This window comes from Ursus americanus, chromosome 15 (assembly GCF_024610735.1).
Source record: "Ursus americanus isolate L20-20 chromosome 15, mUrsAme1.1.p, whole genome shotgun sequence".
NCBI lineage: Eukaryota > Metazoa > Chordata > Mammalia > Carnivora > Ursidae > Ursus > Ursus americanus.
The window spans coordinates 11072351-11144439 of record NC_142141.1 but is presented as its reverse complement, the minus strand read 5'-3'; positions in this window follow the sequence as shown (position 1 = coordinate 11144439).

Sequence of the window (72089 nt, the reverse complement as noted above, 5' to 3'; positions counted from 1 at the left end):
CTGCTTCTTCCTCTCCCATTCCCCTGCTGTGTTCCCTCTCTTGCTGGCTGTCTCTCTGTCACATAAATAAATAAAATCTTAAAAAAAAAAACAAAAAACAACCTCGTAGTTAAATTGGATTAGTTTCTTTCCTTCATACTCCACATTCAATTCATTAGTAATTTGCTATTGGTAAAATATATTTTGATTTTAAAAGAGTTATCCTCTAAGGATTCTGGAGATATATTGGCAGCAGGAATAGCAGAGGTTTTAAATCTCATGAATCACCACATAAAAACAGACAAAGCACATTGAGAGCAAACCCCAATATCCGTGGACAATATTTACGATAAAATTAAGTGACAAAGTGTCCCCTGATCTCCAAAATACAGTGAGCAGATTATAATCTTTAGATCATTTCCCACTGAATCAAACCTCTTACAGAGCTCATTTTAGGTCTGGGGCAGGTAATACACAAATTAAGCCTAGGATATTTTGTGATTCCAGATACCAAGGAACCTATCCAAGACTACTTTGGAGTTATGTTGAAATAACACTGTAGCCAGTCTGAATAGTCACTGGCTAAAGATGGGTCTATTTAAACTTCATTGAAATAATAATTGCAAAAGATCAAAATCTAACAAATGTTTAAATCCATGAGTTGAAAATGGTATTTTTCAATTAGCCCCACTCTTTTCTCCCCCGCCAAAGGAGTAGAGAATAAAGAGCAGTCTCTCTATATACATACTGCCCTCCTTACCAGACCTCTACAGCTATACCACGCTGAACAGGCCTGATCTCTGTATACATTGCCCTCCTCAGAGTCAATTACTGACCCGCCAGTAACTTCTCTTTTTCATCTTTGTATTTATTTATTTTAAATCTATATACAATAAAATTCACTTTTTGGGTATACAGTTTTGACAAATGCATAGAGTCAAGCCAGCACTGTCATCATCAAGATATAGAACAGTTCCATCAACCCAAAATATTTGCTTGTTGATGCTCCTTGTTGCCCCTGGCAATCACTTCTTTGTTTTCAATCCCTATCGTTTTGACTTTTCTAGAATGTCACGTAAATGGAATCATATAGTACATAGTCATTTGAGTCTGATTTCCTTCGCATAGCATAATCCGTTTGAGATTGATCTATATTGTGTGTGTGAGGGCTCTGTCTCTTATCATTGCTAAGTAGGATCATATGTATATACCATAGTCTGTTTATAGGACATTTGGGTTATTTTTGGTTTGAGTTCTTATGAAGAAAACCGCTGTTAAGTATTCATTTACAAGTTTTAGTGTGAACAGAAGTTTTCATTTGTCCTCAGGAAATACATAACAGTAGGATTGCTAGGTTACATTGTAAGTATATGCTTAACTTTATAAGAAATTGTCAAACCTGTTTTCCAAAGTGGCTAAACCATTATAATATTAAAAAGAAGGAAAAAAAATCTAATGTGTTATGTTTGGAATATGATAGGGAAACAATTTGTTATCTTCAAAACTAGCATATTGGTAAAGCATGTATCCTAGCTTTCCTGTCTGAATCATACCATTGGGTAACCAAATAGTAGTTGAGAAGAAGTGTCTCTTTATAAAAGTATTTCTGATAAGAAATGAAATTGTAAGATTAAAATATCACCATTTTGCAATCTCTAATGAATGAATAGCACTAAATATAAATAATTATTGGTATCACAAAAAGAGACATAATCATACATAATGTGCCTCCTAATGAAAGAACACAAAACTACCACTAATCTTGATAAAGGGTCAAGTCTGAGCCTGATGAAGCCTCCGGATCCAACTGCCAATTTTCAGGAAGTACGGAGGACAGAGGATCACAAGTGTTCGACTGCACCATGTTTATGCAAGCAGCAAAATTCGGATTAAGAACATGTTCATTTTAAATAGCTCAGGACTTTTAACAAAGAGGTTAAAAAAAAAAGGAAAAAGAAGGATGGGGAGAGCTATAATTTAAAGGAAGCTTGTAAGATGAATCAACTTTAAGGAAAAAAATTGAGCTAGACCCAACTGTTTTGGCTAGGGATGCACAGTAGGTGATAAAACTATAAAATTGGGAAGAAGAGATAAGGGTAAAAGTGAGAGTAGTGCTAATTTTAAGAGAGGAAAAGGAGTTTTGATAGCACCAACATGAGATTTTGTGAGAAAAAAAAAAAAAAAGATCCAAGAACAGACCCTTGTGCAATATCACTCTTTGTGAGGTAGGAGAACCTCCTTCAGCTATTGCTAGAGAAGAAATATTTAGAAGTGTTGAGGCAGAATCTCACATGTTTATGTTGCAGTTGTTTCAACCAGGCAATAGTTTCAAGAAAGCACTAGTCAAGCTGTAAGAGTCTTCATAAGTATCTAGTAGAATCAGCCTGAGAAGGAAATTTGGGGTTTGGAATTTGGGGAAATTTGGGTACCCTAAGAAGCCCATTTCCAGAGGGAGTAGGGGAGGCAAATTGAGAATAAAGATAAAGCAACCAACTATCTTTTGTTTATGATGTGTTCCAAGTTTTCCTTTAACACGGCATTAAAAAAAACAAGGTGGGATATATTAGGTATTGAACCAGATATACTAGGATCTTCGTTATTTGTTGAATAAATGAATGAAAAGGATCAGAGACATTTTGGAAAAACTTGAGGAAAAGGCCATAGGAATTATAACATTGAATTGATACCTGGTTAGCAGGATTTTTGTGAGCCATGCAAGACTTCCTCCCAATAGTCAAAAATTAAACTTATGAAAGTGATCAATATAAATTTGAGAGAAGGCAGAAGCATCAGTTGATGCTTGCATTAAAACAAATAGTTTCTCAAAATTAGTTCAGAATCTTCATTGTAGATATATTTCTAGCTCCAGCAATTAGTTGTTTTATTTGCAAATAAAGCACTTTCTACAAAGCACATTTCCATTCACATAACAAAGCTCAATAAAGTGTTTTATTCCCTGCTGGCCACTATTACAGTTCTATTTTTTAATCAGCAGATGTTCACTTATTTCTAACTAGGTATAAACATGGCATTGAATGATATCTCTGTGGTTCATAGATGTGTGCCCTGCTTATCTGAGGTTTAGCCACATTTTCTTTTCTCTTCTGAGAAGTAAACAGCATGCAAAGTGCCAAAGTACAGAGCATTTGGTTAAAGGTGGATACATTAGTTTGCATAATGGATTAAAACTTAGAAAAGTAAAAGTGAAACTCACAACCCTGCCATGAGACATCTACTCATCGTTGTTGATGCCTACAAGGGACTTGCCATTCCCATAACTTTTTGCTTCTTTGAAAATATGGATATGGTCCTAGTGAATTGAAAGAAAAAAAAATCTGTAGTGTCGATAGGCAAATCAAACACAAAATTTAGGATAAAAATCATCAAAGGAAATAGATGTCTACTTTTATCTCTTGTTATAAGAAATCACTTCAAAGAAAATCAAACTACTCTCTTTTCACTTCATTGCATAAGGTTTTCATGGATGGCTCTTACTTATATCATGACAGCCATGTTTGAACATGATGTAACACATTTGATGGACATTTCATTTCTAAAACCTCCTCCCTCAATACACGCTACACAGTTGATTTCTTTGGATATTGAGGTATTTATTTCATCTCACTGGCTTATTCATGCTTTCATGAATGTTTCAAACTACCTGCATTACATTTTTTTTGCAATTATTCTCCCAATTTGACATATTTCTGAATAAATTAATTCCTAGACAAAGAAGCTACAGCAAAACCAAGATCACATCTCTATCTCAAGTCCGTATTCTTCCTCCTCCCTTTTAATGCAATCTACACAGAGGAAGTAACTTCTACTTAGCCACATGTAATGCAATATTTATTATAAATAAAGCTTTGATTCCATTAATCTGGCATGCTCATCAGCATCAGTTTGGAAACCTTTATCTTTTAGACTGGTTATCTGAAATTGTAACAATGATTTTAAAGCCATTACCATTTAGATCTGTGTTTCTTAAAGTCGAGTATATTTAATTATTATTTAGCAAACTCCTGTATAGTGGCAGGCACTATTCTAAGTATATTACAATTGTTAACTCATTTAACCTGCATAACAGTCCTATGAGGTAGGTTCCATTAATATCTCCATTTTGCAGATGAGGAAACTGAAGCACAGATATAAGTAATTTGTACATGGCAAATGGTTGAGCTAAGTACAGGAACCCAGGCAGATTGACTCCAGGATCTATAACCATGATGCTAGTCATAAGAACACCTGGGGATGCTTGTCTAAATACAAATTCTAGTGTCTCATCACTAGCAATTCAATTCTATGTGATTGAGACCCAAGAGTGTGTATGACTTCCTGTATTTGCTGGCTTACTGAGCAAACACCTTCAATGTTGCTAACCTGATACGGTTATTTCATATATTTCATTTTTAAAAGGGAAACACTTTCTTAAATAAGTTCTCTAGTCCTGGATCCCTGCACTTTAAATGTCACTGTATACCTGCATTTATTTTACCCGTAGGCTGAAGGAACTTACTACATTGTATGAGTTTTATAGGTGCCAAGATCCCATATGCTTCCCAAGCCCTTTGGTTTCGAATGCAATTCCAATATTTTTCTTCACCTAGACTGGTTTCTTAGGAAAATGCAACATCTCTTCTTAAGTGTAATAACACATACAGTGTTAATCTATCATTTGTGCGATTAGTGTAAATGAAGAATTAGAAAACAAGCGTTGAGAACATGGTTTGGAGTGGGGAGTGTGAGTGTAGGGGCTGCCTAATAAGGGAGTGGGAGAAAAGGGCCTGGCAGATGCCACCAAAAATATGGAGTGAACAGCCCAGGAGGATGCCGAGGATAGCTCTGGCTCCTTGATTTTGCCAGGGGCAGCTGTGTTGCTGATACAGACATGGGGTTTTTAAACCTTATCAGTCAGCTTCAGGTATTACCTGTCCTCAGAATCTGCATCGCTGGGTGATATACCTCTTTGTCAGTAACTCATTTATAGACTTTGCTGCTGGCGAATTTCATTATCTAAACTCTTTAGGCAAATAGGATGTAAAGTAGCCCAGATTGGAGATGCATTTCAGTATTGATCATGCTGGGGCTATGTATAGTAAGGAAGCTAAAAATCTTCATGTCAGATCAAATGCTATTGAATCAGTCAGGAGAGGAGATGGAACACAAAGGTCCTGACTACAGTTTCTTTGCATTTAGCCCCTCTATGGAATGGTAAGAGAAAGAAACAGAACGTAACTACTCAACCATTTCTACTTTAGCTAGTCTAAAGCCAGGGTTGATTGTGAAATTTGACAGCTATCATGTTTCTCACATAATTAGTAGTAACAGTAACTAAAAGCTAAACGTATTTAAAAAGGAGCCACCATGCTGCTCTCATACAGCTACCTTTAGCCAGTTAGAAACTAGTTCCGTCTCAGCTCAGGTTAAATTTTAGTATACTGCTATGGGATAAAAAGTGTAATTGTTCCAGTCACTATAATTTGAAATAATTGACTTCAGTGTTACATCATAGTTTTTGTAATACCAACAAGTAAGAAGGACATTTGTAGCATTACAGTAAATAAGGTTTTCTACCACCAACTTGTAAGCATTTCCCCCTCTCCTGGGAGTGCTAATGTCTGGCTATGGCTTTGAAAGTAAATGCTACCTTTGCTCCATCATGTTCTAAGTCTTTTTCACTGTAGTGAATAAAGGGAAGGAATTAAATAGCATTTAGTCATCCCAGAGGTCAAAAGGAATATTATAATTCCAGAAAACTTCACTTTGCAGCTAAAACCCTTCATTGTTTTGGCTTGGCAGCTTTACCGGAGAGGACAATTTTTGAGACTGAATTATAGCACTGAACATGCATTAAACACAACAGGCTTGCTATTGTCAAATTATTTATGCCACTTACGAATTTTAGCAGTTTGGCCATAAAGAACAAATACTCAGGATTTTAATGAAAAGAAAAAAATCAGAAATACTGAAACTATTCACTGGCTTCTTATAACTCAAACCCACATTTTTATTAAGTTAGAGAAGGCATATTAATGATAGGGAATTAGAAAGACACATCATACCTTGAACATTTTTATAAGGCTCTGATTAAGCTTCTATGGCATAATGCAGAACAACATGGTATCGTGGGAAGACCGTTATCTTTTTGAATAACATGGGCCTAGGCTTGAAACCAGTATATCCTAACTGTAGGGCTATGATCAAATTCTAAGATTCTGTGGCTCATATGTGAAATAGAAATAAAAATATTACTTCTCTCATGTTTTATTTTGTAAACCACAGTAGAAACAGCCCATAAAGAATACAGCATAGTATCAGACACTGATTTAGAACACAATAAATGTCATCACTTATTGTCACTATCATCATCATCATTGCCACAGTTTTTATGGTAATTCAATGGATTTACTTTTTCTGAATAAATCTGATAAATTGAACACTGTGGCAAAGAATGAAATAGAGGTGACATTTCTCTTTCAAAGTCATAGCCAGGGGTGTGTTTTCCATTTGATGTGATATTACCTAATTTACTGTAATGCTACTATGATGTAACCCCTTAGCCAATTATGTCAAATTATGGTGAATGGAACAATTAGACTTTTCTTCAATAGCAATGTGCCAGCTACAGAAGTTTCTATTCATGCCTAGGCACACACTAGACTATAATTGTATTCCTCTTTTGATATTAGTTATAGCCATTTGACTGAGTTCTAGCGAATGAAATGTGGTTGAAAGTGACATATGCCACTTAGGCTTGACACATAAAAACCTCTTAACCATACTACCTTCTGTCTCTTTCCCCATCTGCTAGCCGAAAATTAGCACCTATCCATATACCAAAGATAGATCCTAATTTCCTGGATACTGCCTGAGCAGAACTTCCCTACAGGAGCAAACACCAGATGACATCAGTTGTAATTTATGTTAGAGAGAAACAAACTTACAAATATAACTTATGATACTAAGTTTTGAGGGGTTATTAACTACTACAGCTATTAGTGGCTTGAGTGATACAAGCATACCTGTTTACTTTTCTTCCTTCAGAAACATATATTAAAAATATATATGGAACATAAGCCATAGCACAGAGGACCATAGGGGAAGGGAGGGAGATCTGAAGGGGGAGAAATCAGAGAGGGAGACAAACCATGAGAGACTATGGACCCCAGGAAGCAAACAGGATTGGGTGGGGGTGACAGGGTGATGGGTATTAAGGAGGGCATGTGCTGTGATGTGCACTGGGTGTTATACATAACTAATGAATCATTGAACACTACATCAAAAACTAATGATGTACTATAAAGCAGCTAACTGAACATAATAAAAAAAAATCACATTACAGGAGGGCACCTGGGTGGCTCAGTCAGTTATGATTTTGGCTCAGGTCACAATCTCAGGGTCTTGGGATCAAGCTCAGCAGGGAGTCTGCTAAGGATTCCCTCTCTCCCTCTCCCTCTGCCCCCCCCACCTCTTTCTCTCTCTCTGTCAAATAAATAAATCTTTAAAAAACACCACAATACAGGTATTTTTAATTGTATTATTGAAAAGCAGGAAGTGGAAAGTAATTGATTTAGTAGATCAGAAAAATTGTATTTTTATTATTTTTTTTTTAGATTTTATTTATTTGAGAGTGAGAGAGAGCGTGAACAGGGTAAGGGGCAGAGGGAGAAGCAGACTCCCTGCTGAGCATGGAGCCCAGTGCAGGGCTGGATCACAGAATTCTGGGATCATGACCTGAGCTGAAATCAGACTCTTAACTGACTGAGCCACTCAGGTGCCCCAACAGATCAAAAAAGTATAAAACCAAGGGAAAATTGTTTGCAATCCAGAATTCCTTGCTTATCCAAAATATCAAATAAGAGTGAAAAGCACGATATACACATTTTCAGATGTGTGGTCTTAATGTAACATCCCCCAAGCTGTTGAAGAATATTCTCTATTAACACAAGGAAATAATCAAGAACAATATCCATGAAACAGAGCATCCAATGTAGGAGAGAGGCAGTAGGAATTCTCAGGATGGTATTGATGGGAGGTACCAAAAAGATAACCGTGCAGCAGTCTCAGAAATCAGCCAGGGGCGCCTGGGTAGCACAGTCCTTAAGCGTCTGCCTTCGGCTCAGGGCGTGATCCCGGTGTTCTGGGATCGAGCCCCACATCAGGTTTCTCTGATAGGAGCCTGCTTCTTCCTCTCCCACTCCCCCTGCTTGTGTTCCCTCTCTCGCTGGCTGGCTCTCTCTGTCAAAATAAATAAATAAAATCTTAAAAAAAAAATATCAGCCAGACCACAGCAAAGAAAGAAAGAAATGAAATTATTAGTCACCTTAGTCTTTGTGTGTGAAATAGTACTAGGCATATAGGAAACTGGACACATGAGAAATGAGACAATATTAATTTCAGAGAAGACAAAATACTGCATGAAAAAAGAACTGCATTCATATCATATAGCATGGTTCTACTGTGGTTACTATTTACATAACAAATGTGACATAGTTTTTAAATAATCCAGTCCAAAATTATGACATAATTATATTAAAAGTCTGGGAAGGTATGTGCATGTGTGTTGAGAGTATTTTAAAAAGGTGCATGCTGGGGCACCTGGGTGGCTCAGTCAGTTGAGCATCCAACTCTTGGTTTCAGCTCAGGTCATATTTTCAGGGTCAAGAGATCAAGCCTCTCCTCTGGCTCCCCATTCAGCAGGGAATCTACTTGAGATTCTCTCCCTTTCCCTTTGCCCCTCCCCCACCTTGTACATGTCTCTTGCTCTCTCTCTCTCTCTCTCTCTCTCTCCCTAAAGTAAATAAATAAATCTTTAAGAAGGTACATCCTATTTTCCAAGGTAGGGAATACTTAGAAAATATTTAAAACTGAAAAATTTACCTAAAAGCACAGGATGGTCATGTTCTATAGGAAAGGGAAGGTAAATGCCACCTGAATGTAAGGTAAGGTAAGTGAGTAAGGTAAGGTAAAGTAAAGTAAGGTAAGGTGGGTAAGGTGGGTAAGGTAAGGTAAGGTGGGTAAGGTAAAGTAAGGTAATGTGGGTAAGGTGGGTAAGGTAAGGTGGGTAAGGTAAGGTGGGTAAGGTAAGGTGGGTAAGGTAAGGTAAGGTAAGGTGGGTAAGGTAAAGTAAGGTAAGGTGGGTAAGGTAAGGTGGGTAAGGTAAGGTAAGGTAAGGTGGGTAAGGTAAAGTAAGGTAAGGTGGGTAAGGTAAGGTGGGTAAGGTAAGGTAAGGTAAGGTGGGTAAGGTAAGGTGGGTAAGGTAAGGTAAGGTAAGGTGGGTAAGGTAAAGTAAGGTAAGGTGGGTAAGGTGGGTAAGGTAAGGTAAGGTAAAGTAAGGTAAGGTAAGTAAGTAAGGTAAGGTAAGGTAAGGTGGGTAAGGTGGGTAAGATGGGTAAGGTAAGGTGGGTAAGGTAAAGTAAGGTAAGGTGGGTAAGGTGGGTAAGGTAAGGTAAGTAAGTAAGTAAGGTAAGGTAAAGTAAGGTAAGGTAAGGTAAGTAAGTAAGGTAAGGTAAAGTAAGGTAAGGTAAGGTAAGGTAAGGTAAGGTGGGTAAGGTGGGTAAGATGGGTAAGGTAAGGTGGGTAAGGTGGGTAAGGTAAGGTGGGTAAGGTAAGGTGGGTAAGGTGGGTAAGGTAAGGTGGGTAAGGTAAGGTAAGGTAAGGTAAGGTAAGGTAAGTAAGTAAGGTAAGGTAAGGTAAGGTGGGTAAGGTGGGTAAGGTAAGGTAAGGTGGGTAAGGTGGGTAAGGTAAGGTGGGTAAGAAGGGTAAGATGGGTAAGGTAAGGTGGGTAAGGTAAGGTAAGGTAAGGTGGGTAAGGTGGGTAAGGTAGGTAAGGTGGGTAAGGTGGGTAAGGTAAGGTAAGGTGGGTAAGGTGGGTAAGGTAAGGTAAGGTGGGTAAGGTGGGTAAGGTGGGTAAGGTAAGGTAAGGTGGGTAAGGTGGGTAAGATGGGTAAGGTAAGTGAGTAAGGTAAGGTAAAGTAAAGTAAGGTAAGGTGGGTAAGGTGGGTAAGATAAGGTAAGGTGGGTAAGGTAAGGTGGGTAAGGTGGGTAAGGTGGGTAAGGTAAGGTAAGGTGGGTAAGGTAAGGTAAGGTGGGTAAGAAGGGTAAGATGGGTAAGGTAAGGTGAGTAAGGTAAGGTAAGGTAAGGTGGGTAAGGTGGGTAAGGTAGGTAAGGTGGGTAAGGTGGGTAAGGTAAGGTGGGTAAGGTGGGTAAGGTAAGGTAAGGTAAAGTAAGGTAAGGTAAGTAAGTAAGGTAAGGTAAGGTAAGGTGGGTAAGGTGGGTAAGGTAAGGTAAGGTGGGTAAGGTAAGGTAAGGTAAGGTGGGTAAGGTGGGTAAGGTAAGGTAAGGTGGGTAAGGTGGGTAAGGTAAGGTGGGTAAGAAGGGTAAGATGGGTAAGGTAAGGTGGGTAAGGTAAGGTAAGGTAAGGTGGGTAAGGTGGGTAAGGTAAGGTAAGGTGGGTAAGGTGGGTAAGGTGGGTAAGGTAAGGTAAGGTGGGTAAGGTGGGTAAGGTGGGTAAGGTAAGGTAAGGTGGGTAAGGTGGGTAAGGTAAGGTAAGGTAAAGTAAGGTAAGGTAAGTAAGTAAGGTAAGGTAAGGTAAGGTGGGTAAGGTGGGTAAGGTAAGGTGTGTAAGGTAAGGTAAGGTGGGTAAGGTAAGGTGGGTAAGGTGGGTAAGGTAAGGTAAGGTGGGTAAGGTAAGGTAAGGTAAGTAAGTAAGGTAAGGTAAGGTAAGGTAAGGTGGGTAAGGTAAGGTGGGTAAGGTGGGTAAGGTGGGTAAGGTAAGGTAAGGTGGGTAAGGTAAGGTAAGGTGGGTAAGGTAAGGTAAGGTAAGGTGGGTAAGGTAAGGTGGGTAAGGTAAGGTAAGGTGGGTAAGGTAAGGTAAGGTAAGGTAAGGTAAGGTAAGTAAGTAAGGTAAGGTGGGTAAGGTGGGTAAGGTGGGTAAGGTAAGGTGGGTAAGGTGGGTAAGGTGGGTAAGGTAAGGTAAGGTGGGTAAGGTAAGGTGGGTAAGGTAAGGTAAGGTGGGTAAGGTAAGGTAAGTAAGTAAGGTAAGGTAAGGTAAGGTGGGTAAGGTGGGTAAGGTGGGTAAGGTAAGGTAAGGTGGGTAAGGTGGGTAAGATGGGTAAGGTAAGGTGGGTAAGGTAAGTAAGTAAGGTAAGGTAAGGTAAGGTGGGTAAGGTGGGTAAGGTAAGGTAAGGTAAAGTAAGGTAAGGTAAGTAAGTAAGGTAAGGTAAGGTAAGGTGGGTAAGGTGGGTAAGGTAAGGTAAGGTGGGTAAGGTAAGGTAAGGTGGGTAAGGTGGGTAAGGTAAGGTAAGGTGGGTAAGGTGGGTAAGGTGGGTAAGGTAAGGTAAGGTGGGTAAGGTGGGTAAGGTAAGGTAAGGTAAAGTAAGGTAAGGTAAGTAAGTAAGGTAAGGTAAGGTAAGGTGGGTAAGGTGGGTAAGGTAAGGTGGGTAAGGTAAGGTAAGGTGGGTAAGGTAAGGTGGGTAAGGTGGGTAAGGTAAGGTAAGGTGGGTAAGGTAAGGTAAGGTAAGGTAAGTAAGTAAGGTAAGGTAAGGTAAGGTAAGGTGGGTAAGGTGGGTAAGGTGGGTAAGGTAAGGTAAGGTGGGTAAGGTAAGGTAAGGTAAGGTGGGTAAGGTAAGGTGGGTAAGGTAAGGTAAGGTGGGTAAGGTAAGGTAAGGTAAGGTAAGGTAAGTAAGTAAGGTAAGGTAAGGTAAGGTGGGTAAGGTGGGTAAGGTAAGGTGGGTAAGGTGGGTAAGGTGGGTAAGGTAAGGTAAGGTGGGTAAGGTAAGGTGGGTAAGGTAAGGTAAGGTGGGTAAGGTAAGGTAAGGTAAGTAAGTAAGGTAAGGTAAGGTAAGGTGGGTAAGGTGGGTAAGGTGGGTAAGGTAAGGTGGGTAAGGTGGGTAAGGTGGGTAAGGTAAGGTAAGGTGGGTAAGGTAAGGTAAGGTAAGGTGGGTAAGGTAAGGTAAGGTGGGTAAGGTAAGGTAAGGTAAGGTAGGTAAGGTAAGGTGGGTAAGGTAAGGTAAGGTAAGTAAGTAAGGTAAGGTAAGGTAAGGTGGGTAAGGTGGGTAAGGTAAGGTGGGTAAGGTAAGGTAAGGTGGGTAAGGTAAGGTGGGTAAGGTGGGTAAGGTAAGGTAAGGTGGGTAAGGTAAGGTAAGGTGGGTAAGGTAAGGTAAGGTAAGGTGGGTAAGGTAAGGTGGGTAAGGTAAGGTAAGGTGGGTAAGGTAAGGTAAGGTAGGTAAGGTAAGGTGGGTAAGGTGGGTAAGGTGGGTAAGGTAAGGTGGGTAAGGTGGGTAAGGTAAGGTAAGGTGGGTAAGGTGGGTAAGGTGGGTAAGGTAAGGTAAGGTGGGTAAGGTAAGGAAAGGTGGGTAAGGTAAGGTGGATAAGGTGGGTAAGGTGGGTAAGGTAAGGTAAGGTGGGTAAGGTAAGGTAAGGTGGGTAAGGTAAGGTAAGGTGGGTAAGGTAAGATGGGTAAGGTGGGTAAGGTGGGTAAGGTAAGGTAAGGTGAGTAAGGTAAGGTAAGGTGGGTAAGGTAAGGTGGGTAAGGTGGGTAAGGTAAGGTAAGGTGGGTAAGGTAAGGTAAGGTGGGTAAGGTAAGGTAAGGTGGGTAAGGTAAGGTGGGTAAGGTGGGTAAGGTGGGTAAGGTAAGGTAAGGTGGGTAAGGTAAGGTAAGGTAAGGTAAGGTGGGTAAGGTAAGGTAAGGTGGGTAAGGTAAGGTAAGGTGGGTAAGGTAAATGTAACTTGAAAAATAGATTAAACTGTAGAAAACTGTACTCTTTAGAAACAGGAATCAAGGATGGGATGGGAGGGAGTGGAGAAGGCTTATAGAACTACTGGATTTGTGACATTATATACATAAAAATTTGACTTGAGAATTAAACATGTTTGCAGATGTCACACACCTTTTCCTGTTCAATGACCTTGTGTTTCTTTGCCTTTTTTAGTCTAACTGTCTAGCTCTCCTTGTACTCTGCTGACTGTATGCAGGAATCACCTGTAAGATTTTTAAAATGTAGCTTCTCTGGCTCACCTAGACTTACTGAATTTCTTGATGGCAAATGAGGGTGTTAATTTTAAAAAATTACTACTTAGTCCATTCCAACACTTAACCAGGTTAAGAATTGTTCCGATAAATTGTGATGAGGATTATTAACATGACTTATACTAGATAATGTTTATTGATCATTTACCATGTATCAAGAACTGTTCCAAGTACTTTACATGTGTCTGTCTATTCCTCAAAGTATTATGAAATGTATATGATTTTTTTTATTTACAGAAGATGTTCAGAGAGGTTAAGTAAATTGCTTAAAGTCACATGGGTCAACAGTGGTGAAAGCTTGACGCAAACCCACAACCAGCTATGGATTTGAACAATGTTTAATCACCACTCTACACTGTCATTCTCTGCTAGTCTTACAGAAATCCCCTCGTACCTTTTATTACTTCATGGTCTAGAAGGGCCTGGTTCAACTAGACCTTGAAAAATGTTGTCAGTGATCATCATGAATTATGTTAATTAATGTCTAATACTGTTTGCATTTCTAACTATAGAATGAAAGGTTATAATTTTCTGTTAATGGAATTCCATATTTAGTGAGTTGGTTGATAAAGCTAGTCAGACAGAAAAAGACCTTCAGGAGTCCTGTATTTATAATGTGTAAGTCATCACAGGTACCAGGGATTCCTAAACCTGGCTGATTGGAATTCCCTTGGGGTGCTATATAAAAACTACTAAATTCCCTTGGGGTACTATAAAAAAAACACCACCAAATTAAAATCACTGAGAGTGTAACTTGGCAGCTATAGTTTCAGAATGCATCTCTGGATATTCCATATTCACCCAGATTTGAAATCATACCACCTATGTCAGACCGGTCTTTCATGTTTCTTTGTCATGTTTCTCATCATTAGTGGAAGTAACATTCTTGTGCTTAGAACAAGGGATTCTAATTACAAATCGTCACTGTACACTACATAAGGGCCTGGCACCAAATGTGGAATTAACTAAAGCAGAAAGGACATATTCATGCTTTGAAACAAACAAACATTATTTGAACCAAAATTGTGGCATTTCTCAGTGTGTTCAAAGGATTTCTCAAGGCATTTAAAGTGATCTTAGAAATAGTCTAAGTTTTGGTGATACTTAACAATGAGAGGACACGGTGAAATTTATTTCTATTTTTGTCTCACCACATATTGGCTGTCAAGTTGAGAACGACAACCTGGAACTTCATTTAGAATGTCATTCTACCTTGTTTTGTTCTTTTTGAGTCTAACCCTTCCTTTATCCAAATATCATTTTGCCTGTAAATATTAAAATGAGTTGCTGGCCACTCAATGCTGCAAAATACGTGAAACACTTTAAAGGATTTTCTGGCTGGCACAGAAGCTCTTATTGTGCAAAGTTAATCTCTTGAAAATGTTTTAGTATTGACAGCATTGCTTGCCATAATTAGGCAAGTAAGAGAGTCATTCATGAAGCTGTAACAAGTGGGTATTATGCTTTCATCTCAAATAATTTCAAATATTAAATGTTCGTAGAATAGGATTTAAAAAAGGTTTCTGCATCTTAAAGGCCACTTAGGCTATAGTGGAATTGCCTATGCCCAGCATGTGCCAAAATGTTTTTGCATCCTTAGGTAATAAAATTGTGAACTCCTCTGGCTACAAGGGAATTTAAGACATTATCCTGTCCCAAACTCCCCAGTCCAGCTTTTGGTAAGGAGGTCATTTACCCCATCCCAGACATTTAGGCATTATTACCTGCCTACTGTGGTGTTTAATAACCTCTCCATCAGGAAATGCTTCTACATATCTGAAATTTACTGATTTTTTGCTGTTGTTTTGTTTTTCCAGAATTTTGGTGAGGGGAAAAAAAAACAGGCTGCTCTAAGGTTGAGGGCTCAGGCTGCATAGCAAGTCTTGGTATTTGTTCTTCCCTTTGGAATGTTGTCGCTATATATTTTGGTTCTTGGTAGCATATCCAGAGCCATCACACACAGTTATGCAATTTATGCACTGCACAAAAGCACCAAAGAGAATCGTGGTAGTGAGGTTGAATTCATATGTACTCCTGTCTAAACTCAACACCTACTAGCATGTTAGGTCTACTCCCACCCCATCTCCCCCACCACCACACTCCCAGAGGCATCTTTTCCCAATCTTCTGCACCAGAGAGAAGCCCCACACGGACCGTTTCTATTTTTGTGTTTGTTTTACCCAGTTTGCTCAAAGTTGCCCAAATAGGAACATTGAAGATAGTGGCTACAAGAGTGAGTCTCAGTCCTAGAGGTCCTAGATTTACCTTGGATACTGTGTTGTTGTTGTTGTTTTGTTGTCATTGTTTTGTTGTTTTGTCCCACAAGAGCAATTCTGATTCAGCAGAGCTCCAGATTCACAGTCCGGAACAAGGCCTGACAATGTTTTTATTTTGTTTTGTTTTATCCAACAAACACTTGATGTTACTCTGATGCAAAGGGTCCAAAATCTTGCCTTCAGAAAAGTGGTTGGGTAGGTCAGATTCGTTAGATTGGCACCTGGTTGTCTAATAAAAATACTACCATTGGGATCATGGAGGCTTTGGCTGTCTAGCTGGACCTCATCTGATTTTTAGTCAGAAGCCAATGGAAGTGTTTCAGGTTATCAGTGAAGTTGACCAGCATCCCTCAATATCCATATAACTCTTGTCATTACAGATTTCATTTTACGTATGTGTTATTTTCACTTTAGGTATTTCCTGCCTGCTTACTTTCTTTATTCAAAAAACATTTATTAAGCACCTGCTCTGTACAATGCATAGTATTTGAGAGACCCTGATGATCCAGTTACAGTCTGGTAGGCTGCTTCAAATATGTATGAAAATACCCGCAATTAACGTGTAAAATAATAAATTTCATAAAAATTACAGTGCTTTAGAGTATAGAGAAGATAGAATACCATTCATGTTATTGTGACATGATACATGATTTTATACTATCTACAGAAGCAAAGACAGAATTCAGAGATAGTAATAATTGGATTTTTTTTAAAAACACTATATCCATTGGTTTGTATATTTTATCACTATTTTGCTTTGGGGTGTTATAATAGTACTGATAAGTCCACTGGCCATGGAATTTCATGTGTACTAGATAATTATAAATTTGAAAGTTTTCAGTTTAGATTTTTATCAGATATTAAAATGATAATTCCTTACAGAGTTTGTATACTGAGGAGCCTCTAACTTTCAATTTAGATGTTTATTCCAATATTGATTTTTGTTTTGCAACACTAGAAATAAATTCTGATCTAGAGTTGACAGCATAATGCTTTAAATATGTTAGATTATTTTAGCTCCAGCAGTTTATTTTTTAGTTGTTTTGGTGTGTAACAGTACGGCTTAGGTTGTCATCGTTTTAGACTACCCATATTTAAATAGGGAATGAAAAGCAGGTTGATTGTTCACCCCTGGGCACCAAAGTAAGAAATCTCATCATCAGAGTATTTTGTAGTTTGTAACCACATAAGAGACACCTGTATCTCTTACCTACACCATTACTCCTACATTTCACATGACATAATATGAGGAAATGAACAATCCTTTGAAGCTCTATGTAATAAATTGGGACATTTTCTTATCTAATTGTAGGATTAGACAAATAACATAAAATTGATGAAGGGAGGAAACGTGAGTTTGAAAGTTCTTAAAAACTCTCCTTTCAAAGTATCTGAGTCTAGCCTGAATTTCTCATTCGCAAAATAGGGACAATAATAGATGTTTCCTGGTGGATGTTTGTGAGGAAAATGAGATGATATGTTGGTCAGTTCATTGCTTGCTTGACACAGGATACATGCTTCAACTTAACCCAGTAGATGTTCACTGAATATGTGCTATGTGGCAAGCACATTTGTTCTAAGTGCTAGGGAATCAGAGATAAACAAAACAAAGTCCTTGACCTCATGGGCCTTAAAGCAGGGGAGACATAAAGCTGAAGGTAACTTCAAATACAGACAGAGATCTTAAAGGACAACTGTTAGAGCCTTATTTATTTCAGTTGGTACCGTTCAAACATTCTTCTTTCTTCTTAGTCACTCCAGATTTGGTAGCTCCATTTATGACATACCCAATAGTATTCATTACCTGTCAAACAATTTAAAGATAGAATCCCATTTGTTCAACTCACCCTTGTTTTTCTTTGTACAGCTTCAGATAAACTCTATTGAAGAGATGATGTAATAGGAAAATTACCCACAGGAGTATAATAATTACCTCCATTCTCATTTCAGCTTAGATCAATTTTTGAATGACGACTAGAAAAAAGCACTTAGCTTCTCTAGGATTCAGTTTCCTCAGTTATTTCCATGAAAGGTTACACTTATTAAGAAGAAGAAGGAGAAGGGGAAGGAGAAGCAGAAGGGGTAAGGGAAGAGGAAGAGGAAGAAGAGGAATAAAAGAAGAAGAGGTAGAGGAAGGGGGGAAGGGGGAGGGGAGTAGGCGGGGAGGAGGATGGGAGGGGATGGGGAGAGGAGTATGAGGAAGGAGAGGAAAATGAAGAAGAAGAAGGAAAGAAAAAGAAAGAAAAGAAAGGATTCTTTAACAAGTACTTACTTAATGGCTATTCTATGCCAGATACTGTTTTAAGAGCTAGAAAATTAGATGAGTCAGTAAATAATTAGTTATAATATGTCAGAGGGGTGAAAGAGTCCTAGGTAATGGAGAAGGGGAAAACAAGGAAGTAGTGGTTATAAAGGGGGCCGTGCTTTTGGATATGGGTTGTGAAGGAACAGCTTCCTTGAGAAGATGATGTAGGAGCAGAGAACAGAGAACAAAGGAAACCAGGGGATAAAGGAGTGGAAGGCTGAAGGAGCAAGAAGTATAAAGGCCCTAAGGCCAGAGGGATGGGGGACAGGGAGTGATCTTAAAAGCCACAACAACTTCATATTATTCTCTGGGTGAAATGAGAAGTCATCCGGAGAGTTTTCAGCAGAGAGATGAGTGTTTATTGGTGTCAGAAGGAAAACAGTGGAAAGGAGACTACAGAATTGGACTGGGCTTGTTTTTCTTGATCATTTACCTACAGCAGGGAACTGACAATCTGAATGACGTTACAGATTTTCCTTTGAAGAAAAAGAAATCACATTACTTCTATATGCAGAATAGTTGTGTCTAGGCATAGTGTTTTAAGTTTTCTATATTCTTCAATCCATTCTGGATGTTTCTATTTTTTGATCCATTCCTTGTGATTTTCTTTTAACTATAGAAAAATACTTGATTGAGGCCATATATCAGAACTTAATGCTTTAGACCAATGGGAAAACTGAAGAAAAAAAAATAACCAACTCAAAATAATTTTAAAGATAAGAGTCAACCTGGCATTGCAATATAAATAGAGACCAATTTAGACAAGAGACATAAGGAGAAATCTGGAAATCTCTTCTAAGATGTGATAATATATCCATGTGTGAATATCATTGCGTGTGAAAAGCTTCATTGGATAGCAAACTTAATGCAGTTTGCCCAGGGTTAGAAACTATGGAATTACGTTAGATGAAGGTCCTAATAGAGATACACAGAAATCCTAGTGAAAATATTATTGGTAGGGATTTTAGGTATTTAGACTTTTAGCTTTAGATTACAGGCAATCTGATGTGTTCACTTTGCCTTAGGATTTCAAAATTATTTTAGTAATATTATTATTCTTACAGGGAGACTAAGCATAGCCAGCAGTCATATTGTCCTGAAAATTGCACTGTCTCTTTAAAAAGATTGACATGCTTTGTGAATTGTGAATCTCTGCTTTGTTTTCAAAAACAAATGGACACATTTCCCATTTAAATAGTGGTCTTCACTGTCTGCCCTTTGAATAAATGCTGGGAAAGTGTCTGATGTGCATGTATTTATCTTACAGCTTGACAAATGGAATTAATGCCAAAGTGTTAAGCCATTACCGTGTAGGGGAATAGAGGTCTCACAAATACATTTGCTATTTCACTTTCTCTGCATGTTCTGTGCATTGAAGCCTGGGTTAATGATATCCTCAGAAATTGTGTGGTCTGTTAAATGGTAGTGGTGATGAAATATGGTTGGCCACTGCTTCCAAAAGAAATGCTTTATTTGGTAATAAATCCACAATGTTGGAAGGGTGAGGATAGGAGTCAGGGATGGGTATGAGGCAAACACCCAAAAGGTAGAACCAATTAATATCCTCCCATCTCTGGAAGCACATGCTGTGGTCCTGGAGTTTCTCCCTTTCAGACTAAGAACAAACCACTACCAGCACCAGTTATCTTCTCATGAGGGTTTCTCATCACAAATGCAAAAAAAAACATGGCCATCTTGTAGTCCACATCTCCCAAGATAACACCTGAAGCTGAGACTTGCTTTCATTCTCAGCAAACATTAGAACCATCACAAAGATATAACAGAGGTATACAACATCCTCATTTATGAGAATTCAAACTCCACATTTTGGGGGGAAATATAAGAGAAAAAGAGATAAATCCCTTTAGCCCTCCTCCCCCATAACAGATTCCCCCTCCTCCTCCTCACCCCATCTCTTCATCTCATCTCCCTTCTCCTTTCCATTTCAAAGTAGACCCAGGCTTCCACCATCCTCAGGGATAGGAAAGCCTCAGGGCAAAGTGAAACCAAAGTACTGTAGTTAATTCTTAGCTTTTGAGCTTCCCTGAGCCCAGGTCCTCCAGATTTAAAGAAGTTTCAAGGATAATTTTGACAATCAGTGATGTTTACCTTAATTTGCCTTGTTGAATTGAGAACCTAGCTCTTGTATTTGAAGATACAATTTCATTGCATATGCAGTCTGCTTCCAAATTAGCTATTTTTTAAAAATCAAAATATCCTGTTTCCTAAGAGTAAGGACTTTCTGTTATATTCATCTATAAAACCTCACAATGCCTAGATCAGTGCTTTGAACAAAATAGATACATATTGAATGTTTCAGTTGAATTATATAAAAATCTCCTGCCATCTTTTGAAGAAATTTTAGTCAGCTATGCATCCCATACACTGCATAGCCAATCTAAGACTATAGATGAAAGGTTTTTGTATGCTTTTTATTTAAAATTACTGTTTTTCCTTGACGAACAGAACAGAGTTATCTCTGAACTTGTTTTTAAATTGGAACACTAGAATGATTAAAGTTTGGTATTATTTACCAATCAAAAGTTATTCTCTAGTCAATATTCTTCCTTAAAAATATTCAAATTTTCTAAAGCCACTGTGCCAGATCATCTAAATCCATAGGACTCAAAGTAGCAATTTTATTTGATGCTGACATCTTCTCTTTAGGTTTTCCTTTAAAAAAAAAAAAGTCTATGTGAAATCCACTGAGCATAAAAAAAGAGCCTCTATTTCTACTATCTACTGATGCCTTTTTGAGCTTCCCTTGGTTGGGAATTTAGCATTAACAAAGGAATTTGTGATGTCTTATATACTCTGTACTATAATCTAATATTCGTCTGTGATATCATTCATAATTACTATATATTTAAATCTCAGTTTGGAATTCAGGTGTCAAAGGAGAAATAGAACTGGGAAAGTCTTCATTATCAGTTATGAGCTGCTGTAAAACTTACAGTGTTAAAATATCCCTTGAAATAGACATTAGAGACCTGAAAAAGGGATAATATAAAATTGATCAAAACCTATATTTCAAAGCAGCTTTCCCCACCGTCCAGAAAAAAAAGGCTTTAGATAGAAGTGGTTTAGGGTTATTTCGTACATGAACATGAACACTTAAAATCAGGCAGAAATTTCTATCCTTTATTGGAAAACCGAGATAGATAGATGATAGATAGATAGATAGATAGATAGATGATAGATAGATAGATAGATAGATAGATAGATAGATACATACATACATACATACATACATACATACATACATACATAAACATAAGGATAGATGGATATACCAGATCAGGAATAAACGCCAGAAATAAACAAACTCACCATGAATCTCATCTCTCTAGGGAAAAAAAAAAATCACAGAGGCTCATTGACTGCAAAGGTTAATCAAGATTCTGGGGGGGGGACATCTCCTGTGCAGCAGCTGACAAGCATTTCATTAGGGCAGAAGTCTGAAGCTTCAGTGAGATTCTGGAGAACAAACCCACCAGGAGCCAGATTGCTGGGAGGAGGAGAGATCAGAGCTGGATGGGGGTGAGTGGACTTGAATATTGACAGAGCTCTGAGTCTCTTCCTCAAATGGTACCCATTTCACTCCCCCCAGAAATCTTTCTGCTCAGAACCACACAGCACTTGGCAACAGCATTACCTATCATTGTGATTGTGTATTCCTGCACTTAATAACTTAATACATCATTACTTTTCCCATCAGAAAATCCACACTCAAAATTCTATCTTACCTCTGTGCGTATATGTCCATACACAAATTGTGAATAATGTATTTCAGTTATTATTTTTGTTTGAGGTATCACACATTTCCTCTGGTTATATTTTATCATTTCCAGTTTCCATCCATTCTACGTGTTTGGGAAGGAAAAAAATATATATGTACACACATACACACACACACAAGCACACACACACACACACGCGTGCACACACACACACACACACACAAGAACACACATTTTCAAATTTACCTGTAAGGGTTTGTTTGTTGTTGTTATTTGGTTTTATTGTTGTGTATTTTGACTTATCAAATCCAATCTCTATGTTGAAACAGGTATTTTTTTTTTATTAGATACTATTGAAAATTAGGGAAGAAACTTATTTGTTCAAACAAAAAGACCGAAAACACCATGATAATTTTGGAGACCGTAAAGATGTAAAATCAACATTTGAACCACAGCAGAGTGAAATCACAGCTCAGTAACAAGTTCTCATGGCAAGAATTATTTATAATAATTAAGGCCAGGTTATTATTTGGAGAGAGAAATAGAGGCAAGAAAGAGGACCTTTCAAGACACGTATTATGGGGAGTGAGCCAGAGTTATTTTTAGATTTATTTTTGGACCGTCTGTGTGTAATGTTGTTTATCTGTGAAACCCAGGAACAGTAGAGTTTGGTGATTTCTAAGTTGGTACTAGTGCCTTGGGTAGGCCTATGATGGTTATGTTGTTAAGTAGAGGAGTGTTACAATAGTTTCCAGTTCTTTTCCTTTCCATTGCCTTATTTTCCTGCACCTTCTGAAGGTAAATGCCCAACACATGACATGCACACATAGCAAATGTCTTACGATCTGCAAAGCCAGTCTCCAAAGTAAATAAAACACCAGTCAAATCCATTTTGTCAGCAGCTTATCAAGAAGCATTTTTGTTTTGGTTGGGCTTTTTTTTTTTTTTTTCTCTTTACACTGTGTTTGAAGGAAAGTTTTATATTTGAAAGACTAAATGAACACTTGGACGGCAATTGATGGTCCACATCACATTCCTGCTGGATATGCACCCACCTCATTTTCCAGTGGGGTGGTAAGGGCTCCGAGTTTTCAGTATTAGCACAGATCCCCAAGGATCGGCTGTGGCAAAAAAAGCTGACAAACCTTTGTTACCCAGAGCTCTGGCCATCAAAGGCGGGGCCAGTGATGGGGCGGAATCTGCTCTTTCCCTGATCCTCCAGATAAATTCAGTACTTTGATCCTTAAAGCAGTAAATCTGACACTTCTCAGCAATACTAAATTCACTTCCTCCTGATTTTGAATAGAGGGACATTTATAGCACTTGTCGGCTCCTCGGAATCACAAATCCAAGACTGACAGTGGACTGTCACCCCTGGCTCTCCTGCCACTATCAGTGGCCCAATATGGAGACACATGCATATGTAACAGAAGGCCTTTTACTGGTGAAAGCAGCGCGTCACAGCCGAATACATTTATTATAACATCAAATGGCTAAAACTGTTTATTCTGTGAACATAATGGTTTTCTGTGTCTTTGGTTCATCTTAATCTGTTTTAGTGCCCAGCTTCTCTCAAAAACCTCTTTTGAATGCAGAGTTATTCATTTCAGAGAATAGCTGTAAGAGGAAGAAGAATAAAACAAAATTAGCAGTTGATCAAGAGTACTTTAGGCTGCCACCCTTTCCATTAACGATTTGATTTGATGTGAGTGCAATGCTTTCCCTGATACATTATGATAGAATAACACTGACAGAGAGTAAAACCAGAGAAAACTAAAACTTGATGGGAGCTACAGCCGCCTGCCACCCTCTCTATTAGCATTTTAATTTGGTGGGAACTGTGTGGTGTCTTCGTCTCAGTTCCCAGGAAAGGCTTTCTCATTTACGAGTGCCTTATCCCTATCAAGTCATCGTGAGCTTTTTAAAGAATTTGTTTGTTTATTAATGATCACCTCTGCCTTCCCGTTGGCAATGGAAGGTGTTTATCAGACACTGCTTTACAGTCAAAATCTAGGGCTGCCTCTTGATGACAGATTGTAAGTCTTCATCAGGACTAAAGTACGCACTTAAAGAAAAAAAAATATTCCTCAGATAATACCTTTGTTGAAGTGGCTTCCTGCAAGAGAACTGTGTTAATAGTCAAATTTTCATTCTTTTTGCTTGAAATTATCTGCTGCCTTAAAAAAGGAATCGAATAGAAAAAAAATTTAATCTTACTGAGATCAATTCATTCATCATTAATTGAAGTCACCGCATTATCCCTACAATATTTGGTTAAGGGGAAAAAAAAAAAAGCGTTAGATCTCCAAACGGACATTTGTTCCATACACATGGGAATGAGGCTGAGACATTTATTTGTTAATCCTAGCTCTGCCAAGTCCAATGCTCTCCTTCCCCTCTGAGACTTCCCAGGACTGGGCTTTGTGACCTGGCTTCCCATGTCAGATGTGGGGTTTGAGAAACACTGAATTAGATCCATTGAAAAGGACTGTTTTTCTTCTTCCGAAGTCTTAACGCAGAACATTTCATTCTCCTGCCTGATTGTTTAGTTATCAACCAGAAACAAACTATATAAATACAATTCAACCCCCTTAAGGGTGACAGAGCTCCTTTAATATATATATATATAATATAGATAGATAGATGATAGATAGATAGATAGATAGATAGATAGATAGATAGATAGATATCTCCCACCCCTCTCAGCATCCACAGAGACTCAAAACATTTTCTATTCCTCAACATTTGGAAACAATGCAGATCAGAACATTTGAGAACAAAAAAATAAATAGAAGAATATATATATTCACTATCATTTTTATCCGAATTGAAAACTCCTGTTTCTTTGAATTTCTTAAGTTGCCACCCAGTACAGATAGGGCTCTGATTCACTGTACTTTTCTATTTTTCTGAGACTCTGCATTAAAGCTTCCCTTTTCAAAATCATTTCTCATATGCATATTCCCTAACTAGGAGTCTTCCACATCAAAGTTACACTTTGAAGCTTTCTCGCAAAGTAACAGCCTGGCAATCTATGACAACAGCAATAATTTAGTTGTGTGGTTTTATTGGAGAAAAAGTTTCATCCTTATTTAAATAGTGGTTTTAAAGCCTAATTAACTAAACTGATAGCTTTATGTATGTAAATTGCCGTAACAGAAGAAGGGAATATGCAAGATGGGGTGGGGGAAAGTGAGGGCAGTCTGCCCTTGTCCTGTAATGCCATTTTATTAAGCAGATCTGTATGCTCCTTGGGTATTCGGAGGCCTGTCTGTGGCGTTGTAATTTTTAACAGGGGGATCTGTATGGAGACAAGGTCTTTAAACCTGTAGAAGCTAATCGAGCCACAATCTTAGGAGGATGAGACCTGTTCATTATTTGGAGATTTATTACTTTGGTACACTAATGCCCTTTTTAAAAATCAGATTCTCGAAAATAAAATAATCTCACCCAGTCAGCCCAGAGACCAATGGTAGGGTACATAATGCTGCCAAAGTTTTTCCACCTGTGTGTCTGGTATATATATTGTAAAGCTCTAATAACTTAGATCTGTATAAAACACAGCCATGTACTAACATATGTACCATATATTTATCCATTAATATTTAAGTATTACACTATTAAACATATGATTTGTATACATTGTATTAAAATGTTATTTTAACTTATGTAAAACTTATTTAATATATATTTATTTGTAAACTTATAATAAAGTATTTATTAGACTAAACCAACTGAAATTTATGGCACTCAGCTGTCTTTGACCTATAAAATGGTCATTCTATGTGATTCAATATACTGTACATTAAAATAAATAAAATTTCAGTTGATACATATTCATTAAAAATACAATTTGGAATTGTTTTTCTTTGATCACGAATCTGATGAAAGCTATGGATTTCTCCTTAGAAAAATTTAGAGTGTTTTAAAATTTTGCATATAAATTTAGGGTGTTCACTGCTTCCTATGAGCATTGCATAATTTATCCACTGTCTCTTAACAACCTTCACACATTGTCTGAGATTGTATAGAAAGGCAGATGGCAGAGAACCAAATGGTGTCTGGTTGATTCGTTGGCCTAAGGGAGGTTAATATGAAAACAAACTACAGGCCTAGGACCCACAAGGGTTTCTAAATGACCACTTTGGGGAGAAAAACTGCAGTTTAAGGATATTAGAGTTTATTCTCTGGATAATTAATGGCCCCCCTTTGGCCTCTTCTGGCTTCTTTCTTTGAGGTTTGGGTTTTCTTTTGGCGAGGAAAGCAAGAACAATTGCTTTTTCAGACCTCCAAACTGTAGACCGTAGACTGAATTTCATCTCTGTCTTAATCTGCCAATTTTTCCTAGTGTGTTATTTTGTCCCCGAGACCATTTCCTTGGCAATCAGGGTAAACCATGGGCATGAACCTAAATAAGGCACTCTAGGAAAATGAGAGAGTGATGAGCACCCAAGATAAAAATCTTTGAGTTAGTTTACCTTGGAAGAGTAAATAATGTAATGGGCTCTTTCAGTTTAAACAGCTCTTACAGACCGCCCATCTCCCTTCACCTCTTTGAAATGCATGGTGACAACACATTGATATTGCTGAGGTTAATGACTGACTGATTAACAACAGAGAGCACATTTGCAGGCAAATGAGCTGTAATAATTGTTGCGGGAACTCCTTTGAAGAAAATGTTTTAAATAGACTTATAAAGGCTCTTGAAATGGCTTCTTCGCTCCATCCAGACAAGGCGCCTCCTATTTCTTCTTTGCCTTCTGTGCTCTTTCCAGAATAGTGGAAGAGAGAACTCAATCAAGCTTATCCTAAATAATCTAAAAAGTGGTACTTGTTTTCCAGTCTGAGGTATTTCAGGCAGAAGTCTTCTTTAACTGGGTGGAATTGACACTTTCAGCACCTTTGATCTTTAGGTTTGCTTATTTAGAAACCATGCGTTAGAACTTAAAATCCAGAAGACTCAGTGTGCCTATTTTCCTGTGCCTCAGAAAAGGAGTTGGGCGTTTATTTGAAACAGTGAAAATGAAAATACTGTTATTTTTATCTGTAGGTATGACATACATGGAGTTACAAAAAGGAGTGTTTCTGGACCTCTTTTAAACTCATGTACTGTTTTGTTAACTAGAAGTACTTAATCCTCATGATCCCCAAATTCCATTGGATTTAGGATGATTCTCACCATCTCATGGGATTCACAACTTTGGCCATGTCCAATTCCATTGTGTCAGCAGCCTTCAAAATTCAGATGCATCAAAATCACCTAGAGGGCTAAGAAAAAAAGAAAAAGAAAAAGAAAAGGACTTTGTGGTCCTGCTCCCAGAATTTCTACTTCAGTAGATCTAACAATTTGCATTTCTAACACATAAAAGTTGATGCAGATGGTGCTAGTCCAAGGACCTTCCTTTGAGATCATTGTTCTTGAGTTGACTCCTCAGGTAGAGACGGCTGCAGCTGGCCCTAACCCCTTCCACCCTCTAACCCACCATCCTAATCATTCCATACACAGGGGCAGACACCAGCAGGTCAACTACTTGGGGTAAACAATCGGTCAGTCACCCTTCCTTTCTTGTTATGTTCTATGGTTTTCTTTTTATTCTTGTTTTTAGTCATTCGTCTATTCAACATGCATTTGACAACTTCCCAGGCGTAGGCGTTAGCTAAGGTCCTGAGTTACAAAAGTGACTGCTGGCAGTCTGCAGTCTGATCAAGGACCTTACTGAAAGCACTGCCATCCTGGGAAAGAAGGTAATACATTCAGGGGCTGCAAATAAATGGAATCATTACAGCGTCAAGGGGATGGGGATACAGTGATCAAACTTCACTAATCCACATGCTATTTCTGTGGTATTTTTCTTTTAATTCCCTCTATTTAAAAATATATTACATTTATTTTTAAGGGGATCATTAAATCATTGCCACAAAAGTTAGAACAATACAACTTCTCATGCATAGAAGGTAACAAAAAATAAAGACATCCACAACAAGACAAGTCCGTTAAATCCTGGCTAGATACTGTTACCTACAGAAAGTCTGTGCCTGGGGTTTTCTTAGTGAAAAAAGGGAGATGAGCAAATGCTGGGAGGATATTCAAGACATTCTGGCAAGACGTGAAATGTTCATTTTGATGTTGAAAGACAATGGGGAAAAGGAGCATTTTTTCATTGTGTAATTTATTGTTATTTACTGCTGTGTCAAATATGCTAGCCATAATTTTATTAGGACCACCAGTATGATTTATCTCCCTTCCAGAAAATAAATAAATAAATAAATAAATAAATAAATAAATAAATAAATAAATGAATGAATAAATAAATAAATAAATCTATCTCAGCTAGAAAGAGCAGGAAAGAGCAAGAAAAATGGGATTGACAGACTGGACTGATAGTCTTTGACTACTAGGAAATTGAGATAGCCAGGGTGAGGAGGATGTGTCAAAACGTGGTGTACAGGACAGAAGGATGGATTTGTAGCATGACTGTGCCTCACCTCAGCTCATCTGTATGGCCCCAGCTTGGAAGGGTACCTTTGAATCTAACGTGTTTTGTTTTTCAGTTTTATTGAGATATAATCAGCATATGACATTATATTCGTTTGAGGTATACAACATAGTGATTTGATATATGTATATATTGCAAAATAATTACCACAATAAATTTAGTCACCTCACATAGTTTTTTTTTCCTCATGATGAGACATTTAAGATCTATTCTCTTAACAACTTTCAAATATACAACACAATATTGTTAACTATACTCACCATGTTATACATTACATCCCCCAAACTGATTAATCTTATTACTGGAAGTTTGTGCCTTTTGACCACCTTCATCTGTTTCCCTCATCTCCCACTCTTTGCCTCTGGCAACAACAAATCTGCCCTCTGTTTCTGTTTTGTTTTTAGATTCTATATATAAGTGAGATCATCCAATATTTGTCTTTCTCTGTCTGACTTGTTTCACTTCATGTAATGCCCTCTGGGTCCATCCATGTTATCACAAATGACAAGATTCCACTATTTGTTATGGCTGAGTAATATTCCATTGTATATATAAACACGACATTTTCTTTATCCATTCATCCATTGTTTCTGTGCCCTATTGTAAATAAATCAAATTGTAAATAAATCTAATAGATCAAATTATAAATTTGAATCTAATGCTCTTAATGCAAAAACAATGGCCAGCATTTCATGAGAAATTTTAACAAATATTTCAAAAGGTGTTCTCATTGCCTGGAGTATATGTCTTACCCACTGCATGAAAGTGCAACTAGAACAGCAATCAGGGATCACATTTTATTATAATGACTGTTTATGCGATCCATGCTTCCAATGTAGGAATTGGAGACTCCTGTATCATTCAGAAAGTACCCATGGATGCAGTTATCACCTTAGCTAGGCAGAAAAGTAACGATATCAACTTCTTTTCCTGGCCACTGATAAAAATTGTGAGTTGAACTTAGATTGAGAAAAGCAGTTTGACATCAAAATGGTAAGAGTAGTTACTGAAAAATAATACCATATCACTCTGTCTCTAACACCATTACATATGATTTAAATCCATATTTATCGGATGGAAATAAGAAGAAGGAGGAGAAGACAAAGATGAAGAAGAAGAAGAAATAAATTTTTTATACTATTTTTTTCTAACTTCGACATGCATTACCTCAATTTATTTTTAAACTAATTTAACAAATAATGAAATTTGATCCCAGAGACTAACTTAATTTAAGCGGGTCACCTTTTCAATTGATGGTTTAGTCACTATTTGAAACCAATTCTGGTTCTCAGTCCCCATTCAATGATAACTAGTTGTAATAATTATAGTATTTGTAAGAAGAAGAAGAAGAATAGGTAGCATCTGTTGAGTGCTTATTATGAGCTCTCTTACATGAATTACCTAATTTAATCTTAACAACAGTCTATGAATCAAATATTATTATTTGTCTCCTAAATTTCTAGATGAGGAAATGATGCTCAAAGAATTTAAGTAATTTTCCCAAGGTTATATAATAAATGGTAGAGCTGGGACCATACACAGACTCATTCTAATTTTGTGAACTTTGGAGTTCTTATGTATCTATTCTTAAATCATCTTGAATGTATTTTGAAAGCGTATCTAATTCCTGGAGATAGACATTGTTACAGAACAAGTACCAACTGTTAATGTTCATATGCACCTCCAAGAACCAAAGCTCTGAAGTTTTCTCTGAATCACCTGGGGCATTATCCTGTCTCTACCTCCCATTGCCACATACTCAGGGAGGCATTAACTCCTCTCATTAAATGAATTCCTGCTAGGGGGTTAATAAGATGCCGTCGTGGTGACGTCATTTGCAGGCAATATTTGCATGTAGGATTTTTTATTTCCTGATCCCCAAACAGATTCAGGTACTCCTAACTTGATGGTGGGGAATATGATCTTCTATTCCCCATATATCTTTCTGTGAAGTCAGTCCCAAAATGTAGGTTCTTAACCTACCATACCATAACCAAAATACTTAAAAGTCCCACAAAACCTGCCTTCTTAGTTTTAACAATATCTGCCTCCAAATTATAGCAATTATGTTACTTTTTAAAAAATAACTGATTTTTAAATAATCAAGTACTAAATGAGAATATCATCTGGTACCAAAAAACCCTTAAAGGTACGGTTGACATCCCCATAACTTCATTCTTCAAAAGGTAATTACAATTTTATGGTGGGATGTGTGTGTATGAGGGTATATGTTTTATTTTCCCTAGACCATTTTCTATTTATTTACGTGAATCTATGTATCCATAGAAAATATAGAGTATTGGTTTTTTATTTTCACATAAATTGTGTCATGGAATATACATCTTTATCATTTGCATATTTTTCCCTATTCTAAGTTATTTAAGAAACTTTGCATATATATAGTTTTTACTTCATTCTTTTAGCTGCTGTCTGGCCTTCTGTAATTTGGATATGCTATAAACTCACCATTGTCTTACTGATGAATATTTAGGCTGATCGCAGTCTTTTACTATCTAAACGAAGTTGCAGAGAGTATCCTCGCCCAGCACATGCTTGCCCATCAGATCCTCCACTATTTATGCAAAGTTTTTTCTAGGAATGATATAGAGGCATGAAATTCCAGATCATAAGACACACAGGCTTCAAATTTCAATAGCTGTATCCAATCGCTTTTCTAATTGGTTGTTTCAATATTTACCCTCCTACTGGCCGCATAAAAGAGGACCTATTTCCCCCACCCTCACAAGCACATAGTATTTTCAAACGTCTTCTACTCTCTTGTGAATATTCTGAAGAAAGGGAGGGAGGGAGTGAGGGAGGGAGAGAGGAATAACATAAGATTAAATATACTAGTGTTGCCCTAATTGCCTGCATTAGGGCTGTGATTCAGAAAGGGTGAGGCTCGGTTGGTCTGAAATATAACCCTTTTAACTTCATCATTTAGCATATTCCAGGCTTTTCACCTCAGTTGCCACTTCAGAGCCTGTCTCATTTATCTCTGCTCTCTCTAACATTAGCACCCATGGAAAAAAGGCTCCACAAGGTGGGAGACCTGACAGTACTATGCAGTTGAAATGCTACAGACAGAAGTCTGTATTGCCAAGGGAGAGGTACTGTGCCTCTGAATATTTAAAAGTTAACTTTTTACTTTTCCTGGAAACGCAAAATCAAAATGAGTCGTACACCACCACCACCCCCAACACATCCTCCCCCATCCGCACCCCCAGGCAGCTCCTAAGGAATTAATGACCAGCTGAGGTTAATGAGTCCCCACTCGGCTCTGGGCCATCAACTCTCCCAGCTGGCCATTAATCCCCTAGAAATGCCCCACGCCTTGGTAGTTACTCCTTAATTATGGAAGGCATTAAGGATCAGGAGAGAATCCTGAGCCAAATGAAAAGGCCATTTTTCACTGGTGCTCAGCATGGGACACTTCAAGTCCAGGTGGCACCAGGAGACACAACCACACTGCGATTAAACCAACTGCTTCCGAGGAGGGGTCATCAATCTCTATTTTGTCCTTTGATCATCCAAATTCAAGGAGGCTATTCAAGGCTACCCTAGATCTGAGACCAAGCACATAACTTGTTTCTAATGAATTCTTGATTAAACTGTCTGAGGACCAATACTTTGGACTCATTCAAGCCAGAGATAACTTTATCTTCATGTCCGGGAAGAGTAAGTGGTTGTCTTTGTGGTTTGATTTTTTTTAAGGAGTCTAGGAATTCTTCTATGCATCCATCTGTTTATCCCTACTTACCTGTGTCTAAAACTAAGCTGTTAATTATTCCCTTGGGTCTGAACAGATTTTTAAAATGGATTACCCAGAAAACTAGAATTATTTTCCCATGGCCTTATTAAGTTTTTTTCAGCTGATGGGGTTGAAGGCACTAGGCATCACCATTTTATTTTTATTTTTTTTAAAGATTTTATTTATTTATTCGACAGAGATAGAGACAGCCAGCGAGAGAGGGAACACAAGCAGGGGGAGTGGGAGAGGAAGAAGCAGGCTCATAGTGGAGGAGCCCGATGTGGGGCTCGATCCCAGAACGCCGGGATCACGCCCTGAGCCGAAGGCAGATGCTTAACCGCTGTGCCACCCAGGCTCCCCATGCCATTACCATTTTATTAACCAAAGCAATGCATATTTTTTATATTTATTTTTTTAATGATTTTTTATTATATTATGTTAGTCACTATACAGTACATCCCCGGTTTCCGATGTAAGGCTCGATGATTCATTAGTTGTGTATAACACCCAGTGCACCATGCAATACGTGCCCTCCTTACTACCCATCACCAGCCTATCCCATTCCCCCACCCCCCTCCCCTCTGAGGCCCTCAGTTTGTTTCTCATAGTCCATAGTCTCTCATGTTTCATTCCCCCTTCTGATTACCCCCCCTTTCTTTATCCCTTTCTTCCCCTACCGATCATCCTAGTTCTTATGTTCCATAGATGAGAGAAATCATATGATAGTTGTCTTTCTCTGCTTGACTTATTTCACTTAGCATTATCTCCTCCAGTGCCGTCCATGTTGCAGCAAATGTTGAGAACTCGTTCTTTCTGATAGCTGAGTAATATTCCATTGTATATATGGACCACAACTTCTCAATCCAGTCATCTGTTGAAGGGCATCTCGGCTCCTTCCACGATTCAGCTATTGTGGACAATGCTGCTATGAACATTGGAGTGCATATGGCCCTTCTCTTCACTACGTCTGTATCTTTGGGGTAAATACCCAGTAGAAAGCAATGCATATTTTTATCTGTTTTTAACGTGGAGGTCCCAGTGCCTACAAATGTTGAAACTTGTTAGAATGAAGTATTAGGTTTAACATTAAAATGCAGGTTTGGGCTGTATTAACAAGATGATTAACAAGCATTAACACTTTAGTCTGAATGAAGTTAGTGCAGAACCCAGTCCAAGGTGCTTGAGGGAGCCTTCGGAGTAAGCCGGAGGCAGTACTGAGTGAGAGTTGAGGGAGTTGTACAAATAAAGCCTAAAGCAAACTTTACCTTCTTCACCATTTTGTTCCAGCTGAAACATGCCCCGATATTATTTTTTCTAGCATGAAGATAACATTAGATTAATTTGAAGTTAATACTGTAGCACACAGAAAGCCTATCTTTAAAACAGGAAGTGCAAAGTGAGGCAGTTTACAGTAGCTCTGTCTAGGGCTTTTGAGAGAGACAGAGAAACTGGGTACCAGTCCTGAATCTGCCCCTTGCCTAATGATATGAGTCTGGGCAAGTGCCTTTACCTCCCAAGGGAAAAATAATGCCTCCGTTATGTTGTGAGGCCTAAAGAAAATAATGCTTATGAGTAATTGTGCACAGTTCCTCATATTAATTCATATTAATGCTTAATATATGGCATTTATAGACAGATTTAATCCAATGTCTTTAATGAAAAATTACAATCCCATTAAAGTGAAATCTTGGAGTCATCTTTGACTTTTTCTTTCATTTGCCCTCTAAATCTAATCTGTCATAAAATCCACTCTCTGAGTTTGTGCACATGTGTCTTCGCTGCCCCCACTTCTGCCAATGAAACTTCCCCAATTAACTTCCTCCTCTAGCTTCTCCATTTGGACCACTTAACAACATGGTCCAAGCTTGTACCTATTGCTCCTCCCAATTCTACTGATAGCCATCCTCGACTGATCCTCTGGCTTCCTGTGTCTGTCTTCAAAGCTTTCTTCCAAATAATAGAGTTGAGTGTTGTAACACACTAGGAAGAATCCGGAATTAATTTTTCTTTACTACTTATCCAAATCCTCCACATCTTAGAAGATTCCACTCTAACCCCATCACTTTCTCGCACTTGGCCCACAGCACCGTGCCCTCTGAAATCCTATTAGCCTGTAGTATTCACATCACTCATCACCCATCATCCATCTCACATTCACTAGGGTTGTTATTTTGCTTTTCTCTTGCTTTTCTTTTCTTTCTTTCTTTCTTTCTTTCTTTCTTTCTTTCTTTCTTTCTTTTTTCTTTTTTTTTGGGGGGGGTATATGTGTACAAGCTTTACCTCCCTAGTCATGTTGTACTTTCAAGCAATTGCTTACATTTTTCATTCACTCTCTATTCTCTGAGTATTCTTTTTTAGCATGTCTTTCATTTTCTAGGCAATACACATGGCCCCAGGGATAAAATAGTTACAAAAGAAAGGCACGGTCCTTCCTTCATGAAGCTTATGGGTTGAGAGGGAGATATACAAGGTAGATGTCAATGAAATGACCACTAGTGTTTACATAAGTTTAATTTGCAGAAGGAACATACAACAAAAGAATCTAAACTTGAGCAAAGAGAGCTTACTTGAAGAAAAGATGGAAAAGGAGTTAGCTGATTAAGAGTTACCTATTTAAGGAGGGTAGTAAAAATAACCCACACAAAGAGAACAGAGATATCAAGGGTCAATGGCAAGACAGTGGATAGGAGGAACTGGGGAGAGTGGATTGGAGGAACTGGAAGGCCTGTGGGGCTAAAGCCAGGGAATAATGGAGAAAAGGTATGAAATAAGGCTGAAGAAAGAGATAGCCTATTACGGCTGCAATTTTTCCTAAGATATCTGCAATTTTTCCTAAGAGAAATGGTATATATTTATTGTCTCATATAGGCTCCATGCCTAAGATATCTGCAATTTTTCCTAAGAGAAATGGTATATATTTATTGTCTCATATAGGCTCCATGCCTTCCAGGTCCCTGGTGAATATCAGTTGAATGAATGCCTAAATGAAATGATGATGTTTATATAAATGCTATTCGTTCCTCATGTATAACTGGAGAAGGAATAGGAAATCTGTAATGATTTATTGGCAAGATTTTCAAGGGCTTAGATTTCTGACCCAGCTTCTAGACTGATAAAAATACTATGAATTATGTGGGAAAACAATGAAATAAAAAGGCTAAAGCGAAGGGAACGTATTTTACTTAGAAAGAATTATTGAATGTTTAGTTCCAGAAATGAATGATTCAAAAGAGTATATTTCCTTTGCTCTTTTTTATAAGCTATGCCAAATAAAATATCTTAAAATCTAAATGAGTTCCCACTCCAACTTCTATAGTGACTTTATATAGTGTCTCTATATTGTTCAACATAAATCTTCATGACTTTGCTGCATTTTGTATCAGGAGCTTAGCTTCTTTAGTAATGAAAACAAAGTTTAATATGACTTGACCAGAGGTCCTCCCTTCCTAAAGGTGAGTACTGTTGGTGATGAACATAAAAATACTGAAGTATATAAGTGTATCATCTCCCTATAAGCTAGTTAAGAAGAAAATCTAAAGAATGATTTAACCATATTACCTGAAAGTATAACATACTTTTCGGTTGAGTCAAAGCAGGATCTTGACTTAATATCTGCATGCCTCACTCCTTACCTCCCATGCTAGGATGCTTTATTACATGGAGCAGATATTTCCCCCCTTCCTCCTCCTAAGACATCATCTGGTCTCTATCAAAGATTAAACTCAGTTCTTCAGTCAGTCCAGGGCGACACATCTATTTAAAGCATTAATGGATAATCAGACTCCTCAGGGAAATTTAATGTGGTTAAATAGTAATAAAGGAACTTTCCAATAGAACATAAACAATACCATAATGAAGAATATTAAATCATATGTTTTGTCACTGAGCCCATTATAGAGCCAATTTAAAATTATAATAAATTTGCATTTGGCACTTGCTAGAGATTGGCAAATTTATTCATGTGAAAAATAGGGAATATAGATTAAATGTCTTTGGATTTCCCTGTTAGGGAGAACTAAAAAATAATCACTCTTGTATAAAGATACCTTTATCTATCTATCTATCTATCTACCTACCTACCTACCTACCTATTATCATCTATCTTTTTAATATATACTAACATCAAACACACATACATTCTTAATCCATTAAATGTGCTTTACTGTCTCAAAAGATGTATTTTAACTGAAGCATTTTCAACACTTGAAAATTAATGACAAGCAACAGAAAAATTAGTGATTTGATTTTAAATGCCTCTCTCCTCCCAGAAACTGGCTAACATTTTGTTCCAACACATGATGTATGATGTATGAAGGCGACTGGACAAAGAGAGAAGCAGCATGAGCCAGGAAGAGTGATTCAGAATTGGCTGGTGCAAAAGCCAAAATGCACCCAGACTGTCTCCTCAGCAGCAAACAGGAGACAATCTGGTCACCTTTAAATGACTGGCAACTGTACCCTGCAACCAGTTGCTGGCATTAGTGGAGCTGGTTTTTATATCTTTCCCTGCATTTCCTGAAAGGTCTCCTGACTTTTTTTTTTTTCCAAGACAAACAACAATAATCCTGGACACCCTGCCCCCTTTGTGACCTACAGTTTCTTTTGCCTTCTAAGAAGGCAGTACCAAAAGTTATTAGCTTGTTTCAACATCACTTAGTGATGACATGCTAATGGTTCCAGAAGAATAGTATGATTTGGTATTTTTGGTATTTTTACCCAGAAATTCCACTCCCAAGTACTTGTCTCGATGCATACTGGGATATCTCTTTTAATGTCACCTATTATATAAAATACTAGAAACTTCTTAAATGTTGAACAATAGGAAATTGGTTTGTAGTGCATGAAAGTGATGTACAAGTATGTTTATTGAAATGAAGGATACTCAAAATATATCATTAACAATGAAGGTAGGGTATAAAACAGTATAAATGCACACACACATAAATATACATATACATATATAAATAATAGTTATATTTAATGTGATGGGCAATTTTTAGACTTTTCTGGTTTTTGTGTGTTTTATTTTTACAGTAAGCATGTATTACTTGTATAATCCTGGATAAGAGTGGCAATAGTGTGGTTTTTTTTTTTCTCTCTTTCAGTACATATGTCTAACAGTAATAGAATTTCCAGTGATCAAAGAAGGTCTTTTTCTTATACAATGTGTTATTGATCAGGGTTCTCCAGAGAAACTGAAGACAGACAGAGAGATAGAGAGAGAGAGACAGAGAGAGAGAGATAAGAGAGGGAGGGAGGGAAGAAGATAGAGAGGGAGAGATTTATTATAAGGAATTGACTTACACCAGAGTTATGGAGGCTGATAAGTCACCAGATCTGCAGCCAGCAAGTCTGCAGCCAGCAAGCTGGAGAGCCAGAGGAGCTGCTGGTGCACTTGCAGTCCAAGTGTGAAGGCCTGAGCATCAGGAGAGCCAAGAGTTTGAGTTCCAGCCTGAAGGCTGGCAGGCTTGAGACTCAGGAAGAGATGATGTTTCAGTTTAAGTCCAAAGGCTGGATAAAACTGATATTCCAGATTGAAGGCAGGTAGGTGAAAGGAATCCCTCCTTACTCCTGGGAAGGTCTATTTGTTCTATTCAGACCTTCAACTGATTGAATGTGGCCCACCCACATTAGGGAAGACAATCTGTTTTACTCGGCCTACTGATTTAAATGTTAAACTTATTCAAAAACACCCAACAGAAACACCCAAAATAATATTTGACCAAATATATGAGCACCTCGTGGCCCAATCAAGTTAGTATATAAAAGTAACCATCACACACAGAATTTCTTACACCTTATCTATTTTCCATGCTTTGGACCAAAGAAATATTGTAGATTACAGAATGGTTTTAATTCAACAACAGAAAATGAAAAAAGAAGTTTCCATACAGGGCAGTCTTTGTGTCACCTATGCTCACTCTGTGTTAAATAAAATTTTGAATGGTTTGTTTCAGAGAGAATCTGAAGAATTGAGGAATTTTGTGAAATAATTCAGACAATATCTTTCCATTGAGTCATTGTCTTTGGAATAATAGGTTATTCTCCACTCCTGTGATTGACTTTTTACGTTAATCCTAGGCAGTGGTACATTTCTTGTGCAATCTTTTTGGCTTCTGAATGGAACAATAGTGGGAATACAAAAAGCACAATATAAAATCAGAAATTTTGTTTTTATTTTGTTTGGGTGGAATAAGTGCATACACACACACACACACACACACACACATACAGAGAGAGAGAGGGGAGAGATTTTGGTTTTGATATTGATTTTGGTATTTTAACCATGAAACACTTATTACAATTTTTAAAGATCTTTTTTCTGCTAGGTAATTATATTAATCAACTATTGCTGCTTTAACAAATTATGGCTTAAGCAGTAAAAATGTATTATCTTTCAGTTCTAGAGGTCAGAAGTCCAAATAGTCTCAGTGAGTTAAAACCTAGGTATTGGCAAGGCTGCTTTCCTTTCCGGAGGCTTTGGGGGGGTGATCTGTCTCTTTGCCCTGTCCAGCTTCTGAGAGCCACCCCTATTCCGAGGTCTCTGCCCCTTTCTTCCATCTTCAAAGATAGCAGTGTTTCATTTCTCTGTATCTTTCTTTCATGGGCACATCTTCCTCTGACTGACTCTCTCCTCTGCCTCCTTCTTCCAGTTTTAAGGACCCTTCTGATTACATTGGGCCCATGGAGATAATTCAGGATAATCTCCCCATTTTAAGGTCAGCGATTAGCAAACTTAATTCCATCTGCAATCTTAATTGCTCTTTGCCACGTAACCTCACACACTCAAGGTTCCTGGGATTAGGGCATCGGAATCTTTGGAGGACCATTATTCTCCCTACCACAATAATTAAATCTTTTCCACTGAATAGTGCCTCATGGGGACTTTAATCAAGATGTCCTGTCCTCCCTAGTTGAAGAGCTGTCATGTAACTGAGGCAAACCCAATTGTGCTTTATTCTACAAATTTATACTAAGAAAAATGATCAAAGACTGAGGAAGTTGGAGCATATTCATTTCAGTGTGGAACCTGAGACTGTCACAGAGTTCCTCTTCCAAAAATTCCTGGAGCTACTGCCCCCTATTGTTTATTGGTTTCCTTGCCATATTCCTTATTCTTCGTTTATTTCTGTGAGCTCTCATATCTTTCCATTGAAATCTGTTTTTCCTTAATTTTTAGCTAGGGTGAATTTCCTTGGCTTACAACAAAGTAATCCTAATGATATAAGAAATGACAAAAAACAAGGGAGATGGAAGATAATTAGAACCACCCTCCAAGTGAATGAATATGATTTATTTTATACCACTGTGCTTAAATATTATAAATACTCTAGACAGTAAATGGAATTTCATACTTTTCCAACAGTACACATGTAGAATTACAAAACTGCATTGTCGTTCCATAGGACTAATCATAGAGATGAATTAGGGGACAACGTGGTTATTTATGTATTATTTCTATTTGTTTAAATGAACTCATTGCCCCAAGGCCTATGGGCATGTGTACAAAAATTAATAAACACAGACTAACTTCTCACAGCAGTTTCCGGAAACCTCACTGGCTTTTGAGATTCTCCACTGAGTATAAATAAGAAAACAACTATAGAATTCTAGGGTGCCTTGAGGGCTTAAAATCTATGCAAAACAGATTTTATTAAAAAATAAAACTAAAAGTTGGCCTGGTTGTTCTTTTATATGTGGTTTTTACTGAAGTAAACCGTAATGAAATTTCTTTAAATGCTGTACAAAGAATTCAAACAAGGTAAGTGGCTGCCTTAGTGAGAGGGTGTTAAAAAGAACCAATCACAAGTATCTCCCACTTTTTTTTAGATTTTATTTATTTATTTTAGAGAGAGCAGGAGCTGAGGGAGGAGGAGGGGGAGGGGAAAGGACAGAAGGAGGGACCCAGGGAGAAGCAGACTCCCTGCTGAGCAGGGAACCTGATCCAATGGGGGCGGGGGCGCTCAATCCCAGAACTCACCCCATATCTCCCAGTTTTTCGAGTTTGTGTTATGCTACTTTGCTTTTATAAAAGACCTACATCAGTACCTGGTTTTGCTACCTGAATGAAATCCCAAGAGGATTTTCACTTTTACAGAAAAAGGTGAAAAGCGTAAAGAATGTTCAGTGTTTGCTTTGCAGTGAGCTGTTTCAGAGGGTGCTCACACCCTGAGCAGTGAGAGTGGCCCTGTCAAGCTCCTTCCCCAGGAACTACGCTTTGCTTCTCAGCATCAAGCCACCATAGCTTTGAACTGTATCTGTGAGCATCTGTGGTTTGCCTTGATTTATTTTGTGCATCTGCCAGCAAGATGTGCCCTAAGGTATCAGGAAAGCTTAAGAGAGGTTATCTTTTTGGGTCTAGGAACACTCAGAATTTTTTTCCATACAAATTAATGGTAATTGCTTCTTTACCTCATGCCATTTTGCCTTACCAAAGTTTCCATAAGAACACTTTACTTTTGGATAGTGGGGGAAACCTGTGTAGGGTTTGAGTCTTGGTTGGGTGATTTAAGGAGGGTCTAAAGAAGTTGGGATTTGCTCTAGATTAGATAGTGTCAGAGAGTGGAGGCAGTTCTAAGATTGGATATCTGAGTCAGTCTTATCTAGAGGAGGGGTGACTAGCAGAAGGATAAATCTGCAATTGGTATAGAAGTAGCAGTCATTTTGGCCAAGAGAGGGGGCATTTGGTATTTTGTGGATGGTACGGTGATCTTGTTTTTGTCTGTGCTTGGCAAAATTATGAAATGGCCTTGCTTTGTCTCACTTTATCACAATTTCAGAGTAACCTGTTTTGAGGTTAGTATTCTGTGAGAATTGTATGTCTAAGAATCGAATAACACAGTCTAGCCCTAAGTGTCAGGCTAGGTTCTAAATATCAACAGCTACCTTCCTTCCTTCTTTTCTCTTTCTTTCTTTCTTTCTTTCTTTCTTTCTTTCTTTCTTTCTTTCTTCCTTCCTTCCTTCCTTCCTTCCTTCCTTCCTTCCTTCCTTCCTTCCTTCTTCCTAAACATCCTACATCCTTCCTTCCTTATTCCTAAACATCCTACAAGACGCTATATAGCCCTCCACAAAAAAAAGTATCCAACCAGAATGTCAATAGGACTGAGGTTGAGAAATACTCTGCTAACGGGAAGTAATAATAATAATAATAATAATAATAATAAATTTGGGGATTATATTTTTTCTGAGGTTATAAGAAAGAAAAAAAGAAAACATCAAATTTTCCAAACTATTCCTTCTACCAGTTACTTCTTGCTTCAAGTGGAGGTGAATAAACACTTCTCTCTGGGTACCACAAAAAAATTTCCAGTTGGATTTGCCTGTGACTCTGGGGTGCTCAGAAGAGAGGGTAGTCCAGAGGTAGAGGGAACCCAATAAGGGTACTCTGAAATGGCTGTAATCCTTGAGTTGGACTCTGAACCAAAGTCCCTCACTATCTGTCCTTGCCTCTCCAAGGCTTTGTACCTGCTGGTTCCTGTTGCTTTAGATACTCTTGTACCATGTTCAAATAGCTAGCTCCTTCTTATTGAAGTCTCTGCTCAAATGCATTTGATCACACACACCCCACCTCCAGCCACTCCTATTACTCTGTCTTAATTATTTCGTAAGGATTATACTAAGTGTGCTTACATCATTTTTTACTGTATTTGCCTATATTTTCCAGTAGAAAGTAAACTCCATGAGAGCAGCAGCCTTGTCCATTTCATAGCTGTATCCCCCATACCTATAGCAGTGTCTGGCACATGCCGGTAAGTGCTCTGTGATGCTTGCTGAATAAATGAATGAGTGAATGAATTAGTCTTGGCCTCCTCTCTGTTCCTGTGAAGCCACATGGTCAGAATCACAACCAAATGCTATCCTGGAAGAAAGAGGAGCGTGCTGAGACTGTTAGTTCTTCAGTAATGGGAGGTAAGACTCTCCACACATAACAGTAAATTAAAAAAAAAAAAGTAGTAGAGATACTGGAGAAGTATTCTTCAATTCTATGAAAGCAAAAGAGAACCAAACAAAAAATCAGGTGCTGATAGGAAAGGAGATAAGTTTGATGGTAGACAAATGAGGGGGAAAAAACTGAAACAAAAACCACAGAGATTTCATTGTTTTGTTTTGGATTTTTATGTCTGTTTTTAAGAAATTTTTCTTCTTGAAGCAGAAAATCGGAAAAGTGCTGCCAAGAAAGTCAAAATGAAAGAAAAAGGAAGAAGCCAAAGGATAAAAAAGACAGAAAACATTTGAAGATACTTGACAAATCATTGCATATTTAAAATCAATAGGGTCAGATGACATGAATTCTACATGTTCAGAGACTGATACCTAATTTTGCAGAATATCCTACTATTAATTGCTAGAACTTTTAAAAGGCAAAGAAAGGTTCCAAAGGAAAACAACACATTTAGACCTTGCCTTAAAAAAAACAGGTGTTTGGAAAGGCAAGCACCCAGCTAATTACAGATTGGTCAGCTTAGTGGTAACGATCAAGAAGATACTAAAAGAAATTACCTTCCCCCCAAAAAATCATATTTCGAGCCCCTAGAGAGGAACACAGTTCTGAGAAGCAAACAAGGTTTTGTGAAGAGTGAATCATGCCAGACCAACTTAATTTTCTTCTATGATAGAGTGGCAGGCCGTGAGATAAAGGGGAAGTAATAGATGTAATCTACCTCGATTTCATTGAGGCTTCTGATTCTGTCCTACATAGCATTCTCATCAGTGGGTTGGAAGATTGGTCTATGCTGTACCATTATTAGGAAGGAGCATAAATGCCAAAAGACTGCCCCAGAAGGATGGTTATCTGTGTCTCAGGATAGACGCGTGTTTCAAGGACTGGTAGGGTATCGTAGCCCACAGTATGTTAGGAGAGAGCAATGGATGGTTTAGCAAGGGGGGCACAAGAGGTCTCGTGCCTACCTTTATTTATCATTAATCATTGTATCTTCGAGTAGTTTGCTTCCTTTCTCTGGAGCTCAGTTTCACAATCTGCAAGATGGGTGAGTCAGAGCAGAGATTTCTAAGGTCCCTTTGAGCTTTAAACTTGTATGATCCTTTGTTAATATTATTTTAGGGATTTCTTCATGACTGGGCTAATAAAATTGAAGGTTCTCATAGATATGTGGGCTGTTTCAACCTCATTTACAACTTCCATTTAACAAAAAATGTTACACAGGAGCGGTTGCTCTTTTTCTGGTAACTCTCATATCTATATAGTTTTTTTCATTTGCGTAGTAGTTATTTTGAGTGTTTTTTTGAGTGCCCAACATGTGCTCAATGACAGGAAATGAAGGAACTCAATTTGTCAAAAGCAGCAACTGTACCTTTTATGTATCGTACATAATATCTATATCAATGTTTTTTGAAAAGCAATAATTACAGGAGAATGTTAAAATGAAGTATTTGCTAACGGATTAAAAACAAGGACTAATATAAACCGTAAGTTTAAAAAATTATACTTAGAGTCATGCAAATTAATTATGTTTGCTACTTAAATTATAGCAAAATGGTTTATTGAAATAAATGAAAACTCAAATGCATAAAATCTAGACCTCACTTTCATTGACTTAAAAGCTACTTGCTTATTAAAAGCCTATGCGATTTTCTTTTTCATTAAGTAGTTTATTCAGAAAGCTAACCAACCTTGGTCAACTCCAAACCATTCTTAATTCCTGAGAGCTGATTGATTTCTTATGACTTTAGCTAGTTTATACGGAACGCATATCTCTAAATTTCTTGTAAAAAGCACCCAGATGGAATCACATCCTAAGGTGGTAATATGCTTATTGTTCATTACTTCACTTTTTAAGTTGGCATTTCAGATTAGTTAAGCATTTGATAAAGCTCATGTTTATGCAAGTGTTTACAAATTAGAAAAGCTGTTAGCAGCATTTAATTTGTTTGAATATATATTTTTAATTTACTGCTTCTAATGGAAAGAAGCTTAAGGGAATTTAAGAGTCATAGCCTTACTGATAGACATTAAGCATATGCGGAATGCAGTTTTTATTGTTAATATTTTACATTTGCTGCGTGCCAACAGTTAGGTGCAGTAAAGAAGGCCGTGTAATTCCAAAGGCAGGAATGTCTGCTGTACATGCAGGTGTTTATATCACTATACATATTTATCTTTTTGTGGGCTTTTTCACTGCCCTCTAAATGAAATGTGGTTTCCTCCCACTAATTTCCTCACACTAGCGTTATAATGAGAATGGAATGCTCCTCTGATCCTTTGGCATGAGATTTGTCTAATCACACAGAAATTCTGGACACAGCTCAGATCCTGTCATGACAAATATCATTTCAAGCTTTTGCCAATGGCCAGTGTATCTCCAGGACTATGTGATTAAAATGAACCATTTAGAACAAGATATCATCCAGCGATCTTTCTGAAACCCATGCAAAGGGTTTACGTTGATCAGGATTCCTGCTGATCCGTCTACAGACATGCTGCTCCTGGCTATGGATCTATGAGTAATGATGACTTCATCTTTATTATTTTTGGAAATTATTTGATTTCAAGCTGAACGACATCACTTATTCAGACATGAGTTAAGCACCTACTTTGTGCCAGGTTCTGAGCTGAGTGCTGGGAGTGCAAAGGTGAATAAGAAAAGGCTCTTCTCATCATTATTTCTAAACGGGGCTGTTAGAGGCAGCCTTCTTTCTAATTTCCCTGACCCTGATTTTACTGGTCCCTTCCGATTTATCCTCCACCCAGCCATTAAAAGCAACCCATCTCAAAAATAAATCAGAGTATGTCGGACCTTACGTTTAAACCCTCCAATGACTGCCCTGTCTCCCACAAGATAAAATCTGGGCTTTCAAACATAGCATCAAAGGTCTTTCATAATTTGGCCTCTCTGCAGTGCTATTTGTCACCCTCTTCACTTACACTTTTTGCTCCAATAACACTGAACTGCTTCTGGTTCCTCTGTACACTGTTTCTTGCCTTGCTTATTCTATCTCTGGCAAAAATTCTGTCATTATCCGCTGTCTTCTGTTCTTCCTTCTAGATTCAGTTCAACCACATCTACTTTTCTGATCTTTCCAGCCAAGGACCAGACAAATTAGGGCCAACTGTGTTAAGGCATGTGTCACGTGCCCTACGAATCTCTGTAACTGCATTTACCACCTAGTTGTGTGATCACCTGTTTATTGTTTCAGCCCCCCACTAGACTGATGTTTCCGTCTTTGTTTGAAATCAGTGACTGTGTTTTTTCATTTCAATAATTCCAGTTGGTTCTTTTTAAAATTCCCACCTGTCTTTATTTCCTCTGTGCATGAAATTTAAACAAAAAATTATCTTCCCTATTTGGGGTGTCATTTCTTCACTTATCTTGAAAGATCCTAAATGTATTCAGTTTACATTCACTTTTTTGGAGACTCTTCAGTCATTTCCATTTATATTAGAGTGAATTAATCACCTGATTGTCGATTTTGTGATCCCGCATGTTGCTACTTTTCCCAATCAGTTTCAGAATTTTGGCTTTAAGTTTTATCTTCAGTGGAAGCCTCCCTACAACATTCTGCCCTCGACTAGGCCCCTTGAACCTCATGGTCTGAACCAAGTCCTTACAGTCTCATAGCTGTGGCTTAGGATTCCTGTCCTGTGAGGTTCACATCCAGTCATCCAACAGTGAGCAGCCTGCCCAGGTTTGACAGAGAGACAGACTGTGCCTGTTTTCACCCTTTTAATTTAGCCTATAAGCTTTAACTGCAGGTATCACTCAATCACATTTTGTTTCCCAGGCACAGAAGGGGTGCTTTAGCCTGTCTTTTTTTAAAATGAACGTGAGTTCGGACTGTATGAGGTCTGAGACAATTCTAACTCCCACTATCTCACCATATACATACTCTTTACCTCTTCTCTTCTGAGACTCAAAGCCCTGGAGACTTTGGGAGAGGTCAGTCTTTAGTTAACACTTGGAGTTTCTATTCCATTTCTCATCTTCAAAGTATTCATCTTTGGGCCACGGTTATGTCTTTTTACTTTTTCATTTTAATATTTTATTTAATAATCTTATATTTGTGATGAAAGGAGGAGGAGTCAAGGAGCAAACTGGTATGTTCATCTGTCATCTTCATTTCCCTTTGAGGAAATAAGTAGAAATGGGAAGTGGAGACCTAAGGGTACTGAAGGAATGGGATGAGTCAGTTCAACAAATAAAAATGAGACTATTCTATGTGTAAGAAACAGGGTTTGAACCCAAGAAGATGGAAATGCTAATAAGATAGAGGCCTTGATCCTGGGGGTTAGGATAATATATGCTTAATTTTATTCATTCGTAAAAAAGACACTTATTGAGTACCTAGTCTATGGCAGACATTGGTTAGATGCTAGTAATTCATTAGGAACAAAATGGACAAGATCCCTGAGCCCAGCAATCACTGGAGAAGATGTGACATATAAAATTTTAAAAAATTAATAATGTGGAAATTTTGAGGAATCTAAGCTATCTGGAACACCAACCTTATGATTAAGCTGACACTAAATGATGAGTTGAAATGAACCATTCAACAAGTAGGGGTAGTCTCAAAAGAGGTAACAGCATGCAGGAGGCCCTAGAGGTTAGAGAGAGTGTGGTGTTATGGAAGTACAAAGCTAGTTCAGTGAAGCTAGAACAGGTATGGGCAAAGCTCAGGTCATCCAACCTCATCGCTGTATTCAATCCCCTCTACAAAGAGATTATTTCCAGTAATGGAGAATGCCTCTTAGACCCTGCAAGTCTATCTTGGTCCATTAACATGTTCCCTAGGTATTCACAATGATACCTGGGTACCTCCTCCTTTTCATTCTCCTTTAGATCATTTGGTATTACACAATTCAAACTGAAGTTTTTAAGAGCTGATATAATTTTCCTTCCAAAGATCTCATGTCAAGTATCTCCAAATTGTTTGGAATCCAGTTGAATAAATTATAATATATGTGACTATCTTTTTTCTCCCAACCTATCATGAACTCTGAAATGATATGATGTCTCACTCCTAAATTACTTAACACTGTTGAAATGCCAACTAATTCTTCCTGGTTGGCCAAAAATGAGTACAGGATGGCAGTTCCCCCAGGAAATTTTCTCCTCTGGGAAATGAAGCTGTTAGCAAAGCAAGTCAAGGACCTGTTAGACATTCTGCTGTTAACCAAATAAGACTTCCAGCAGATGTCTGGAGAGTTGAAATCCCCATCACTACTCTGTCTTTTCTCTGCACTGATTTTACAATCTGTGTCTAGTAATACACCATACATTTCCTCCATGTGTCCCAGTGTACTCTCATAAAGATAGCACTTCTGTGTTCTTCATTTGTCCTAATCCATATGTTCCTGCCCTCAGGTCTGGAGATTTCCATATGAATGTATATCTTCATGACATTTACCCCTGTTCTGCCTCCTGTCTAAGCAGTCTGTTTATTTAGGAGTGGGTATACCCTCTGATTACAACGTTGTAACACCCTTCCTTTGAATTATATATAATATAGAGCCCGCAAAATCCAGGGAATAGTTAAAATCACCCCACTCTTGCTGGCCTGTCTCCAGTGCACTGTATCCAATGCTTTTTTCTTCAACTGCTTTCCAATAAAAATTACCAGGGTTTGAGTGTTAAACTTTCTGTAATCTTTGCTACTCTGGACCAGCAGCAGGGACCTCTTCTCAGAGCCTATTAGAATGCAAAATCTCAGGCATCATCCCAGACCTACTAAATCAAAATCTGCATATTAACAGGATCCCCAGGAGATTTACATTAAATGCATATTAAATTTGCAGAGCACTACTCTATCATACCAGATTTCCCCTGTATATCTAAACCTTATTCTCACTTCCTCATGCCATAAAGCCTTCTGGATCAGCTTCAGTTGGCCTCTCTGCAAGCAAGCTCACCAAAGGTAATCAATCTCTGTCCAAATTCATCCTTACGATATAGAGAAGACAATTGATTCATTTGGCATTTAAATATATGACCCTGTTTGCACCATGTTTTCTCCAAATAGCAGACATGAATGTACCATTTTCTTGACTTTAACATATCTGGGTTCCACTGCTTATAACCTTTGAGAAGGTGCCGTATCACATAACCTACCGCCTGTTTTGTCAAGTTTACAAGATATTCTTAAATCTTCTTAAATATTTATATTTTTAATTTAATATATTAAAAACTTAAATTTATCCTAAAATATATCAGCTGTTGTGAATAGAAGATAAAGTTAAGTTTATCTCCCTCCTGCCACCAAGAAACAAAAACAGAAACAAAAACAAACCAGTATTATTAAATTTGAGTTAGATACCATAATCTGCCAAAATCTCTGAGCCCAAGGCCTTTTCTTTGTTAAAGGGAGAGATTGTGAAGTATTAAAGATATGTTAAAGATACAGAGTGCCAAACAAAGTTTTTTCTCTTTGATGTAAGGTGAAGCCCTGAAAGACTAGAAAAGGGAACTTTTTGCATGCAATGGGTTTCAAATGTTATTACCAACTACAATTAATCTTGCAGTTGAGTCTTTGGAAGACACCATGCTATTCAGCAAAGACTATCTATCACTTAAGTCCTATAGTGGTAATTGCTAATAGAGTTAAGATTATAAATCTGAGGGAAGTGTGTCTACTTTAATTAACTGGATCAGAGGGAAATTTTTAGCCACTTCTCAAAGATACTGCTTCCTTGACATATATCTATGTGGTATTTATAAGTAACCCGTGGTCATGAGTGATAAGTGACTTGTATTGGTCTGTTTGCTACCATAAAATAGGGAGCCTCCTTATCAAAATGAGACTTATAGTTTCAAATTTAGTGTGAAATCTTTCTTTGTGCCAGGCACACATTTGGAAACAACCTCTCTATTCTGCTAAGATCTCAGTGTTTATACTGGTACATTTTCCACAGTGACAAGTAATGTACAAGGGCAGAACAAAACATCACCACAGCCTTGCAAAAGCTTTATAATAACATTGTATTGCTTTGAACCATTCAATCAATTGTAGACATGGTTTAAATGTACAGAAAAACTAAATGCAATACCATGGGAAAAAATGAAAAGTATTTTGCAGCCTAGCTTCAGCATAAAGAGTTTGGGAGCATTTTTTTTTTTTAAGAGAAGAAAGTTACACCTAGGCTCCCTGGATTATTATATTTCTAGTATGGCTATAATAATTTCTCTTTAAAGATTCAGAAACCCAGTATTTCACTCAACAAAGCATGTTTTATGCTAATTAAAAGTGCCCAAGAAGTCATGAATTCCCTATGATCTTTATGGAGAGAAATCAATACCTGTATCTATTTCTATAAAACTCCAGGGTTTTACTGGTGGATATTAGAATCCAGAAAGGTAGGCTTTTATGTTGTGTTTCTTGTAATAATGAGCAATCTAGGGTCAAATAGAAGTCTCATGCAGAGTACAGAATAAAAGAGTAACTATGAACCATTGAAAAATAAATGCAGAATCAGATATTTGTAATGCTGCTTAAAGCGAGGCTAATCTTTATTCAACATTTTTTACTCACATATAAGACTCCCATTGTGTGCTGTCTTAGCAATGGATATATTACTGAGGTTCTAAACATTGAGTATTAATGCAAAGAATTATGGTTTTATAACTCAGTGGGAGAATGCATGCACGCACACAGACACACATACACATAGACCCCAATCATTGCTACCTCCAGCAGTATTTATTATAATAGGAATTCTTGAAGCATCTTGCTTTTGCTGCAATTAAAAACTATTGAAATGTTTTGAGGAGGGGGACTGGCTGATATCTACATGTTCACCCAAGAGTAAATGACAATGATAGCTTTAAAGAACACTAAGATATCTCACTGTATGCCTCTAGCGGATACCATTCAGATTGGCCGCAATCATTATCTTAATCATCGTCACGAAAAACTTAAAAGTCTATTTAATCATATTTGATTTTTTGTCCAATAAAATTATAATAGTCTATCTGCAGCATTGACTAATATCACAATAGAATGAGCTTTATTGCTACAGATCCCTAATGTGTTTTCAACAGATTTTTCTGAAGAGTGGGAAGATGCAAGATTCAATGAGGGAATGTATTCCAAGTGAGCTTCCCATTGTATATTTACTTGAATATTAAGTTCAGTATTATAACCGGTGCCCTTTCTCAAATGATGTCATTTTTTCCTGAAGCACAAGGGTTTCAATATAACAATGGAATTATTTCAGAAATCCACTTATGATAACTCATACATGACCAATTGGCTGATAAAACTTGTGGCTCCATAGGAAGACATGGGCATATAAAACACGCACATCCCAGCAACATCACAAACAGAATGAAATGATAAAATGTCAAACTGCTTTTGGAAAATTAAAAGCAATTCACTGAAAGTTGTGTAATTGACGGTTATATCCTCTCGCAGGTAATTGTTGTCTTTATTTATCACTGCCAATAAGCTGGCAGTAACTCATATTAATCATAGATGAAGGTAGGATTCAGGATTTTCTTTTTCTGATCACTGTCCTAAGTTTACCCAACAGAGGCTATTGTTAGTACCTTAGTGCCTTAGAATTTGTTCAGAGTGCTGGGCTGTGTTCTGAAGTCCTCTAGGAAAAAGGGCTTCAAAATATACCTCTCCCTATCCCTCTTGTTGAGAGCTCTTTTCTTGTGAGCCGGTAGGAAGTAGCATCGACAAATCTGTGCTCTTTGATAATTGGCACATATAGGATCCCTGTGCATGCTGGTCCCTGCTGACTCAGGAGAAAGAAGATGACAGGGGGCGGTGTCTTGGGCGGGCCATTTGTGCTCAGGCTGCATGCTGAACACAGCTCCTGGGCAGCCATCATTTGTAGACTACCTTTTCATTGGAAAGTAGGCCTTCACCTTTGGCAGGTGGCTCTATTATACTAAGCAGCTCACAAATCTGGTGGGGAAGCGCCTCAAACTTTCTTTGAATGGTTGTGTTCCACATTCATAGGTGGTGTTCAGAAAACCTGCATGAGAGCAATAATTGTGCTCTATTTAGAGGCAGTGGTGTGTCCTGAAAAGCTCGCATGGATGAGCCATGCATGGCCCCTAAAGCCATCCGTCACGGTTGTAACAGAGCACACCAGAAGTCATAATAATGAAATGCTTTGCGGATCTTTCTCTCAGCTGCCTAATTATGAAGCTTCTATTTTACAACCATTTGAAGTTTTTTTGTTGTTTTTTTTTGGAAGAGTTGTTATTTCTCTCAGCGTGAAGGCATCCCACATGGGTAGTTTACATAGTCACGGAGGTAAGGTTTTAGTTTTATCTTATTTTTAAGTTAGGTATCATTCAGGTCTAGCTTTACCAGCAGGCTTTGGTCCGAGAAGTACTGAAAGGCATGCACCAAAGTCTCCTGCCTCAAAATGCCTCTCCTTATCAATATTTGAAATCTGCAATTAGAGATTGTCTTCAATACATACAGGTGTCTATACCCTTAAGATTTATTTATTAAAATAAAAAAGGTACCAGAAATGGGTAAATAACAAAGCTGTTCCTTAGCTCAGTTCAGAAACATGTACTGAGCATCTCTTAGACATCTGAAACTCTCTGGACCCCAGAAATCCAAGGAGTGGGTATATATTCACTTCTCTTTCAAGCAGCTGACATGAGGTTTATGCTGGATCTTGGGACTAGTTTGGAAACTAGGCCCATGTTTGGAAAAGGAAAGAGTGAAGAGAAAACAGGTTTAACTTCCCCCTCAGTCTTTTTTTTTTTTTTAAGATTTTAAAAATTTATTTATTTGAGAGAGAGTAAGAAAGCACAAGAAGGGGGGTAGGGTCAGAGGGAGAAGCCCACTCCCCACTGAGCAGGGAGCTTGATGCAGAACTTGATCCTGGGACTCCAGGATCATGACCTGAGCTGAAGGCAGTCACTTAACCAACTGAGCCACCCCGGTGCCCCTTCCCTCACAATCTTAACAAGAAATAGACTCAGTTACGTTTAGTTAAACTGTACACTTGACAGCTGCTTGTCATATGTCATTTGGTTCCTACTATGCTTTATGTACACTCAGCAATAAGCTTAAGCATAAAAAGAATAAAGGGATGAGAAAAAAACACTCGGAATTATATAGCAGTTATTTAATGTTTAGGGGGCTGATGGGAATATATGAAATACCTAATGTTTAAGGATGACCCCACTATCAAGCCATATTGCCAGATACCACAAACAGATATAAATTGTCAGAGCAGCAAAAGTACACAGTGACCCTGTGTTCAACTAAGCACAGCATTCACTAGAGTAGTTAACCTTTGACTGTAGTAGTAAATTAATGCAGATCTCCAAAAAACACTCCTATGCAAAAATCAGTCTGGAAACACTGATGCATAATAATAAAAGTCTAACAGTGACTTGACCTCCAAAGCTTATGGCTAGGGGAGGTATCATGTAGTGTTGAACTAGGGAGGAGCATATGTTCATTAGGAAGGTTGTTGAACACTAGACATCCTATATTTTATGGTTAAATTCTGCCACAGCCAAAGAACAGCAACTTGTGTTATAAAGACAACAATGTCAGGTGTTCCAACCTATTTTAGTAACACCCCTTTATTACTGAAAGTGTCTCCGGTAAATGCCCAAATTGCCTATTTGCACTAAATAAAATGTCACTTTGTGAATAAATTAAGCATTTTATGCTACCTTCTGTATGTCTAATGACATCCGTTGTAATATAATGTTTGCTTGTCTCTAGAGGCTGGCTCTAGAAATCAGCTTGCACCTGTGGCTTTTGGGAGATATTAAGTAGAGCTTTTTTGTACTCACTTCCCCTGGCAGAATGTCAGCGATATTCCAGGAACGACTTGAAAAATATTACCAGGGTATTTCTCGATACACCTCTGGGGCTTAAAGTTTTGAATTTACATGGACCTTTTGACATGTCACGGTCCCTGTCCAATGGGAGTTCCTAGCAGCTTGTAGTTCATACTCTTCACCTTGATTCTGCCTGTGAACAACTGGAGTCAGATTAATGCTGTGTGCTTGGCATAAGTGTGACTAACTCCACCATTTTTTTTATATGGTCTGGTTTTGCATTTATCTGTTGTTGCCTCTATCCTTGAAACAATTCAATTTCTGCATTCCTTTTTTATGCACCTTGATTTCAGACAAAAACTATAAATTTAGCATCATCACCAGAAGGGAAGAATGCATCTGTAGTGTATAGTGATCCAAATAAATCCTTAAAGTTGCAAAAGTTATCCAAATCTCATGTTACTATGTCAACACCTGAAAAAAAGTTTCCTCTCGTGGCTTTCTTGACCCAGTATATACCAAAACACCAAAGTTAGTGAGCTGAGTTTTTGAAAGATGTTCCCTTGAAGGGATAGTCCAGGTAGGCCTTTCACACAAAAGTATAAGGTATAAAGCATTTGTATTCAGCATTTCTTATCTTCCTCTTTTGTTCAATTTGGCAAGCACTGGTAAAAATGAGGACCCCAGTAAAGGATACCCTAATGACTCATCATCTAAAAGAGAGAAATTATGAAAATAGTTATAGTTGTTCTTCAGCATACTTGACTGTATGAGAATTTTGAATAATAGCAATTGCTAACATAAATTGAGTATTTACCATGTGCCAGTAATTATCTAAGGCATTTTCCACACATTATCTCTTTGAGTAGTTACAACAACCCACTGAGATAGGCAATGTTTTTCAACAGAAGAAGAAATTGGTACTGTAACAAGCTACATCAAAATTAGGACAAATCCCTTTATTAAGTTGTATTCTTTGCATTACAAATTCTCCTTTAACTTGGAGAGTTGCACAGTATGTTATTTGTAAGCATTCAGTGATGGGAGTCAGAGAATCTAGTTTAAATACCCTCTTTGCCATAACTCTTTAGCTGACTTTAGGTATCGGTTGGGATATTTTCTATTGCCAGTTAGAAAATAACACAGGCTCACACACAGAGAAATATTGGGAAAAGAAAAATTTATTCCTCATAGAACTGAAATTGCCAAAGTAATGCAGTTTTCGGGCATGATGAGTCTCAAGATTTCCACAATGTCAGCAAGACCCACTCTGTATCTATATTCCAACTCTCTTCTCCTTCCTGTTGACTTCATTCTTAGGCTTCACTTGGTGACATGATGGAGGCTGCTACTTCAAGTCCTAAATGCTCCCAGGTTCAAGTTTAGTGAGAAAAACAAAAATAAAAGCAAAACAAAACAAACCCCCCCAGGAAACTCTCTTAGCCCACTAGTTTGAGCAAAAGTCTCAAGCCTCATAGATGCATCTCTGAGCCCATAACTGAAACCAGGGGAATGTAATGCATTGATTTGACAGCATTAGTCTGGTTCATATGTTCTTTCCTGGAGCTCCAACTTAAGCACCTACAATAAGAGTGGATATGAGTGGTTCACCAGTAGAAAATTGGACTGTTCTTATTGGGAAAAAAAAATATGGAATGGGGATGGAGGAATTGATTCTGAGCCTCAGAAACAACAATGTCCAGTACAACTTGGGAGATTCTCTTCATCTCTCTGAACATTAATTTTTCATCTGTAAAATGGGGGAACTATTTACTATCTAATGGAGTTGTGAGAATCTATACAACGTATGGCATCTTCTAGTTAATTGGCTTCTCCAAATCTTGTTTCTCTTCTTTTTCCCCTTTTCTCTTCCTCTTATCCATCATTTTTATTTTTATTTTTACTTTTCTTTGTCATCGTCACCATCATCACCATTATATTCATAAATCTCTTACTACGGGATCTGGCTCATGGCAAATCTCCTTTAGAAAAAGACCCTTCCAGAAGGAATTGAGTAGAGATGATCTGAGACTAGCTCATGTGACTCCTGGAAGTCAAGCTCCTCAAAAGAAGGATCCTGGGTCTCAGTTAAATATCACATCTAAGTATGCATACAGTTGCCTAAACAACACTGCACACATCATTACCGGCTTAGAGATCATCTAGTCCTCTATAAAATCCAGGTTCTGGTGTTAAAGGTTATTTCCTTCCCTGTCTTGGAGCAGCAACCAGATAAAAATGTTCCATCACACCTTATAAGTTGTCTCCTAGAAAAAGGAGTGAACCCCAACCTAGCACACACATATCTCTTAAGCTTTCATTGCACATCTGCAAGAAAATTATACATTTTGTGATTTATAACAAAATTATAGAAGACAATCATGTTCCCTGTCTTTATCTCTGATTGGATACATCACATAAGCCATGCTTTATTACCAATCCCCAAATGATGTGATTGGATTATAAATGCTAAAATTCACAACTTCTTCATCATTGCAAAATAGCAAGCTGATTAGTAAAAATATACTTAGTGTTTAAACCCAGTCACCACCTTTTCTGAACATTAAAGCTCAGCATACATTTCAGTTCAAATTAACAAGTGTACAGTGAGTACCTGCTTGACTTTCCTTAATTTCCAAAATAGAATCCTGGGGTAGGGATTTACTGGTCCAGGATAGATCAGTTGCACATCACAGGACAAATGAATATAGTCCCAGGAAAGTGACATTACATCAATCTGCTCTCCCCAGGGTAATCATGAGGGGTGGGTTGAAAGCACATTAAAAAAAAAAAGAAAGAAAAGAAAAGAAAGGAAAGAAAGGAAAGAAAAAAAGAAAGAGAAAGAAAGAAAGAAAAAGAAAAGAAAATGGTTCTGGGCAGAGAACAATGTTCCATCTGTATCTACCTCCAATACAAACCTCTCAGAATAGCTAGAAATACTTGTATTTCAGCTTTATTGAAGTATAATTGACAAAATTATAAGATACTTTTTAAAATTATAAGATATTTACATCTTGTTGATTTGACGTATATGCACATTGTGAAAGGACTCCTAATCTAGTGTATATATATATATATATATATACATATATATATATATATGTTTAAGTTCTACTTTCTTAGCAAATTTGAATTATACAACACGGTATTAACTTTAGTTATGACATTATACATTAGATCCTTAGATTTCATTAACCTTATAGCTGGAAGTTTGTACCTGTTCACTAACCTCTCCCTATTTCCCCCACCTCCAGGCCCTGGCAATCACATTCGTACTTTTTCTGTCTATGAATTCGACTTGATTTTAGATTCTACCTATAAGTAATACCACGCAGTATTTGTCTTTGTCTGGCTTATGTCACTTAGCATAATGCCCTCAAAGTCCATCCATGTTGTCACAAACAACAGGATTTCCTTCTTTCTCATGGCTGAATAATATTTTATCGTACACACACGCAGACATAGACACACATACACACATGCACACATACCACATTTTCTTTACCCATTCATTCCTTGACAGACACTTAGATTGTTTCCATATCTTGGCTCTTGTGAATAACGCTACAGTGAACATGGGAGTGCAGATATCTCTTTAATAACCTGATTTCATTTCCTTTAGATCTATACCCAGTAGTGGGATTGCTAGAGCATGTGATAGTTTTATTTTTAATTTTTTGAGGAACCTCCATATTGCTTTCCATAGTGGCTGCGCCGATTTACGTTCCCACCAGCTGTGTACAAGGTTTCCTTTTTCTCCACATCCTCACCAACGCTTCTTTTTGATACTAACCATTCTAACAGGTATGAGGTGATACCTCATTGTGGTTTTGCATTTCCCTGATGATTAATGCTGTTGAGCAATTTTGCAGGTATCTGTTGATCAGGTACATTTTTTTCTGGATGTTTGTCTTCTTTGAAAAAAATATTCAGTTCCTCTGCCCATTTAAATCAGATTGTTAGGTTTCCTTTCCTATTGAATTGTGTGATGGATATTAACCCTGTATCAGATATATGATTTCCAAGTATTTCTCCCATTCCATAGATCACCTTTTCATTTTGTGGATGGCTATCGTAAGTGTTGTACAGAAGTTTCTCAGTTTAATGTAGATTTTTGTAAGTTTTCAATAGTTATGGGTTTCGTTGGGGGGAGGCAGTCATGAATAAAACTTACCACCTTCCTTTCCATATATCTAAAACCCCATTCTTTCTTTAACAATCAGCCCAACTTTCCTTTGCTCTTGGTGTCAAATAAAAAAAAAAAAAATCTTTTCCAAGATCAATGTCAAAAGCCTACTCTCTATGTTTTCTTTTAGAATTTTCATGGTTTCAAGTCTTGAATTTAAGTCTGTAGTCCATTTTAAGTAAGATTTTTGTGTATGGCATAATATAGGAGTCCAGTTTCATTCTTTTGCATTTGACTTTCCAGTTTTCCCATTACCATTTATTGAAGAGACTGTTCCTAATGTATATTCTCGGCTCCTTTGTCATGAATTAGTTGGCCACATATGCATGGATTTATTTCTGGGCTCTCTATTTTATTTCATTGATCTGTGTGTCTGTTTTCATGCCAATATCATACATTCTGATTACTGTAAGGTATCAATTTGGTTTGAAATCAGGAAATATGATGCTAAACTTTATTTTTATTATCTTGTCAAAATACCACTTACATCTTCATTTAGAGTTATTCATTCACAGATTAAATAATCATCTAGAATTACCTCAAAAAGAATTCATTTTTTTGTCTGTGCAAAAGATGTAAGTCTAAGATTTTATGTACTATAAATAGTTGTGGGTTTTCTTTGGTTTGAGACAGTCTTTTTTTTTTTTTTAATTAGTTTATTTGACACAGAGAGAGAGAGAGAGAGCACAAGCTCAGGGGAAGTGGCAGAAGGAGAGGGAGAAGCAGACTCCCCACTGAGCAGGGAGCTAATACAGGGCTCAATCCTAGGACCCTGGGATCCTGACCTGAGCCAAAGGTAGATGCTTAACCTACTGAACCAACCAGGCCCCCCGGTTTGAGAAAGTCTTGAACAAAACTCACCACTTCCCTTTCTATGTGTCTAAGACCCCATCCTTCATTTAAGATTCAGCTTAACATTTCCTTTCTCAAGCATCTATAGCTAGAAATGTGGAACACAAATACTGTGTTGCCTTTTTTATTACTTTTTAAATGTGTATGCCCTATCCTCTGAACAGGATTATAAATCAAGGGGAAACAGTGAGTTCCAGTCTTCTTTGTGACCTTGGTATTGAGCCCCAAGTCTTGTATAAATATTTTTCTTTAGCTATAGCAATCGTTGGAAATAATAATAGTGACTGCATATTGAGCTTCAGTGATGTGTTGTGCACTGAGATGAGCACTTGATAGTCATTCATGTAATTCTCAAGAAACACTAACCAGGCAATTGTTATCACCTCTTTTAAGTACACAGAAACTGAAACTAAAGTGATGAAGACTCTTATCCAAGATGGCGTATGGAACTCCATGCTCTGTTTCTTTTTTATATCCTAAGACTATTATAAATTACCTATTAAATCTCAAAACCTTTGCATATGTTTCTTCACAATGAGAAAACAGTGCGTTTGTAAACATTACTACACTGAGGGGTGTAAGATTCTTATATCACAACGTTTTCAGGCCCACATTGAAGCCCTCATATCTAAGCCCTTCTATGAACTTCTTTAATAACCTTAACACATCAGTATTATTGCACTATTGGGTATCTGGTAAACTGTGAACAAATGATGGATGAATACTATGTTGTATTTAACTTTTTTTTCTCGATACTTGGTATAGCACCTGACATATTATAGCAAGTATTGAATAGATAATGCTTTCATATATAACTGAAAGAATGAATCAATCCATCCATCCATCTATCCATAAATACAACAATTAATAAAGAGGTTAAATGATGCTACAGAGATTTGTCTACAAAATATCATGTAATCTGACTTGGATAAATAATAGCAATAAGTGACTTTCCTAGACTCTTACCACCTTGGACCTTGGTAGAGCACTGCTCAGAGAACTTTCTAGGGCTGATCGCCAACACATCGCTGCCAACACAGTGCCAAAATCCCTTGACTTCTATTGTTAATACCTTATTCTTATGTATTCTATCTGAAATATGGTTTAATATTAATTTATGTACTTGAATCCTGAGCTTTGCTATCAGCAGCGAACATTTTCATGTGACATAAACAAATATGAACGTTTAAACAAGCAACAGATTACCCAGCAGTGAAATGTACTCACCACCTCTAAAGCAGTGATCAAACCAACATCTTCTGAGCACTGAGTTAGCAGGTTAAACTCGGCCAGAGTTGTCAGAGTTTACATATGCCCCCTTCCTCATAAGCATATAGGGGACCTCCTGTGTTGCCAGCAGCCCTGGACATGGTAAAGGTAGGATCACGTAACTCAGAGAGATCATTTAAGACTGTTAATAAATTCACCTTTTCAGTGTAGATTGGAGAAGAGCCATTGTGGTCTTCCTAATTCTTGAAAGTGGTTTCCTCCAAATATTCTTAAGTTCCATTTTACTTACTCCATCCTTAAAAATCTGTAATATAACTGAAAATATCATTATCCCTTTAGTGAATTTTTTAGTCTCTAACAACATTTTTCTTTGTAACAATATTTTGATGTATTTGAAAAAGCACAGGGTAAGTCTCCTTACCTAATCTTACTAGATGGAAGATCCATTTACTTTGGTGTTTTTGTTTTCTTTTTTCTTAATGCTCAGTTACCATATCCAAATCCAAAGCCTGAAATGTTTCAGATTGTTCAAAAGAAGATTTTGAATAATCACATGAGCTAATAAATGTGGCTTAGTATTCTCAGTCATAAAACGGTGCTATTTTTGTTTCCATGTTACATGTATACATGTATGTATAAAAACTTACATATATTTATAAAATAACTATTTCCTGATTATGCATAATGCAAACTTATATCATGCTATAATTCATCTCTACATATCTGACCTTTAGCTAGATAAAAGAAAATTATATTGAGCAACAATGCAATATAAATGAACAATATAGGGGCACCTGGGTAGCGCAGTCGTTAAAGCGTCTGCCTTCCGCTCAGGGCGTGATCCTGGCGATCTGGGATCGAGTCCCACATCAGGCTCTTCCGCTATGAGCCTGCTTCTTCCTCTCCCACTCCCCCTGCTGTGTTCCCTCTCTCGCTGGCTGTCTCTCTGGCACATAAATAAATAAAATCTTTAAAAAAATAAATAAATAAATAAAAATAAATGAACAATATAAAGCACTAATGTATTATCATTACTAGATAATAAAGCAGTGTTTTCCAACAATACCTAACCTAGACTGATACACAGTCGTCAAAAAATAAATACAATATAGCCCTGATATTTCCTTCTCCTCTACCTCCTCCTCCTTTTCTGTCTCTGCTTCTGTCTCTGTATCTTCCTCTTGTGCGTATACACACACATACAAAGCTTACTAATACATGGTTGATTGGCAGCTGGATTCAACCTGAAGAAATTTTTTATAAACCAGTATCTTCATAAAATTAAAAATGTTTGAACACATAGCCACAAAAACACATGAAAAAAATTATTGAATATACTAGCATGACTTTGTTGCTATCATCGTACGATTGCAGCCAGAACTTCATTAGGGATTTAGCTAACTGTTCATTTGGCAGTGACTTCCTATTTGAATAGTATAGAGTAAGACTTTCAGGATGTTGTGATTTCTATGCTTCTGCTGATAGATATACTTGCTGTCCTCATAATTGGTTTATCCCAATAGATAGCCTCCTTAGAGACCATGCAGTCACGGAAAATATCACCCAATTTCCTTCCAAGAATTGTTGGAAGGTTTAATCAAGAAATGTTTGTGAGGTGCACTGGGGAGGGAAGTACTCTCCAGAGGCAGAGAGAAATGATTATTACTGGAATTAGTCTTTACAAAAATCTCTAATCATCACCCAAACAAGATGAAGAGATGATGGAAAAAATCCTACACAAATTAGGAACCAAAATTTCTAAATACATTTTTTTCTTTAATTGGAGCACAGTTGTTGTTTTTTTTTTTTTTCCTTTTAATGTTAGTTACCACTGGGGGTCTAATATTTTAAATGAGTTTTTAGAACAAAAAGAACATTAAAATTATGGATTTGGACTTCATTCATTCTATGCTTCTACAATTCTAAATTGCCTATAATTTCCTTCTTTATACATGCAGTGTAAGAATGGTTGTTTTTCACAGACCCTGCTTTTCTACTAATTAGTTGCCAGAATTAAGTTTGCAATTAACTAATTGAAACATTTTAAGAAAATGTGTCATGTATCAGAAAAATAATTGAAATGCATAATTTGAGGAGGAATTTGGATCCTGTCTTGTATATTGTAATAATTTGGATGTTCATTGCAAGTGAGAGGGATCTGATTCAAACTGATTGAAGCAAAAGTATAGATTTATTATAATGATCCTTAAGTCACTTATGAAGCCCAAGAACAAGAATATAGTTGGGCCAGAAGACCTATTGAAACAACAAACTCAAACATATCTAAGATTTGCTTTCCCTATCTTTTCTCTTCTCTCCACTGATCAGGCTTTCTTCTCTTTCTCTCTATAACAGGATTTTCTGTTTCATTAGCCCTTGTGGAAGAAAACTTAGTTGCCAAGAATTGCATCTCATGTTCTAGACTCTTCGAAAGAGACTGACACACTTTCCTGTTTCAGTTCCAGAATTCCTAGGGAGGGACTCATAGTTCCAGGCCAGGTTGGGTATCTACATTTAACTGATCAACTTAGTTAGATGGGGGTCTCCCTGAAACTAACCTAACAGTTCCTAAAAAAATCATGTGGATGGAGTGAAGATTGAGGGGCAATCTCCAGACAGAAGTGCTTGGGAGACAATTGCCCAAGGACCTCCTTCATACATTAAAAAGATAATATTTCTAAAACCATCCACAAGTTGCTTTTCTAAGTGTAAAGTAGGGGGAAATCATACAATTAAATAATATTATATTTAACCTTATAAAAATAACTTGATCTAACTTATCCCCCAAGTGTAAGAGTGAAATTTTTCAGCTGGATAAGACATCATCACCACACAAGAATGATAAACTCAAAAGAGTGAAAAACTTAAAACTATTCATGTATGATATTGTCCTTGGTTCAAGCATACAGTGAATAATGAATCTGTGGAAACCCTTGTGCTAGGTAGTGGGAACACAACAATGAGCAAGACAAGCTAGTGGAGCAACTGACACATTAACAGATAACATACAGTAATGCAGAAAATGCAATGATGGAAACGTCGACAGATTATTATGGGAATACTGAGAAGGAACAAACTGTAAGGAGAGAGGGGCAATTGTAAGTGGCTTCCTAGAGGAGTCAACCCCTGAACCACCCCTACAGCAATAAGTAAAATTTATTCAGATAAAGAAATGGAAAATGAGCAGGAAGAGGTAAGCAGGGACAGATGATAGAGGAGCTTGAAAACCTAGCTACAGAGCTTGGGTTTTCTTTTTTTCTTTTTTTTTTTTTTTAATAATATTTTTTTTACTATATTATGTTAGTCACCATACAGTACATCCCTGGTTTTTTATGTAAAGTTCCATGATTCATTAGTTGCGTATAACACCCAGTGCACCATGCAATACATGCCCTCCTTACTACCCATCACCAGCCTATCCCAGTCCCCCCCCCGAAGCCCTCAGTTTGTTTCCCAGAGTCCATAATCTCTCATGCTTCATTCCCCCTTCTGATTACCCCCCCTTCTTTATCCCTTTCTTCTCTTACCGATCTTCCTGCTTCTTATGTTCCATAAATGAGTGAAACCATATGATAATTGTCTTTCTCTGCTTGACTTATTTCACTTAGCATTATCTCCTCCAGTGCCATCTATGTTGCAGCAAATGTTGCGAAATCGTTCTTTTTTGATAGCTGAATAAGAGCTTGGGTTTTCTAAAAGTTCCTAAGAAGAGACCATGGGAATGGCACTATCTAGTTTGCTCAGAATGAGGTCTGAGTTACATTTCCCATAAGCACAGTCCTAGACAGTTGGTTTCTAAGTAACTTCTCAAGTGATTAAGTAAGCTAGGCTAATTTTGAAAAAAAAAAAAAAAGGTAGTCCAGCACATTCTGTCATGTCCTAATTATACAACACCCCTGTCCCACACCCACATACTCCCAGGTGGAAAAAATCTGTTAGTTCCAAGAAACAATTGTGTTTAATCAAAAAAAAAAAAAAATCAACAGAATTAACTATTTGAACACCTTTTTCTTCCTTGTTCCAAGAATGAAGAACACTTTACCACATTCCCTTCTTTGTATCGCTCACCCCCACCAAACCCAGGCTTTCAATTATAGTCAGGCTAAATTGCCTGCCTTTCCCTGCCTTTACTCATCATAAAGTCATTTGAATTTGCTCTTGGGAATTTTCATGCCCAGAACCGACTCTTTCTCCCTATCTGCCAGAATCTATGGTTCTCATTATTAAAAACTCAGTTTGAGGCCATTCCTCCTGGGGCTGCTCATTATATTAGATAGGGAATGTGTGGGACTCTCCTTCTGTCAGTCCCAACCATCTCTGCTACTGCATTCACGATATGTGAGTGCATTTTTGTTCCTAACATTTTTGTGTGTGCATTCTTCTTAAAATACCCAGAGCTAAAGCCTCAAAGCATAATGATATGCCCTCTCCAAAATGTTTATTAAGTTGAATGATACTAACTTTAATCACAGAAACAGCAAACAGACGTGGTCTGCTTTCCTATGTGCATGTTTCGTATGAGTTTCAGAAACATTTCACACAACAAAAATATTATTTCTATTGCCACCTTTAAAATGAGATTGTGTCCTGAAACAATATTAAAATCACAATCCCAGGAAACTCATCATTTCCCAATAATAAAATGTATTGGCTTTAAGCTGTAGCAAGTCCTGAGAAATTGGTCCGTGAAATCAAGGCATAATAATTTAATGAAAATCTATCTAAGAGTTTTAAAATATATATGAGGACTAATTATCTGTTACTTGTCCTCCATGGTGGATCTGTTATAGCTATCATCTGGTCCTCCTATTTGGCAAATAAAGAAAATGCCAAATAAAAAAAAAAAAGTTTTTATCATTCTGTTTTTTTCAGATACAGTCTTTCCATACTCTAGAAAGGATTTCTGATCATATATATTTGTGTGAGGGCTTTCTCAATATAATGAGAGGCATCTATTTACTAAAAAATGCTAGCATCTGTCATTTAACAGAAAATACTTGATAAATTCTAAGTCTACCACCATTTAATTTTTTTTATCCTCTAGGTACAGGGTTGTTCCCAAGCAATTGCTATTTATTTATTTGTTGGCATTAAGAATGTTTTCAGGACTCCTGCCCTGGATTATGTGTGTACATGTGCGCCCTTCATTTCATTTCTCTGCTCCCCAACTTCTGAACTCTTCCTTGACCCTATTTTACTCTCTCTAGACTTAGCTGTTCGACCACTATTCTCCCAATCCTCCTCTATGCTTTGTTCTCTTCTCCCCTTTCCAACTCTACCTGTGCTTATTTTACTGCACAATTAATGTTTTATTCCAATCATACAACATATTTGCAATTTAATAGGACTCTCCTGGAACTTCATTTTCAACCTTAAGGCTTGGCTATTCGAGTGGCAATGAGGTGCAATGGAAAAAAAATACTAGAGGAGAAAGGAGGAGACTCATTTCCTGTGTGCATGTTTTATGTGAGGTTTAGAAATATTTCATACAATGAAAAGATGATTGCTTTTGCCATCTTGTAAAATGTGATTGTGTTTTGAAAAAATATTAAAATCACAATCTCAGGAAACTCATCAGTTATGACACTTATGAGCTGGGTGACCTAAGGCAAGGAATTCATACTCTCTAGGATTGTCTCTTTCTTTACACTAAATCAATGGTTTTGCTAATGTGTTTCTTTCTTTCTTCCTTTTAAGTAGACTTTATTTCTTAGAGCAGTTTTAGGTTCAAAGCACAGTTAAGGAGAAGATACAGAGATTTTCCCTGTACACCCTGCTCCTATATATGCGTAGCCTTCCCTCTTATCCGCATCTCCCACCAGATTGGTGCATTTGTCACAAGCAATAAACCTACATATCATTATCAACCAAAGTTCTTAGTTTACACTAGGGTTCATTCTTGGTTCTGTACATTCTATGGACTTGGACAAGTGTATAATGACATCTATCCACCATTATAGGATCATACAGAGTAGTTTCACTGCCCTAAAAATCTTCCATTACAAATGTGTTCCTTGTCTTTGTTTCTTTTTACTTTGTTATTTTTATTTTGCTTTTGTTTTTGTGAAAGAGTGACACTCTCCCTTTGTTTTTAGTTTTAACCAAATCTTCTGTCGAATCTGAATGTTTAAAGCAAAAAAGAGAATTACACTATTTAATGAAGAGGTGGAATACCTGAAAACCTGTCTCCTGGGATCCATCTTGCTGCATCACCCCAGACTCCTTCTTTATGCTGGTCGGAGAGACCTCTGTGGAGTCAGAGGAACATAGTCTGAAAACCACTGCTAACCCTCTCTTTACCTGGCTTTCCTTCATGAAACATATCTGGGATGGAGCTGAGAAAGAGAACCTTTGTTCAAAACGGTGCCTGTTTAACACATTCACATGGCAGCTGTTGAGATAGTACTAGAAAGCCATCAGCGTTAACAATATGAAAGGCTAATACCAAGCTGCTCAACAGACCATCAGATCCATATAGAAGAAACAATAGTTAACACTATTTTGTGTGCTGGCTAATTCTCTCAACCATCAACCAATAAGTATCACAGCTCTCAACTTAGTGGGCCCTGGCTTGCCTCTCCTCCCATGCTGCAGCACTGGGCCTGTTTGCTATCACCTGCCCTGCATCAGCCCTTCTTAGTTTCCAAAGTTGGGGATTTCAAGTGAGATGAATATGTTACTTAGAGACCTGGCTCTACCTACGTGATGTGGACTTACAAGTTACAGAAAAAATTGCCTTTCCTGTTATAAAAAAGAAAGCACCCAGACAAGAATGCCAAAAGAAAGTCATTTAACAGAGTTACTAAGAGACATTCAACAACTAAAAACCCGTATCGATTTCACTTTTCTTGTTTAGTAAATATAACCTGTGATTCATTCTTAAAAGCATTTGCTTAGACCTCATAGCTTTTGGAAAGTCAAACTTGATGACAGATGCTGCATACTTGTGTATTCCATTCACAGATTCGCTAAGAAACTTGTCCTTATGATATCATGCATTTTGATGTAATAATTAACCACACAAAAAAACACAGAGAATGTATGAAGAGTTAATATAGACATGTGGGATGGACAATGGCAAACGTTTCATTATGACATGTGCAATAATTCTCATTTCAAGTAAACTAACTAAATGTCATTTTAGATAACATTTGAGGTTGGGATGATTGTGGCAGATATACATAATTTTATTTGATGTATAGCCACAGACAAGTGTCAAAATTAGGAGAAACAGAGGGAAAAGCTTTACTTTCAAGCCTCAGTGCAAGTTTTAACACTACTTCAGTCTTCAGTGCCATAAATCTTCAATGTCCCCTAATCCTTACACTTAGATCTAGATTCAGTCTGACTTTCAGGCCATCAACAGCTGGGCCACGAACACCCCCATATTTCCTTTATTTTTGGTTTTCTCATTACACTTCCTGTCTTCCAAAATCCTACAACAGTAATGGTTGATATGCAATTCAGCAATCGATGTCAGAGTATCTTTTGAAGCTTGCTAATTATTTAACATCTTATTCTCCTCCTCCCATAGCCTATGAACAAATAAACAATTTTTTTTTTCCCTTGTTCCACTCGTAGAAGGATTCTGGAAAGGTTCATTGGAAATAGTTATTGAGGGTGCCCTTCATAATTTTGCAAGGATAATTTATTGGAAAGAAGAAGAAATAGAAATGTAGATAAGGTCCAAGAAAATAAAATAGGGAACATAGAAAACAATCAAAGGGAGCCACAGGAAGAGAAGTATCTCATCTTAGAGCATGTGCTTCCATTCTGACACCGGGATCTCACAGAGTTAACCTAAGACTTGAACATCATGTGTTAGCATCTCATAAAAACATATGTTAATGGAAGTCACTATTCATTGCTGTTGCTTTTATCAGTGTCATATTTGTTATGGAATTGGCAACTTTATTATTTTTTGAAATTACTGACTATAAATCCAGGCCACAAATCCAGAATGATTAAAGTATTTACCTTCTACCTAGTGTTTTGTTTTGTTTTGTTTTGCTAGAAGGTAGAATGAAAGGTACAATATTGATCAATGTAGTGTCTAAACAGGGAACTCTCCCCCTCTCAGCAGCCCTGAGTAAGGTATTTGTGAAATTTGACTCAATGAAATCATTTTTTAAATTATATATATAATATCTCTTCCTTGGAGAGATATATAGATATAGATATAGATATAGATATAGATATAGATATAGATATAGATATAGATATAGATATAGATATAGATAATCTCTTCCTTGGATAAATTAAAGGTAGCTCTACTCACGGGTCTTTGCATAGATGTGTATGTTTTAATACATTTTAATACACCATTTGTTTAAAGAAATAGAGGCTACTGTGAATTTTTGTGGTACGCTGGGATTGTGATCCAAAAAGCGTGCTTCTGCCTTATAGTGAAATGATCGGTCTTGCATTTGTGCTATCTCCCCCCATTGAAATGAGCAGCAACTGTGATAATTACCCAATGTCAATGTTTATATAAAACATACCAAATATAGACATTTGCTAACTATCAACATATATGCCGGCTTTTATAGATGCACTTGGCATGTTTAGCAATTATCACTGAAAGTATTTCCATGAACTTGAATGTAGATGTTGACAATTCTATTTAACTAACAAAATAAAAAATATCGTCTTGTCATTATTAATGTCTCAGAAATGTGTTTATAATTCAATGAATTCAAAGTAAAGGTGGTTTTTGCCTTGAATGCTTTATTCATTTATCTTTAATTTTTATCTTATTTAAATTCTGCCTTAGCCTATTTTGATCATAGAATATACTCAGCTTAATTTCATTTTGTCAACTTCTTAACTATTAAGCTCAAAATACCACCGTACCTGTCACATGATCAGCAAATAGTTGCTCTCTAGGATTTACAAGATGCTTTTTTTTTATGCTGATTGACAAGCAAAAGGGTAGACCTCAAAAGACTTATTTGCCACTTCACTCCACTTTTTCTCCACTTATTCTCCACTCTCCTTTCTTCAGTGAAAGTAGATCTGACATTTATGATCACTTTCTTAATGAGCAGAAGGAGTTGATTATTGCTGTCTGGGTGTCTTATCACTTACGGGTTCCTTTAGGGCATACTTTGTATATTTGCTTCACTATGGTGTTTGCCACAAAGCCAAGTCTTAACAAGTATGTTAGTTGAAGGAGCCAGTATTTGATTGTATTCACATGTGTTGGGCCAAAACTGACTTCCTAATGTAGTAAAATCACACTATGCTTCACATAATGACTTTCTTTTTTAAAATTGTGCCCCATGTTTATTTTATGCTCATCGGTATCTGATTTTCCAATACAGTGGCCAAGTTTCATTTCTCCACTTACCGGAGCCGTCCTCTGAGGTCCTCATCGTTAATTGATATTTATTGAGCATTTGCTAGCGTGCGGCTTTACACCGGCCCCTCTGTTTAAAATATTCCTCCCGAAATGTAAGAATCTATTGTTTACATTAGACACGGTCCTCCATCAGATGCACAGAAGTTTCAAAACCCGCACTGGCTGGCCCCTAATTAATCAATACCCAAAGCCGCTGCTGCTCGTTTGGGGCTGGGTGCCTTCTCAGCCCTGACCGGAAGGCCCGGAGGAGCGTTGATTGTAAGATGTTCTGACTACAACTTATGCCGCTTAATAGCCATCACGCGGGAAATTTACGATGCTGTATCACACTTTAGGGAAGCTTCTGCAACTTGCCAGCTCACTTTGTTTGCAGTAGTCAAAGCCCCGGAGGCATCAGCATTTAACTGTGATTTGAAATTGCTGAAGTGGGCTGTTCCACCAGGCCGGGTGGCCCACACAGCAAGTCTAATAACAGAAGGCGTCTGTTTGTGGGGAAATGGCCGGGCATGCTGTATTCAGATTATCCTCAGCGAGAAGGCCTTAAATGCCTGAAGCAACTGCTTTTCTCCCTTACCCCCCACTCCACCCCTTTTTCTGTTTGAGGATGGAGCACAAACGTAACCTGAGCTGACCTTGGGCTCAATGTACTTATTCATGGTCTGTTGAACCCGTGGTCAAGTTTCTGTCACTGTTATTAATCATTCAGATTCCAATTGTCAAACAGACAATTGGAACCCTTCTGCACAAAAGCTGAGTAAACAGGGTACAGTTGGGGCGGAAAGAGAAAGAGAATGAAAACAGAGGATTAAGGCAAATAAAATGGATTAATCCTTGACATGATCATTTATACCAGGACTAGGAGTCCAACAGAAGAGCTGTTGTAGATTATGTGTGTGATTAATCCCTGCTATAGTTTCATCGGTGACAAAATGATTAATAAAGTTTAGGACAAAGGCAAATCCTTTTGGATCTGCACCCAAGCGTGTAAAATCTAGCAAGGACTTCTCAATTCAGACCTTGGTTCCCTTGCAAGACAGGCAAACTTCTAATTCATATTTCTGACGCCCTAATTAGAAGAGAGCCCCACCTTTACAATAGACCAACCCTCCATTAGCTTGCAAAATAGGAAGGGGTTAGGAACAAGAACCCATTTCTGAAAAGACTTCCCAGCAAGAGGTTTATTTGTGTTCAACTACCAAGAAACAAAAATATTGCTAGCCTGCAAATTAAGCAATAATCCCTCCAGCCCTTCTTTGCTCAAGTAAGTGATTGTGCATTTCAGTACAAAATAGGGCATCAACAGCAGAGATGGCATGGGAGAATGGATGGATGCAAGAGAGGATTTAAGCAATATAGCATTTTAGTTCTGATTTTTTAATCATACTCTATTTCAGTAGGGGATATGTCAGTTTATGATGTTCTTTCATATACTTCACACCCTTCAACTCCTTAAGACGCACAATAACAAAACTTGCTGTGGATGAAAATCACTTAGGGCATATGCAGGTATATGTAAATGCAGGCTCCTGAGTCACTCCCCCAGGGATTCAGCGTCAGCAGATGAAGGGAGAGGGGAACTATGGGTAATCTGTATCTTAATCAACATCTGCAGGTCAGTCTGTTGGAGGCAGATCTCAAAGAGGCTTCACGAAATGCTGCTCGAAGGCAAAGTATGTTGTTGTAATCTTTTTAACTTGGTGAAGAAATTAAGGATCAGAGGAACTAATGTAAGATCAACATCAAACTTTGATGTTTTGACCACTGTCCTTTCTTTCTGCACTGAACATTTTGTATGGGAAGAGTCCCGACACAGTCACAACAGACAGCCACAGAGGAATGTGCTGTAAACAATACAAAACAGGGCTTTCCAGCCTTGGCTACACGTTGAAATCACCTGGGGGGGTTTCAAAAATACAGGTGCCTGTGTCCTACTCTCATATACTTGTTTTTATTGGTCTTGCCAGTGCTTTGGGGAATGGGTATTTTTAAAGACCACCAAGTGATCTTTTAAAATTGAAAGTACATGTAAGTTTTAGGACCACCGATATGAATCAATGAATTAAGACAATGTGCCTATGTTGACTCCAGCATGTCCTATGAAATATGAGATGGCTTTCTGTAGTAGAGGAATATTTTAGTTTTAACAGTTATGTATTTGTTTTATTACATATTTTTGAAAAATATATTTATAAAACAAATCCTTTATCTGATACATATTCCTTAAGACAAAGCTAAATTAGGCATTGACATTTTTTAAAAAAGTGAATTAATTAAAAATATATTAATCAATTAATTGTATAACTGTATGTGGAAATGGCAAAAAATATGGAAGTAGTATATAAATAACTGAAACTTAGCGCAAACTGGGTTAAATTATTATCTCTCTAAAAAGGACCCATTTCATAAATGCAAGTAGGTTATTGAAATAATATCTAAGCCCTTAATTATTTGATCAGCATATTAACATACTGATAAGTCAACATGTTGTCAGCTACTCAGGTCAGATGTCAGGTAGATAAGACCATGAAGCATCTGGGATGAGAGAGAATGACAGAGGCATGTAAGACAGGGAAAGACTAGAAACAGTTTTACTTTCTTTACAAAAATGGGCCACCTAGACATGAATTTAGCATATAGAGATAATGTAGAGATGCAGAAGGAGACAAGATATTCCTCCTAGTAACTCAGGACTTGAAGAATAGACCTGAGATTATATTATTGAAAACAATACTGGAAATTATCTGAATTCTAAATACAAGAAGATAGGAAAGAAAATCTTAAAAGGCCTAATGGTTGAGAAATTGCCCAGCCAAATATTATAACATAAAATCACAATCATGACCACAATAATAATAATAGCGATAATAATATGATAAAGTACTGGCAAAGGAATATCTGAGAAAGATGAATGATACAGCATAATATCTAACAGTCTGTCCCAACATATTATATTAAGTATGTGATAAAAACAAACATCGAATGTGTTGGCAAACGGCATTGGGACAATTAGAAAATAATAATGTTGTATCCCTAATTTGTCACTTATACCAAAATAATTTCCAAATGAAATAGAGATATGCATGTAAAGAAAAAAAGGTAAAAGTATTTGAAAAAGACATAGTAAAATATAAAGATGTATAATATATTTGAGTGGAGAAAATTCGCTTTGATGAAATCAGAGACAGAAACCATAAAGGAACATGTTGATACATTTAAATAACTCAGTTGTCATAGGACAAAATTAGTGACAAATCAAAAATGGACAAAAATATTTACAATTCATGTTATAAAATGTTACTGTCGTTGGTATATAAATAGGTCTTATAAATCAGAAAGCAAAAGACAAATATGTCAGTAAAGAAATGGTCAATAGACACTAATATGCAATAAGAAAAATATATTTATTAAACATACAAAATGCAAGTAATGAAATGTAAATGAAGATAATGATAAAATACATTTTTATCAGCTTGGCAAAACTATTAAATTATAAATAGGTTATAAGTAGTAAAAATACTTTTGGATGACTAGTGGACAATAAATAGCAAAATCATAATTTTATAAGACCTTTGATCTAACAGTTCTACTTTTAAGGATTGGTCAGAGGAAGAAACAAATATTGACAGGAACAAAAATTTAGCTCTAATATTGTTTATTTCCACATGAAATGGAGGGTAGCAGTCTAAAATCAGGGAGCCAGCATGGTCAAAGTCTGGTGAGACCTCTCTTCCTCCCAGCTTGTCGATGATCTCCTTCTTGCTGTGTCCTCACATTGGGGAGAGAAAGGCTCTGGTATGTCTTCCTCTTCCATAGAGGCATTAATTCCATCATAGGGGCTCCACTCTCATGACCTCATTCAACCTAATACCATCACACCAGTCGGGAGGGGGCGCGGGTGTTAGGACTTCAAATATATAAATTGGGGGAAGGGTGATATATTCAGTCCATAGTAATGTGGTAAAAAATATAAATATGGGGGACTCAATGAACCAAGAATGGCAAAACATTGATACTGCTAAACTTGGGCCTGAGACACAGTTGGGCTCATTATATTATTTTCTCTCCTTTTTTATATGTTTAAAAGTTTTCATATATAAGTACATTTTTAAATTTATGTGGTAGGATAATATGTAATGACATGGAGAAGATTTTCAATATATT